A 50,754-nucleotide genomic window follows, 5' to 3' on the forward strand; every position below is an offset into this window, starting at 1 on the left:
TGTTGCGTGACATCACGTCAGAAACGGGGTGTACCGCGTCTCTATCTTCCAATACATACAGATTCCAGACAATTTCATTAGGCCCATCTTCAGGTACATGCCAATCACTTCCTCTGTATTGGTGTTTATGGATGTTCGATTCTTTTGAAATCTGTACTCATTTGTGCGTCCCTGAACAACACTGTCTGGCTAGCCAATTACAGTATGCTCAGTACTTATCATATTAAAGGAATACATGCATCTCTCCAGAGCAATTTCAGCCCCACATTCAAGAACATTTTCACCTGTACCTGAACAATGCCACAACCATCCCATAAAACAGGGTCAGTTAAAAGTATATTTTTTAACCGATAAGATACAGATAACAGTTTCAAATACTGCTACAGAAAGAGTTTCAAATATGGCAACCACAAATGATTTTCTCAATTCTGGTCTAAGCTTAAAACTGTAAAACAGAAAACACATGTAGAACTTATAGTGAATCATCCTCGACATTATACTTCTATTAGTATTTTTTCCCTATGTGAACATGTGAGAAGTGCAATGCCCCCATTTAATGTGTAAGGTGGACTTGCTATTTTGACTAACACCCAGAAATTTAGAATTGCAACACAGGCACAACAAGCTCAAAATCTAATTTGATTAATGTATTCCACAGTAACTAAATATCTACATGTTCTAGACTTTGTAATAATCACAAAAAATATTTAAGGCATTTTACTTACTTGATTCTTGAGATATCCAGTCCAACAAAACAAAGAAACGAGCTTTGAGGAAAGCTTGCAGTTTGTGTGAGTTCATGGCCAGATGGCCAGACCTACAGCCAGGTGACAAATTACAGGTAAAAATCTGGCTTGAGGCTTACTAACGCACTTCATGTGGGGTTTTACTTTCATTTCATTAACCATGTCAGTACATTATTTGCATCTTTAGAGGGCTCTAGAACCTTACTCAGGAGGTTTTCAGGATCGTGTAGGATGTTTTAGGATGTTTTAGGGGTCAATTTCAGAGGTCCTTTAGGTCATTCTAGAGGTTGCTTAGAAGGTTTAAGTGGTAATTGAAGAGGTTCTAAAGAGGTTTTAGTAGTCATCAGGAAAGTTCTAGTCCTTCTAGTCCTTTGGGAGGTTATGGAAATCCTTTAAGAGGTTTTAGTGGTCAGTAAGGAGGTTCTAGAGGTCCTGTAGGAGTTTCTAGAGGTCTTTTGGAGGTTCTAATGGTCATTGAGAAGGTTCTACATGTAGTTTTGAACGTTTTAGAGGTCAGTGAGAAGGTTGTAGAAGTCCTTTAGAAGGTTCAAGGAGTCTTGGAGGTTTCCATGGTTCTTTAAGAGGTACCAAAAGTTCTTCAGAAGGTTTCTCGTGGGCCGTTATGAGGTTCTGGTGGACATTAAGGAGGATATAGGTGTCCTTTGTAGGTTGTAGTGGTCCTTTTGTAATAGTAATAGTAATCCTTTCGGGGGGTTATAGTGGGCCTTTAGGGGATTTTAGGGTCCTCTAGGTGGTTAAACACCTCCACAACATGGGAGATTTTGCAGTGATCTGTTACACAGTGCTCTTCATCACCATCAATGAAACACCAAATGAGAGAATGTCCTTTGGAAGAATGGTATGCATCCCTCCAGTAAAGTTCCAGAGACTGGTAGAATCAGTGCCAAGGCACACTGAAGCTGTTCTGAACATCACATTACTAACACACTTGCTTTCTTTTCCTTTAAATTGTCCCCCATCTGTATATACACATTAACTATTCAATGGCATTGCAAAGTCTAAACAATACGACCCACTGACTATGTAAATGTGGGCTTAAAAAAAACATCTACATTGGTATTTTAAAAGATAGACCATAGATAGACAATGTTCTCGTAATACTCTGCACTCTCTACAGGGCGAACGTGGATTCATAAATTTGAAGTTGCTTTTGAACTGTGTTTGTTTCACTGCACGGTCCACATGAGGGCTCTGTTGTGCCACTCATTGGTACGTTGAACATCTTTGACCCAGTCATGACTTACATGCAGGTCATGCCTTTCTTTCGCCAGCGGGTGGCACCAAAAGCTCGTGTAACGTCTCTCTTACTGTTGCCAGTTGTCTCTCCCTCTCTCTCTCTTTCTTTCTTTCTCTCTCTCTCTCTCTTTCTTTCTCTCTCTCTCTCTCTCCACGCTTAGACAGTAACTGGCAGGTTGATGTCTGAGGGAGAGAGAGCAGCGTGGACAGATTGGCAGTCAGACAATCAACACAACTATGTAAATGAACCGTACAATTAAACCATACAATGATTGTATTTTACTTCACTTTTATTCATGTATTTATTTATTTATTGGGAAATGCTGTTACTACCTCTCTTTCTTTCTCTCTCCCTCTTTCTCACCCTCCCTCCCTTTCTGGCTGTCAGGTTGTCTCTTTTGCATAATGCCTGGACAAACAATCTTTTCGTCTACTTTCACATTTTTTTGCTCCACAAAGAAACCCCAGTATTCGAAATGCATTATTGTAAACTATTGTTAAACTTGTGAATTTATATGATGCAATATATTAGGAAACGGGGTCAGTGACACTAAGAATAATGAGTGGTATCAATCTATTTTTTCATTTTCATCGCTTTTAATGGGATTTTCATCGACTGAGTTATCAGTTTGACGCTATTGTTCTATTGCGTAATTGTGCCCCCGTGAATACTGAGCGATTGCACAAAGATAAACCAATGGCACTTTAGTGATATGGTGATGGGACAAAGAAAGTTGATTTCTCCAAGAACCTATATGGAAATGTAGGAAAAAATGTAAATAAAAGTTCTGTTTCTGACGTTGTGATGCCACAATGACCCCACACTGAGAAACACCCCCATTGGCTCTTTGATCACAGTTATTGTTGAGAGTGATTGATGCCTCCCACCGTTGCGCGCTGAGGAGAGATGATCATTGAATCCTAGCGCCATAATAATGACATCGCTGACAGGGAGTCTCACTCCCTCACGGTCGTCCCAGACTATCACCTGAACTGCACCTGTGGGCTTCATCTTCCCTTGTCATTTACACACGCAACACAAGCTCCAGACACGCGGGTGCGCGCATCACGTGCACTCTCCATCGACCAGGGATTGCATTGTGCTGAGTTGACCGGATAGCTGCTTGTTCATATAGGTTCAGCGCCTTCAGTGGGAGCACCACACACATTTGGACGACTTGCACCCTCTATTCACTAACTTTGATGGGGACTTCGACATTAAGCAGGGAAAATGCCTGTGATGAAGGGATTATTAGCGCCGCAGAACACGTTTCTGGACACTATAGCCACACGGTTTGATGGAACTCGTAAGTTTGCTTTTAATTAATTTAAAAAAAAAAAGTCGAATCTTTGTGGCAGCTATTATAGTTTTGTAAATTTTCAGGTGGTTTGTGTCCTATTTTGTAACTACATTAACCATGCAGTCTGCAGCCGATTTCCTGGAGATCCTTGAGTAGATTAACAGCCTGACACCTGAAAAAAAAAATCAAAGAATTAAGGGTTGTCAGTGCCTTTCGTGCGTTTTAGGTTCGTTGTCCTTGATGCGAGTGGCCTTTCGGTTACAGGTGACAGCAGGTATCTCAGACGAGTCTGTTTTTGCGGAGATAGACTTTAACTTCAAGGCAACTCGGAATTGTTTCGTGTCTCGGGGTGCTGTGGAAAGCCGGAGCGCTCCCACAGCAATTAGTGTGCTGATGCTGTCGCTGTCCACGGTGCTGAAACCTGCCGAAAGCTCAGCACCACAGACAGCGACAAATGGGTCAAGTGGGCGCTCACACGGGCTCCCAGCTCCACACATCTGGGCAACTTGTGCCCAGGTTGCAGCCTGTGTCATGTATTTGATGGGCTATTTGTTAACACACCTGGCAAAAATCCAAGGTTTCTGAGTTGTCCACGCGTATTTTTTTTTTCCTGTGAAGATCAGATTTATTATCAATGCTCTTTGGCCGACAAGTCCTGTGGCTGGTGCGTTCTCGGTCTGAAACTAGCAGTCGCATTTATCAAAATTAATTGGTTGCATTGCAGCACACACAGGCATTTCTAAGAGACAACTTTTGTCTGAACTCTCGCTCCTTATCTTAGTGGTCTTCTTTTTTAATAATGAACATGTTCTACGTCTCTTTGAAGATAGTTGGAAATCAGTAATGCTTTACAGCTGACGTTTGCTCCATACTTAATCCATGTGATCTGCCCTAGTCTCATTTTCTATCCCCCTTCTCTGCTTAGTTTCAGTACATCTTTAGGCTTTTAAGAGTTTCTTGTTTGTTTAATTGTGCATGCAATTGGAGAGACACTAATAACCACAGACTTCCATCCTTATTTCAGTCCCCATAACTACAGGTTGAGCACCACTGTATGAGTAAGAGCAGGCTCTATGTTGAGTAGCAACAAACATTCAGCTGCCTGGGCATGATCTCTGTTCTAACACAAGGGGACTGCACTGGTACTGTACCAAGAACAAGTGGTTTTTTCAAGCCCCAGAGAATGAACTGCTGTCCTTGAGCTGGCATAGAGGAAATTAATGTTGGATTAGGACTGCAAGATGGGGCAGACTGGAGGCAGTGGAGCTTGACCGGACAAATTGGGTCTGATGGCCTGGCCAAGAGCAAATATAAGGGAAGTGCCAGGTTCACTGCTATGTGATCCCCTTTGACGTCATCCAAGGCCCGGGCAGGCAGGTCAGACCTCGAAACAGTATATGATAAATGGACGAAAGCAAAAGTAGGCAAGTACTTAACTTGATCTGATTTCTACTCAGAGAAAAGGTCTTGTACATTTACTGGTGGCCTTTTAAAGGGATTACACTTTTTCAGTGTTCACAAAGAGAGATATTCTTCCATGTTGAGATCCAGGCTTATTTAAACACACTAAGGTGTTCAAGCCATAACTTAGTGGTTACAGAGGCAGTTAATAACTGGAAATCTTCAGTAACAATTCCATTAATAGCTGGGACAAGACATTGAAAGTTTGCTTGCTCATCTAAGTAGTTCAGATGAAGGCAAATGTAAAATGTTTGAGCCCTTTAAATCATTTTTCCATGTTTTGAGGAACTAGCAGCTTTTCAATTACTGACAATTTCTTGGAGGAGGAGGGAGAAAATATACATAAATATTACCACAGCATCCCACACAGCTGACTTGGGTCAAGTTGCTGTTCATTTTGAACAAAGTCATTTCTCAGCTCAGTTCAAGTCAGTTTTCAGCTCAGCCGTTTCAAAAGACCAACAGTGTTTGGGCGTTTCACTGTGTGCTTTGTCGACATACTGGTTGACAGACACAAACGCCTCTGATCACTGCGTTGGGTTTGATGTGCCCCTATTTGCCCATACTATAACTAACATAACAGAATTTGTCTGTACCTCTGCAGTGTGATGACTGTGTTAACGTGCTGCGTGACCTCGTACCAACTTTACAATAGTGCGCAATCCAGGTGAGCAGTCTCAAAACCTGTCCGTCACTGGCAGCTGTATTTAGTTGTGTGCTGGTCATTTGAATCACACATCGTCACTTGACTTACATCATACTATAGCAGAGGTTCCCAATCTTGAGGTTGGGACCGCCCATCAGGGTGATCACAAGATGACAAGGGGATGTGAGAGAAAAATAAATATTTTTTTACACAAAATCATGTTTTTGTTTTTTTTTTAAATTCTTTCTCTCACTCTCCTCTGGTTACTTTTACTTCTTCTGCCCACTAAAAATACTAAAGACAATCCCAGTGTTTGGTTGAACTGCTAATAAATCATGTCCACAATAAGGCCATAGCCTGTCACTGGGGGTTCACAAGTAGATATTGCCTCATTTTAAGCAGTCACAAGCCAAAAAGGTTGAGAACCACTGTACTATAGTATATTAATTTGAAGAGTATGTACATTTTTTGAGAAAATACACCAGAAATCAATCATTAAATTTTCATTCAGAAAAGGTTTGTTCTCATTTTCTATGTATGTAAATCTAAATTTAGAATTCAGTTCCTTGATAATTGGCACCTACAGTGTAGTACATAGATGGTCATGTCACTAAAATCCAGCTAAAATATATCCATATGTTTCTCTGTTTGGAAAACTGCCACTTAATACCTCTGAAATGAAGTCATTACTGGAGTCTCGTCACACTAACAGAGTACTTGCTGACTTGACTGTCTGTCAGCCAATGAGGGCCTTCATTGGGAGACGGAGACTGTAATGGACTTTCCTTCTGTCAAATTAAGCAGGAGACGATTTGGTGGAACAGTTGTAGCAGAGGGCTGTGTTAAGTCTCCCAGTGTGTGCCGCGTGGTCCCCATCCTGCACCATCGTTTAAGATTTGCTATTTTCTAGCTCTTGGCACACACTAGTTCCACTTCCAGTAGGCAGGTAATTACTGTCACAATCACTGACACAAAGACTTAGAACAGCTGTGTGTTGAGTCAGTACAGGGCGGCGGTGGTAATGTTTAAGCGTGTATGAAAGAGAGAGTAAGAGAGAGAGAGAGGGAGAAAGAGAGAGAGTCCTTATGTGTGTAAAGAGAGATGAAGACAGAGGAGGAAGAGGGCAAGAATAAAAAAGAAAGTGTGAGGCAATTTCTGCACTTTGCTGGTTTGTGTCACAGAACCTTATGTGTGTATGTGTGTGTAAGTATGTATTTCTGTGTGAGTGCTCAGCTGTCTCTGTCTTTGAACATAAGGGTAGTAAAGAAGAAGTTTCCTTTCCACTGATTAACTTTCTTTAACTGCAGAACATCCACTTAAACTGTTAAAAAAGTGGCTGTGGGATCCCACGTTGTTGTTAGCACTTACTGCCATGTGAATATTTAAGAACTCATCACAGTATCATGCACAGTAGAAGAAGCTGTCTCTATTAGATCCTGCTGACTCAGAGAAGACAGAGGATAACCTTATGACCTGCAGTAAGATCCGGGGAGCTAATTACTAATTTTGAAGGACCACAGACATGCTGACAGTACGCAGTGGTTAGTACCAACCAAAAGTAATCCAAGGAAGGGGAACCGGTGAACTGGCAACAGGGTCATTGGCGCCCAAGGCTCCAATGATAGAAAGCTTTCAGAAAACACAGTGTATTGCAGTTTGCTGCGTATGGGGCTGTGTAGCAGCAGACTCGTCAGAGTGCCCATGCTGACCCCTGTCCACTGCTATCCACCTAAACATTGTTGCAGACCATGTACACCCCTTCACGGCAACAGTATTCCCTGATGGCAGTGGCCTCTTTCGGCAGGATAATGCACCCTGCCACACTGCAAAAATTGTTCAGTTCAGTAATCCGATCACGCATCTGCAGGATGTGCTGGAAAAACAAGTCCAATCCATGGAGGCCCCACCTTGAGATTTACAGGACTCAAGGAATCTGATGCTAAAGTCTTGGTGCCAGATACCATAAGACACATTCAGAGTTCTCGTGGAGTCCATGACTCGACAGGTCAGAGCTGTTTTGGTGGCACATGGAGTACCAACACAATATTAGGCAGGTTGTTTTAATGTTGTGGCTGATCGTTGTATGTTTTAACAAGGTTCATTAAAGTGGAGATAACCTGGATTATTTGTTGGGAAGACATCGGCAACTGTTTAATTTCCCTAATAGCACTTAGTACAATGTTATCTTACAATACGATTATGGTAACTTGTGAAGAGGCAGGTCTGATGTTGTTCTCAGAGAGAGAATGAGTGTGAAAGAAGTAATGAGTGCAGTTATGAGACTGTGAGGGAGTAATCAATCATCATTGACTGTAGTGCTGCAGGGTGCAGAGGGGCTCTCACTTACTGGCAGTGGATTGGCACTGCTGTTCCCATTTTCTCCAAAGCCCACTTAATATCAAGACTGTTTTATTCTAGGGTAAAATAAACAGAAAATATGGTGTTGTGCTGTATCATGGTGAACATTGTAGAATATAGAGGACCTTTTTTCATGAAATCATATTGAGGTACTGCCATAGTGCCCACTAAAACCAAAAAGTAGCACAATGATAATCATTCGTGTATCCTTGAAGGAATGAATTAATGAAGTAGGTGGTGCTAAAGGTTTGATCATATAACGACTACTTGCAGGACTATGTAAGATATGGCTGGTAAGCTAATCAGTAACATGTCGAGTATAGAAGGATGCATAATCAAGTTAACTGGCTTGCTGCCATCTAGCTACCAGTTGATAAGCGAGCTGGCTTGCTCATTACCCACACAAAAAGTTAATACAATTTATTTGTTACATCATCTGTTCTATTAATTCTAACTGTTCTATTGTTCTATTATTCAAATCTGTATGAAGTGATATGCCACCTGGTGTTAGTGCAGTAAGTTGTTAAAGTGAAATGTTAGCAAACAGTTGCCTATTTACACATCATGGAGACACGAGCAACATTAGCATCCATTTGAAGCATGTGGCGCTCTAGCTAAATTCTTCAATAAGTAGTCGCTAACTTTGTCTGTCTGCCATTAGCCTCTGGGCAAGTAGAAGACAGGGGTTTTTTTTTTGCTGAAAATAGGTGCTTGCTGCTTTGCTGCATACACTGTAAGAACAATTATGTGCCTGAAGACAGCGTGTTTTAACTTGTATTAATCAGGCATAGGCTGTTTCCTACAAAATCATCAATTGCATTTCCTGTTAAAAGTAAAAAGATCCTCAGCATCTACCTAACTCACTCATTGTAAATCATTATAGCTAAAGGCATCAGTTGTACATGTGGAAAATGTTACATTAGTGTTTTTAATTAATAGCAACCCAGAAGTATCCACTGGCTTTAACAAGGGTTTGACAAAGTATATAGTTAAGAGGACACAGCCACCATCATCAGTACAGACTCAGCAGGCAAACTCTGTCCTCACAGTAAGGTCACTAGACATTTACTGTGTATTCGAAGGGGGCAAACACCACATCTGTTCCACCAAACTTCTGGGACGTCTGCACGAGAGCGTTCCTCGTCACCGCAGACGTTATGCCTTGTTAACCCACCTAATAAGCGAGATTCCTCTCCTAATCACCATCTAAAGGACTGTCCAAAACAATCGAAAACCCGGGTTTCACCAATGGAAGTCTGGGCCAGGTCGGCCATTTTTAGACTCAATTAATTTTTCATTTGAGAGGATTGGCTTTTGTGAGAAAGAGACAGAAGCTATGGAAGAAATTTTTAGGAAGCAGAGAGGGAGGCAGACAATTGAATACGAAAGAGATATTGACCATGAGAGATAGAGAAAGAAAAGCAGGGTGGCGGGTTGGGAAATTGCAGGAATGTAATGACTGGTGTAATGTTTCAGTTGTTGAGAGCCTGGGGGACTGTATAATAAAGAGCCACAGAAGTGATTAAGGCTGTGGATTTGTCTAATGATTTTCTGTCTTCAGTTATACGGTTTGAGAGGATTACCACTGTTGGCATAGCTGTGTGAGTGTGTGCATGTATATACTGTATGTATGTGCATGTTTATTGATGATTGTATGGTCTGACTACATCATATACACACAATTGATACAGCACCTGCAATTTGTACATGAATTTACATTGCATAAATCTCATAATCCCATGTGTTGACTAGAACCCGTATCTATTACTAAGACAAACTGTGCAGTTGTAATTTTGGTTGCCATGGTGTGTGTCAGTGGTAACTATGGGAACGCTACAGTGACTTTATTCTGGTTATGTGACTGCTCTGTAGCAGTTTCTTACATCATGAGTTTTGGCAAAAAAAAAAAGGGTGAGAAGGTCTTTCCATTCATCTCTCCACTTCTCCACCGATTTTTACCACATTCCGTCTCATCTTTCATCATTCCACCTCTCACAGCTCCATCTCACTTACTTTCAACTTTTCACATCACCTTCTCTCCCTCTATCCCTTTCTCACCATCATATGTCTGCCTTGGTGTATTTCTCAGCCTCCCTTTCTCTTCCCCTTACCTGTCCACATCCACCTCATCTTTCACTTTCACACCTGCCTCATCATCCATCTTCCTCTCTGCCTGCTGTGTCTCTCTGTTGGTTTCTGTTTCTCTCTCTCTCTCATTCTCTTTCTACATCTCCATTACTTGCTCACCCATCATAAGAGTTGCATCTGAAATAGCTCTGGGGTTGCTCTGAGTAGTGGCACAGGGCTGTTGAGGAGCTGGTGAATGCACATACGGAGCACTTGGGAATCTCTTTAAAACCACAAATCTGGGACAAAGCAGTGTGTAGGTAAGATACCTCTTCCATGAACACGCACAGTCCTCCTCCCCACTATGACCATTTGTTTAGGGGATTGCACTGAAGGAATTCACCTGATGGTGCAGTTTACACTGCTTTAGATTTTCCTCTGACCCACCTAGTTATTGCAGTACTGACCTGTTGAGAAAGTAGATACCTACAAGTCCTTGTCATTGCATTCCACAACAACCAATATGAGAGTTTTCTATTCCTTTTGTAAGGACACAATGCGTCAGAGCCCTCCACACCAGATGTCCGCTGGAAAAATTATGTTGCTTTTTCGAATCTGCCATCCCTATGGTTAAAATTTGCTGATGTTTAGGTAAAAAAAAAGTACTTGATTAAGGTCAGGAAAAGGTATGGGTTGAAAAAAGACCAATAGTCTGCAGTTATGTTAGCAGCTCTTTGAGACTGTCTTCAGTGGTGCTATGAGCTAAATGCTAACATTAGCATGCTAACGTGCTCTTGATGACAATGAAAAATGCTGATGTTTTGCACGTATGTGTACCATCTTACTTTAGAGTGTTAGCCTGCTAACATTTGCTAATTAGCCCTAAGTATTGTATAAGACAAATTGAAATTTTGATCCGATGATGGCAGGGGAACCTAAGGAAAGACCAAAGTTATTACGATTCAACCAAATTTAAGGGTAATCCATCCAATTGTTATAAAAATATTTCACTGCCAGAGGAAAAGTTTAGCATCACCAAAGCCAGTAGGATTCATTCTCTTGGGACCTTGAATGTCTGTACCTAAATTACATGGCAACCCATCCAGTAGTTGCTGAGATATTTCAGTCTGAAACAAAGGTTAAGGTTAAGAGAACACTGTCGTCACAAAAGAAACAGTGTTTCCTGTTTGTAGAAGGTCGCATGCCAGCTGTCATGCTATAAAACCTTTGTGTTGCCAACTATGCCATTTTCACTTTTGCTTCTCACAGAAAACATAATTTGTATGATCACAAGAGGTAATTCGCCACAAGAGGAGAGGAAATAGCTGTCTTACACTGACTCACAAGTATCTTTTATTAATAGCTCACACGTGCTTTACAAATCATTCATTCACCAACAATTACAAGGCACTTCAGTTGACTTTTATTGCATAAGAAAACTCTGTAACCATCTCTCTCTTCTTCCTTCTTACTATCTTGCTTCTCTCCCTGCCCTCTTTCCTGTTTTGCCCTCCCCCTCTCTTTCTTTGTCTCTGTCTTTTCCCCTCTCTCTCTTCTCTGTGTCCCTGTGGGGTTTCTCCAGCAGCTGTCATGCAGTAGTACGAGCATGAGGGGAGATGATCTATGGGCTTCTACACCGGTGCAATTAGCCAAAAGAAATTCAGACTGGAAAGAGGTTGAGACAGAGAAGAGAAGATCCAGAGTAAAGGAAAAACGAACAAAAGAAAGAGACAAAGGGGAGGTAGCTAGGAGGGAAAACAGTGAGATGAAATCTAAAAAGGACTCAGAGATGAGGAGATGATTCAGAATTTTCCCTTAGCAGAGGTTCAGGGTGCAGAGGAAAGATAGCAATAGCAGACAGATGATGTTCTGATAGAGGTGGAGGGGAAGAAGGTGAATGTGTGCAAAGAATGAAGGACATAAATGGATTGGGGAAAAGAGGGTTAGTCTGTTGGAATTCCAAGGACAGAGAGGAGATGAAGAGTAATTAGGCCGAGATATCCAAAACGGTAGGAGGGACATAGAGAACAACGAGGAGGGAATGAAGGAGGGAGCAAAGGTTGATAGTGGAGGCAGAGAAGGGAAAGAGGGATACAGCAAAGGGCACTGGAAGTGATTGAGATAAAAGTGAGATCTAAAAAAGAGAAGGAAGAAAGGGAACAAAGGTGGGAAAATTAGAGGATGGAGGGAGGCGGGAACAGGGGCATGATGCTGGCAGATTAGCAAATGAGGAATGGAGGGAGCCAGGGAAAGTAGGACAGTAGGAGGGAGGTATAGACTGAAAGGTAGAGAAGAGGAATATTGAGGGAATTTGGTTGAAAGGACAAAGTAAAAAATACAGGATAATGGTTAAGAAAATGGTAATTGTGCTCTGTGTCAGCCTAAAACAAGTGAAGACCAATGACAGTAGAGGTGGCCAAGATTGCACATAAAAATGAATACATATACAAAAAAGAATGAACATAGGGTGGCCTTTTTTGCTGAGATGATCAAAAAATGAATAAGACAACAACAATTACATTTTTCTATAAAATTAAATATTTATGAATAAATAAACACCAAAGCAAGAGTTATTGTTATTTTAAGATTTTATACTCAAAAATGCAGCTCATCTTTTTCATAAGGATTTGTGGATTGACAGTGGTGTGTCAACATAAGTAACCTCTAAGATGTCATTACATTTTGATCTAAATGTTGCTAAATCCTGATTGGTGAATGGAAGTACCTGACGTCACTTTTTTCCAACCAAGCCCCATCCACTTCAAACTGTTGAGAAAAGCATACAAAAATACACGTGCTGAAATCTTTCATCTGAAATAACCAAAATTGCTCCAACTTTGGCATAAAATACTGTGTTCATATAGGGCCCCTATAGGGCTCATGGTAAGAAGCTGACTGACAATATAGTGGTGTGTCAAAAAATGTCACTGGTATTAAGAGCAGTGTATGTAAAAGCTTTCATGAACTAGGTATAGGCTCAATCACTATTACACAATAATCTGCAACATGGAAACGTATTCATACCGTACGTCACTCTGGTGCTTACTTTGTTCCAGTGTCTTATTATAAAGCAACAAGCTTTCAGATGAGGACAGTGTCTTTTGCTTGAGTGTCCATTTGTGCAGTCTGTGTGCATTTGATAAGTCGTACAATCTGCATCACAAAACAAGATAAATAACATTACCTTGCCTCCACTCCATTCCAGCCACACTTACTATACATGCAAACAATGCACAGAATATCTTTCAATTCGGTTAACTGAACCAAAGTAATCCATTGTCCAACACAGTATAGAGTGTATTTCTCTGTAAACATTAGTTTTCTGTCAGCACCATCTTTTCATGCTCTGGGAGCTGCCACCAGACAAGCTGCAGGCCTTTGCCTCGGGTCCCTGAGAGGGCAGCAGTCCTGTCGGTCTCTCTCTTGCTTACCCCCGAGCCTGAGGGGCCTCACATCTGACAGCCGGTCCCAGCGCTGAGACCCACTCTGACCATCTGCCTGGGCCATGCAGTCAGAGTATTACTGCTGACAAGAGATGTTCTCTGGGTGTTTTTCTCCTTCATGAGTGGATAACACTGTCACTGCATTTTATTTATTTATGTTGACGATGAGCTCATGTCTTGTCCATCATGCATATTGATAATAGTAAGACTGCGCTAACCAGGTTAATTACTTAGACATGGGAACCCAGTGACATCACTAAAAAGATGTCTGATGAGATATGAAACCATGAGTGGATCAGACAGGTTTTAAACCCCCCCCCAGTAAGACAAACTTATTTAGAAGATTAAGATTCATTTCAGGTGTGTTCACTTTGGAGTTTATCTCCAAATAAAGAGGTCAATAATCTGTCTAAACTATTTACAAGGCTTGTTTACAACCTGGCTGATTGTCAGAACACTTGTGTGTTTTCCCCTGGTCTGACCTCTATTTAGGAATGTCACAGTGTTCATAGAGCTCTTTTACTTTGCTAATTACAGCACGTCTTAACCTATAGAATTAATTGCCAAAAAGTCAAAAATAGGATGTTGTAATAAACTGGAATTATCCTTGAAAGGATAAAGTCTGGTGATGTTCTATATTCTTCTGTTCCCACATCTCAGAAAATACTTTGCTTAGTATAAGCAATAGAAAAGGATGAAAATAATACCCAAGCTTTAATAAACCAGAATTATTCTTTATTCACTATTACATAATCCTAGGGTACTTTCTTTTCTGTTCAAAGTTAGACATTCTTGAAAGTGACAAGAATCACAATTTTAGCGAGTGCCAGCAAATGTTGATAGCTGAAGCAATTGTTGATAGCTGAATGGGATTATAAAAAGGAACATGTTGTTCAATCCTCTTGAGGGACGCATACAAGGGTTTTGTTCCCCGCCATTGTATTCCCAGTTCAAATCTGAGGTGGTTTCCCTCAACAAAGCCTGACATACAACATAAAACAATTAAACATCTCGGTTGCTGGAAAAAGGAATTATTGATGCAGAAAATTGATTTTTATAATGAAATGTAATTAAAACAAGTTGCTTTGCAGGATGTCTCCAACAATTATATTATAAACAAGCTCACATTGTTCTTTGTATTTGTGTATGAGCATGTGTCTTAATGTGTGTGAGTTATTTCCTGTGATTGTAATAATGGGGGTATGATTATTGGGTGTGATTTGCTAATGTATCGTGTACCTTTAAATATGTGTGTGCGCGGTTTGAGACTTGCTAGTTTGAACAGGTTTGACTGCTTATCGAATAAACAGCAGTGCACACACAAATACACACACCTACATCCGCACACGCATATATTATTGAATCTGACAAACCACAGTAGTCCACTGTTTTGTGTAATGGGCATTGCACTGTAAACATTGGCTGTCTATCAGCACAGCTCAGCATCATCCTGCACTACACTGACACTGTGGGCGTTTGTTTGTGTGGATGGGTGTGTGTGCTTGTGTATCATAATAAATGGATTTAGGTATAAACAGCTGGTCCACTTCAAATGGGTATTTAGAGGTACACACAAATAGGCTAATTAATTGTGATAGACTTCAGCACTAATGCAATTCTGTTTTCACTGTCATCACTCGAGCAAAATCCCCACTGATCATCCACTCTTGCTTTTCTCTCTCACTCTTTTCTTTACTAGAATGTCTCCTTAACACATAACCTCTCTTTACTGCAACTCTCACTGAAAGTATTATGAATTCAGGGTCAGTTTCTTGACACCAGGGAATGAGTTTCAAGAGTATGATTCCACTGCTCTTCAGTGTGCCGATGAATCAGTCATTTATTGAGGTAAATGACCTTCATGTTGTAGCCCACACAGGCCTTCATCTACCCGAGCTGAGGATCCCATCAGCCTTTGTATCTGTGTGTTAGAAGTCACATTTTAGCCTTGGTGGCTAGCGCGAACAACAACCAGAGAGGCACTCCTTGACCAGTTGAATTTGTTTCCATTTTTATTATCTGAAGTTTCAAAAGTGGGCGACGGGAGCTGAGAGGTTAAAGCCGTGGTCTCACAAACAGAGTGTTGGCGGTACAACATCCTAGATGAGCTGGTTAAATTTAATTTGGGCACTGAATTAATAATGTCTATGTCCGCGTTGCTTTAAAAAAATCATTAAAGCTGCTCTTAACAATATTGACAATACAAAATTTATCTGAATATGTGTAATTTGAAAGGTGTCTCTAATACTGACCAACCCACAGAAAATTATCACCTTTTTCTGCTCTTCCCCTCAGTCTCGTCTTTCACCTCACTGTTTTTGGTTTTGCAAATTTACGGTTCGGTTTGCTCTCACCTCTCTCATTATTTTTAGCCATAGCAGACAGATGGTTTCATCAAAAAGATCTGATAAAACCAATGTATGTTACCTGCTCAGCAGTAACAAACACAGGAGAAATTTAGCGACTGGCTAGTGAGCATAGTGGAGCATTGAGCAGTGAAAGAGCCAGATATTTCTTTCAGAGCTTGGAAGAGATGAAAAACAAAGCAAAGACCAGAAACAAGACCAAATAAGTGTAATTGTTGCTCCATGTCTGCTGGATGTGAAAATGTCAACTGTTAGCTATCAACTAAGGTGGTATATACAGTATGTCAGTGCAGTTTACAGCTTGTTGCACTGCTTCCAAGTGGCCGAAACAAAGTTATCAATTAAAGCAGGTTTCATTCTTAGTCAATTGAAGTTTAATGTTGGTTACGTTAATTTATATTACCAGTGCTAATCCATGATATTTATACTTTGCAGTGCTACCGATGTGTGGCTGTTAAGGGATTGGTTTTGGGACCTCCGGGGATTCTTGAAGGAGCAAAATGATGAATAGTTTAAAACTATAGTTTGGTCTGTGGGGAGCTTTACTGTTTTTCCTTTTAGCCTAGAGTCAGAAAAATCATACTGGATGTTATTTTTTATGTTACTGCATTCAATAAGGATATGTGAAACAGCCTATGGGGATGCTGACAGTTAACAGCGTATGTCCTTTCTTGTGAGAGGAGCTGGAGATTGAGCTAAGATAGACTAAACTCGCTGCTCCTTATTTCTTTAGCTTATAGAGAAATATAGAGAAATATCAAAAAGACATCCATTAGTTTGTCTAAGTCTGGGTAAGCAGGAAAAGTAGTACAATCCTACCACAACGCCAACGCCCTCACAACCTCAAGAATAATGTCATCACTTTAGCTCCATGTCCTTCTGCTCACCTTGCCTCTTCCTCCTCTCTCTCCTGCAGACAGCAACTTCATCCTGGCCAATGCTCAGGTGTCGAAAGGCTTCCCCATCGTCTACTGCTCTGATGGCTTCTGTGAGCTCACAGGATTTTCCCGGGCAGAGGTCATGCAGAAGAGCTGTGCCTGCAAATTCCTTTATGGGCCTGAGACCAGCGAAAGCATCATCCTCAGCATCGACGACGCCTTGGAGGAGCGCAAGGAGTTTAAGGACGAGATCATGTTCTACAAAAAGACAGGTGACACTTGGAAAGTTGGTGGGACAGACAGAAATGTGTTTTGTTGTTTGTTCAGTAGTTGTCATCTTTGTTGCCTTTGTTTATCATTCAATTTTGCGGCTCTTTTGTGCTCATGCCCAGTCATGTTACCATAAGACAAGGACTCTTTGCCTTCCTCTACATTTGCCAATTAAGTGTTGGAGCCAAGGCAAGTAGACAAGCACAGAAAGCCATTAGGGAGTGCACAGACAGAGCGATTACCATGTCAGACTTTTCCTGTATACTTCCGTAAATGGATGGCAATTTTCAGTAGCTATTTCAGAAGAGGCTTCATTTAAGTAGGCATAGATGGAACCATGGATAGATGAAAGGATGATTGGAGGAATGGATGGATAACTTTTTTTATTGGTCCATTCTCATTAAAAGGTGATTAAACAAAGCAATCAGTCACAAAAGTTCCCCAGTTATTATTTAATGCTGATACACATTAAACTTTCATAGCTGTAAGCTGGTGACTCCTTAACCCTGATTCCTTCAACTACACTGAGCCCAGTAGCTAGCTTTGTGTTTTGGTGTGTGCCTCGCTGATTATCCAGCTGGTCAGTGAAGAAAATTGAGACGAAAATAATGAGCACATCTAGGCATCTGTGGAAACATGCTTGCTGTGATGTGGGATGGTGTCATGTGCCCTCGCATGTTTTCTTACTTTCATGTTTCTTGTTTTTCTTGTGTCTTGCAGCAGATTCAGTTGTGTGAATCTACAAAAAATCTATAAAAAAGGAGACAAACTTATTTTAAATAAGTCTGGCAACATTTGTGTTTGGTGTGAATTTCTCTGCAGCTGCCCCATCATAAAACAGGAGAAGAAATGAGTTACTTGTTACATCAGTTCTGCATACTGTCGTAATTGTGCAGACTACCCAGGTGTAAAGGGTTAGATTAAACGTTCATTCTTGAGCTTGGAGACATGTTGATAAAACACTCTCACTGCAAGGTCCATTTAGTTGCTGTTCTGGAGCTTTTGATTTTATTACATAATCTTCCTCAGCAGATGGAGTTTTCCTAGTTGTCATGGAGATAGAAATATTAAAATTTCCATTTTTCTGAGCATTTTAAAGAATTCTCATCCAATGCCAGCTAAGAAACTGAGAGTTATGTTGATACCTGATCTTGGAAAGGGGGTTATTTTGTTTTGTTTTTCCCTAATCAGTTGTTGGTGATTGATGTACCTGACATCATTTTCATCTGTCAATTTAAGAGTTGTTTTTGCACAGTTTTACATCCGTGTCTGTAACATTCGCCCTTGTTGCCATTTTGCTCAATGCTCTTCTAAAATGATGAATACAGGTATGATGGTATGTGCATGTGTGAGGTGTTGTACCACATTCCTACACTTTTTCTTTGATTGATTTATAAAGCAGATTTAGCAGGATTCTCAGTGCAGTTTGCATAGACACAGCTTGTCTAATACCATCACAGATGTGACTGTTTATGCCACTCTGTCTCTCGCTTTGTCATTTTCTCTGTCACACTCCCCCTTCTCCTTTTCCCTTCTGTTCTCTATCACTTTCCTTTTGTTACCTCTCATTTCCCTCTGTCTCTCTCGTGGCAATACCATTATCTTTTCTCCCACCTCTTTTACCATTTCAACAAAGTGCTGTTTGTGCCAACAAACACAATTGTCTGTCCCTCATGCTTATCCTTCTCCTGCTTTCCCTGCCTCAGCCTTTTTACGTTGTCTCATTCCTCTCTTTCTGTCTGTCGCAGCAGAGTCCTGAAAGTAAACATAGCTGATTGGTTTGGTTCGTCCTCCGCCTGTATGCCTGAGAATAGAGAAAGCTGCGTGTTCACAATCAGGGTCGCGCTTTCTGAGTGGGAGTGATGGGAGGGAACTCCATGGGAAATCCCTCTCAATCAGCAATTCATTTTTGCTGACTGAATAGACAAGAATGATAGGTAGAGCATAACCTCTGCTGTGAAGACGTTCATCTCAAATAAATTTATGTACTACAAAACAAGTAACTTCAAATGGAAAATATGTCATTTTGAAGTTCACCGATGCACAGAATGATATAATTGATATCCGGGAAATTTCTAAGCCAGCAAAGAACCAGTGTCCCCTTTTTGATCATCCAAATCTGAACATAAGCACACTATTGCTGGTGCAGAAACACACAGGCTCACAGATGTTGACCTGCAGTTCCTCTGAAAAGCAATCTATGTAGCAGGAGATGGGACTTCAGAGATGGGTTCATTCCTTGTTGTGCTCAGGGAACAGGGACTTGGTCCATTTAAAGGCTCTGCTTCTCCTGAGGGACTTCTAGCTGTAGATAGGCTCACTAATAAGTCTGGGAATCTGTCTTTCTGTTGCTCCATGCACACTAATACATGCTGGTATAAATGCACACATTATGAATCCATTCTGAGTATAATCAAATAATGTTTTTCCCTTTCAGCTGTGCTGTTCTGGTGCCTGCTGGACATTGTGCCAATTAAGAACGAGAAGGGAGACGTGGTGCTCTTTCTGGCTTCATTTAAGGACATCACCGACACCAAAGCTAAAGCCATCCAAGAGGACAAGAAGGAAGGTCAGTATGTGTATGTGAGGGTGTTGGGGATGCCACTAAAATTCCTCGATTCTTTGGACCAAATTCGATACCACAGCGCATCTCCAGTATCATTATATCTCCAGTACCTACAAAATCTGCGGTACCCTCAGTATCTATGGTATTGTAGAAAAAGAAGGTTTCAGAATTTTGGCATCAACTTGGTAACTAAGTATCGGACATCCTTAGTAGGTGTGTTGTTAATGTTTACTATTCACTTATCATGTGAATTTTGGTAACCTTAAGGGTGCGGCTAATTGGACAGAACAGAAAGCATTTGTCATTTATCCATCACACCAAATTGTTAATAACATGATACTTGCTTTTGTGGGCAAAACAAATCCTCAACTTACATTATAAGACAAAATCGGTATGATTGTGTTGAAGGTGAATGTAAGTTTGTTTTCTCCAACAAAAGGGTGGTGAGATCACTATACCATCACTTCATTCTTCCTTTAACTTATATTGACACCTTAGTTCAGTAGGAAGCCAATATCTGGGCTCAGTATCATAGGTTTGTAGTTCTTTTAAAGCCAATCCTTTTAAGAAAAACATCATTTCTGCCTGGGATATGTTCAGGGCCAACCTTTTTTCCAGGAGAGGAAGTGCTACGTTTTTATATCACACACACATCGCAGGTAGGTGGTCGGGGTTGATGGTGGACTGCAAAGTACAGAACATGTAGACCGGGAGTTAGGTTTATACAACAAAAACACTTTGATGACTCCAGTGCAACAATGATCTCAATAGTTTTGGCAGAATTTCACCTGCCCTTCCAGTATTTTAATGATATTCATGATTGTAAATACAATTAATAACTAAAGGAAACGACGTTGCAAGTATGTTCTTGGAATCAATTTCCTCAAAGGATAACCTTAAGGGCAACATCTAAGCTAAAGCCATAAGCAACCTACAAAGCAGGAGAGAAGGTCACTGTGTGTGTCTGTGAAGTCAGCAAACTGACTTTTCTAATCTCAGGCCTGCCTTCTCCTGATTTGCCTAATTACTCTCATTACTGTACGTAAGGGAGAACTGGAAGCAGAAAGCAAAGTTATTTTTGCCCATATGATGAAATGCTTTTCATAGAAAAAGAAAGAGGCTGATGCAGCATGCCGTTAGACAGAGACAAACGGCTCACTTTAAGGGCTCTGGGGAAGACAAACTTTTTTAAACAAGAATATGCCTGGTTAGTCTCCCAGAACATTTGCATTTTTGGTGCTGTTCTCGCTGCATGATATAGAAGGGGTGTGCTTGTTTTTGCGTGTTTAAAACCAGTACAGAATAGTTAGCAAGTGCATAAGTAAACTTTGTTTGTTTAACACCAAAGTTACAAAGTGAATATAAAAGAATTTTAACAATGATCAGTGGCAAAAATAAAACCCATAAAAGTGTTTAAAAAGAGAAATATTAACCAGGAGATACACAGACACTGACATCAGGGGGGTATTTCCATCCCTGCTGAGGAAGCCTTTCAAGGACAGACAGACACTTGGGATGTGATCCAGTTAGCTCTCTCACCTACACACTGATTGGACAATGTGTGCAAAAGAGGGAAACCCAGTCTCTGGCGTCAACAGTCTCTTCTCTCCACCCCCTGTCTCCTCTCCTCACACTCTCTATTTTTTCTTCTTCGGTCATGAATTTTCGCCCATGGCGTAATCTCACTTGTTTCTAGCTTTCTTGTATCCTTTCCTCCGTTCTCTCTCCACATTACCTCTATTTCTCGTCTATTCCAACTACTTTTACAGTAGTCGCATATCTGCCCTACATGCACTCACCCTCCGTACTTATACATGACCCACACCCCCTCCCACCTTTACTCCCCCTCTACCCTCACATGAATGGCTATAAAAGCAGAGGGAAATTCATTAGATCTAAAAATAAGCATGTCTCTGTCTCAGTGCTCTTGCCATGTCGGGTCCCCCAAGGCTGCACTGTGTTATGGATGGGCCCTGTCTGTCTGCCTCTTCTGGGGTCCGTACACACACTCACAACACACACCACAGAATGCACACACTTTCCAAAGGACGCCCAGAATCAGTTATCACTTTTATTCTCCAGCTTTGTTACTGCTGACATCTACCCATGAGCCAATGTGGCCTTAGTCCCTTTCTGTGGGTTCACAACAATGGGAATGGGGCTCAGAACTCAGGAGCAATAAGGTGCCCTCTCCCATTATCCAACTCCTCGGTCTGAACACATCTCTCCTGCACTACACATCTACGTCATCTACTATTACAATACACTTGGAAGAAGCACACACATAAACATGCCTGCAAACAAACCCACTCCAGTGACAATCCACCATAACAAATCTACCGTACTATACTTAACTGCCTCTCTGCCCCACTACTGACTTATCAAAGCTGAAATTTGCAGTGCTTTTTGGAGATAGTGTGTACACAATAAGACATCGGCAATCCATGTTTATGGATGAATAACGGGAATCAACACAGGTAACAAATTTTTGACATTTACAAAAGCAAAATGACTTTTTTTTTTATTTTTTAATTTTACTTAGAAATGATGTAATTTACTCAGAAATGACACTTTCTTCCTGTTGCATATTCTGTCCTGAATAGGGATCAGGACAGATTATTATGTATTTCATCAAGCATAATGACTGATTTAGTCATCAGGTGTTAACCTTGGGGGGTAAAGAATTATGGGGGATGTGTACTAACTATTGTGTGTGTGTATTTGTGGCAATGTTTACAGAGCGACGGCGCGGCAGGGTGAAAACAGGCTCTCCATTCAGCTCAGCTCGTTTGCGGAGCAGTACAGTGCTCTACCACATCTCTGGTCACCTCCACAGCAGAGAGAAGGGCAAGATTAAACTCAACAAGGTATCATCGGTCACTTCAAACAACAGTGCAGGATGTAACATGATGTACGGGCTTTCAAAACATGTAAAACATGGGAAGTGAGACTATAACTCCTCTTATTAAAGCCCAGAAGTCAAAATCAAAGGACAAGGAGCTGAAGAGAAATATTGTCTCTAGGTGGAGAGGGGCTTTGCAATAAACAAAACTCTCCAGTAAACACTTTGTTGCTATAGCTGATGCTCTGTATCACAGATTACTGTGAACAAGAGCATCAGTTATTTATAGCATCAATTTGGCCCTTGTTGATTTACTCAGGAGCAGTCTACTTTGTCAAAGATCTTTGCTACTGTAAGAAAAACAGAGATTACATTTGGCTACAGAACAAATGTAAAAAAATTTCATGTTTTAAAGACATACTGGGTCCAGTTAGTGAGCTAGTGTTACTGTGATGTTCCTGGCTCTCACTAACCTTAAGTACTAAGTTTTAAGACAAGCAAAAGCTTAAACCTGCATTAACTGATTAGCAAGAGGCTCTAAACACAACATAGGCACATTATCACCTATTTAGTTCACATAGCAGCAAGTTGTCTATTTACACATCCAAAAGACACAAAGCAACATAAACATTAATTTAGAGTTTCATTTTTGTCCAGTTGATAAATGTAATAAGTCCTATAATCACTCTTAAAAAACCGCTGCAATTAAAATCAAGGTTTTAACCTTGTTAACATGTCATCTGTTTATTATATGATACAAGACATATCATGAGTGAAATAAGCAGTCAGCGCCATGGCTGAGTATATCCACTTTGTACAAATGAGTCTCAAAAACAAAAAAAAAACGGATTCAGACAGCCTGGGTTTTGTCACATACCTAAGGAACCAATCCCGTCCACTTGCGGCGTGAGGCCAAGCAAAGCAATGAAACGTGGGTCATCGGAGGTGAGTGGCTGGGGGTTGAGTGTAGATAGAGACCAGGCCAATTTGCATATTCATAGATCTGCCACTACTAAATAAGACAATAGTTTAAAGTTACATCCAAGCCTTTTTAAGGCCATGGCGGGAGTTGTGGTCAGCAAGTGACGTTAACAATTGATTAGTACATTTTCTGTGATTGAACAGCATTATTTACCTTTTTTTCCTTTTTTTATTTACAGCCCTAATGTAGAACTGAATATTAGAACTGGACAGTTATGGTCCAGTTCTCTGTTAAATTGCTAAATTGTTAAACATAATTTTGCTACCTGTCTTATAACCCCAATTGAACACAACTCAACTACAAGTTTAAGCAACCAAGTCATCACAGAAAATGTTCAGCGATTGTTAAGCTATCACTTTGAAAGTTACAGAGCAGTTTTTCCTGGATGATAACAGTGTATTACCTGGGATTTTATCTGACATTGGACCAGGATTGCCTTATATAAAGAAACTTTCATGTACTGGCCTCATCTTGGTTTAGCCTTGGGTGCATCAATGTAGAATTTCTTCACTGCGCATACAGCATGGGTGATTGGACTGTCAAAACAAAGTAGGCCTAAGTGGATGTAACAGGTTTTTGCTACTCTTATCACATCTGTTCTCTTATCCTGTCTTGTCCAGAATGTGTTTGGGGATCCACCGGCTCTACCAGAGTACAAGGTAGCAGATGCCAAGAAGTCCAAATTCATCTTACTGCACTACAGCACATTCAAGGCCGGTTGGGATTGGTTGATTCTGCTTGCCACATTCTACGTTGCTGTGACGGTGCCCTACAACGTTTGTTTCATCGGTGATGATGATGACCTGACCCGCAGCACGACTGTCAGTGACATCGCAGTGGAGATACTCTTCATCATAGGTTTGTTGTATAGTAGGTGGAAGCGGATGCAATTAGGATTTCTGTGACACTGATCAATAGCAAAGAAAATATAAAAGTGAAACTAAATCTCTACTAATTGATCTAAATTAAGTCAAATTTTATGTACATGTAAAGTGAATTCTTGAGACATAAAACCAGCATGTGGAACGACCAAACTTCCAACTCTGTTTTTGTTTGTCTTTCTATTTTCCTGTCAGATATTGTTTTCAATTTTCGCACCACTTATGTCAGCAAGTCGGGCCAAGTGATCTTTGATGCTCGACAGATCTGCATCCACTACCTGACCACATGGTTTATCATCGACCTGGTGGCTGCATTGCCCTTTGATCTGCTCTATGCCTTCAAAGTCAGCGTGGTGAGTAGCCATTGGCTTGTTTCTTAACTTGTCCCCCGAGGTTTAATATAGAACATGATCAATGATCTACTGTACATTCACATTGTAAATTGTTGGTTGGGGGGGGGGGTTTGTCACTCATGCTATTGACTGCCAAGAAATCTTTAATATAGAATGTAACTTTTAATGATCAAATAGAAATGTTAGGTCCAAACAAAAATTTTTTTTAAATCTAATACTAAAATATGATAATTATGAGAAAAGTTTAAAAAAAAAAAACAGAAAATGAAGATGAAGAAAATAAAAAGAGACATGGAAGGAAGAAAAAAAGAATTAAAAAAAAAGAAACTATAGGTACAAACTAATAGAACATGACTTTGAATACTATTGTATACTATTGATTATCCAGTAGCGGAAGCCCAGTGTGTAATCCTGTCACCACAGTGGTGCATTGTGAAAGTGCAGCACCTCCAGCACATTTGACTTTTCATAAGAATAGATCCCACGGATTGTTTCCAGCGATGCTCCAGTGCCTCTTTGATTCTGTGTATTGATTCTACATACTGTACAAGTGCTGAGAAAACAATCAAACCTGTATCATTAAACCTTTTTTCTGTTCTGCTTGAGTCAAATACATTGCCCCCTTAAGAATAGTTGAGTGGAGGAGGAAAAAGAGATCTGGAGCAATTAGGTAGACCGTCCTGTCTTGTCTCTGTCTGAATGATATCACCCACTGGAAGCACTACACTATAGGGGGGTTTTGATATGGTTGCATATGGAAGTTTTTGCTTTCTGGCTTCTAATTTAGGGAACAAGATGCTTTGACTGTTCTTTATGCTGCACTCAGCCACTTTTATTTGAATCAAAAGCACAGTTTACAGTATGGGATGGATGCATAGTTGGGCCCATTTTAAGAGGACTGCGAAAGAAAAATGAAGGGTAAACAAAGAAGGGATGCAGGTAAAGTGTTATAATAATAATTAAAAAAGCAAAATTAAAAGGAGGAGCTTTTGTAAAGAAAGCTGTGTGAGCACAAAAGGTGGTGTTTTATACTGTGAAGGGGAGGGGTGGCAGAGGGATGGGTGCAGCAGCAGGCAGCTCCAGGCGAAGTCTGTTTGGTTCCAGACTCTATTAATGGAAATACCACACGCTATTAGTAGGTCGGGATTTGGGTGTAGGGCTACTGGGCCACAAGTTCCCCTGCTGCCAACAGGGAGAGCAGGAATGGCCGGTAATTGCTGAGCATTCTGTGTGATGTCCCCTCTAAGGATGGAGCATTCAGACTGATGTCTCCTTTGAGGACTTTTAACAAAATGAGCCACAGGGCCTCAGCAGTGCCCCTCCCTGGTGTTCTCCTTTCTTTGCTTTTGTCGTATGTCTCTGTTGTTTCGGCTTTTTTGGCTTGTTTGATAGTCTGTCAAGTGTCTATATTTGAACTTGACTCTTCTTTTCTTTTCAATTTTTCTTGTTACTGTTGTACTTTATTCCTTTTCTTTTATAGTTCGTGCAATACTTTTATGTGCTTTATTTCCTTTATATTTTCCTATTTCTCACGATCATCCCCTCTATACTTGACTATCACCTGTTTTCAGGTTTATTCCTCCTTTTATGAACTGCTGTACATTTAGAAAAGTCCCGCAAAAATGGGTGAAAGGATCATCTCAACAAAAATTTAACTTTAACACTTTACATTAATTGTGTTTTGTTTATGGTGCTTAAGTAGTTTTTCAGGGACAATTCCACTGAAAAACAAAAAAAGGGTGCTGAAAAACTACTGACATTGTCACTGTGTATCACTGCACCTCTTGTTTGCTAATAAAATGTGAAATGTGCTAAACTGAACTGACTGACCATCCATCATTCATATTTTGAAAAAGTTAATATCAAAAGTTATCTTTCTCATTAGTAAGATGATGACACGAACACAAGTCACTGTTGGTGATAGCATCTTTACACCAGAGCTAATGACAGCAAATTGTTATTAATACTTTGCTGCTACAGTTATTATTAAAACTCCTGGGCTACTATGTTTCTCGGGCCTTGAGGCCTAGAGAATATTGGAGAACAGCGTTATTCCTGGTTGTTGGCCCAATACTGCTGCATCAATAAAATAAATAAAAATGAATGGGGCCAGTCAGCCTGTTTTGATTGGCTTGTAGGGCTAAAGGCGTGGCCACAGGGGGAGAACTAATGAACACTTCTGTAAAGTTATAGTCTCATGTGCACAAATACTGCCTTTAAAAGCAGAAGGAAAGTAAGCATTCAGGCTAATGAATGTAAATTTCACACCTGATGAGCAGAGGCAATGAAAATGCAAATGGCAGGGATGAGATGGAAGTGGAAGAGGGAAAAGTTAAAGGAGAAAGTGGCAGGAGACGTGTATGCATTATTGAGTATATTATATTGCTTACTGCTCATGCTGCTGGAGGAGAATGGGATGTGCTGCAGCCTGCTCTCTCCATAGGTGGGATGTGGGGTGGTGATAGATGATGGAGTGGAGATAGAGCTTTTCCCCAGGGCTCGGTAGGAGGCTTCATTACCCCTTGTGCTACACCGGTTCTCTATTTCTCACAGCAAGAGTGTGGAAAAACTACGATAAAACATACTGGAAGCACATGCAGGAGCAGCTCTGATAAGGACTGTCCACACATCTCCTGTTCTTACTGTAACTTGGAATAACACCCTGATCTTGAAATTGTTTTTCTCTTACATACACACACACACACACACACACACACACACACACACACACACACACACACACACACACACACACACACACACACACACACACACACACACACTTTCACATTTTCTCTCTCCTCTTTTATCATCTTTCCTTTGCTGCTTATGTCCCACATCCTCCATCTCTCTCCTTCTACTTATTTGGTATTACAATATATATAACATTTCTATGGAATTTCTGTCCCACTTTGTCAGCCCCCCCCCCACACACACACACACACACACACACACACACACACATACACACACAATACACAAATGCACAGAACAACATACATCCAAAAAGAAAGGTTACAAATATCCTCCTTGTCCTACATCTTTCTAAATGGTATATGGTAGTGTGCGTGTGTATATATCTCCAGTGGGGATACATGGCAAGTCCCAAATAATAGACTGTTGCTGGAGATTGCCTGAGGAACAGGAGCACAATGGATGACATTCACATCACAGCTACAGCACATGAGTGTGTGAACGGTGTGAAAGGAGCCTCACACTGTGCGCGTAAGTCAGAAGAGGGAGGCAGAAGCCTTGTTGCAAAAGTAGTTTAATTTGGGAAGGACTGATGGAGTGAAAGAGCAAAGAGTGAGAAAAGACAGAAAATAAAGAAAGCTGGAGAAGATTGCTGATTGCTCTGATTAGTAGTTTTATATTCATGGATCTTTCATCAGGAAATATTCATATATATAATTTTGTTGATGTGTTTACAAGCATTTGTCACGTTCTAATAATAGAATATGAGAGCATTTGCGAAGCCTCTAATGTAAGAGAAGCATGGTTAAGAGCTTTTTGTCACTTCAAGCAGTGCTGTGCATTAGAATGTGTGTGGTTATTAAGTTGGTTTATTAAAGGGAGACGATTGCATTCTGCTCTTCAGTTTCATGGTTGCTGTATCACTCTGTGTCTGTCCGTCTGACTCTGCCCCCATCAGAACACAAAAAAAACACAAGAAATGAAAAGGGGGTTATGAAGTTGTGGTACCTGATCACCGCTTAGAAAAGGGATGAAGCACGTGTTGCCTTCAGGAGCTGTATCTGTGGAGAGAGGTGATGATGGTGTGGTGCTGATATATAGTGATGACAAGGGTGTGTGTGTTTCTGTAGTACATGGAGACAATTCCCATGTAGGTTTATCACATGGTAACCGTGTTTAGGAAATGCCCTTTATAACAAAAATGTCTGCATCTGCATCATGAAAAATAAACTCACCTTGGGGCCTTGCCCTTTATCCCCAGGTGTCTGTGGTCCACCTGTTAAAAACGGTACGTCTGCTCCGTTTGCTGCGGCTGCTCCAGAAGATGGACCGCTACTCGCAGCACAGCACGGTGGTCCTCACCCTGCTGATGTCTATGTTCGCCCTGCTGGCCCACTGGATGGCCTGCATCTGGTATGTCATCGGCAAGATGGAGATGGAGTCCAACACCTACAACTGGGAGATCGGTGAGCACTGGGGAAATGGTGCCAAGTAGTGCCCTTAAATCCAAAAAGACCTCCCAACTCCCTTTCTGTTGTTGCTTTAAAACTAAGTGGAGGTAGTGAGTTCCATATCATTACTTTCAGCTCACTGGGTGGGCTACTGGGCACTGTACCAAATTCAGGAGGTCTTCAGGCGCTGTTGCAGCTGGGATTAGTGTTACTGGGGAATGTAATATGATATGATAAGTGTATGTGCGTATTTTCACACCCCTTTAGTATTCTTGTGGCATTATGTGATTTCCCTAACTTTACTGCTTATTGCTTTGATATAGAATATGATATTATGTCTTTGTGTACATTACAGGTAATAACACTGTGGCGATTCCGATATAGTAAATAAAACTCTTTGATATTATCATTTTACCTCTGAGTGTCCCAAAAGAAACTTGAATTTATTATCCTGCCAAATTTTGACAATTAATGCAACTACAAGGCCTACCTCTGTAAAATTAACCAAGTTTGAACAGGGATTTAGTTGGTGGGATAAAAAATGAGAAGGAAAATCAGTGACGAGTTCTCTTCATAGTAAAATGAATAAGAAAAATCAAACCTTAAAAGTGACTGTTACAACAGCCATACACGCTGTGTTCTATGAGGGAGTGGGACATTAAAACGTTAGTCCTGAAGGAAATACAACAAAAGCGTGAAAGTAAATAACTACCACGTGACTACTAGCTGCTGCTCCCTGCTGCTGTGGTGACGGTTGAGTAGCGTGTGAAATGGGCCTGTAGTGGGTCATTGTCCACTTTGTTACAAGATGCTAATAGAACGTGAGAAATTGTATCATTACACACTGGGTGGGGACGGGAGGTACTGAAAACCAATCACAGATTGGGCTTTTAAATTATTAAGAATATGAGAATGCTTTGGTAGGACAGTGGATGTTTGGGGGAGACTAGGTGGGGTACACAAGTGAGGCCATTTGAGAATATACAATATGTACAGACAGTTGGGCTGTTGATGCTAATGTAATCGTTTGTGTGTTTTGTTTTTTTATGAGTTGAGCAGTGAGGCCAGATGAAGTGTTTTCATTTTATCTACATCATTCATTTTATCTTATCTACATCTATCTATCTATCTACAAATCCCACATGTATTTTATGTAGGAGACTCATCTTCCTTTTCTTTTGACTGCTCTTAGCTTTTTGTGTCCACATTTCATTTCTGACTTATGTCAACTATTACATTACGTGTGGAGCTTGGTAAACGTGTCAATACTCTGGTGCACTGCAGTTTCGTTGCTCTTTATTTCCAATTCAACAGTGGTTCTGAAACACTTGATGCATGAAAGCTGCAGTTTTTTTCAACAAGTAGGATTTGCTATTCACTTGTGTTTTTTCATGGTCCTCCTACATACAACTAGGATCAAATTCATCTAGCATAATGAAGCACTTTACACAACTATCGATGCATTGTTTGGTGCTAAAGCACTGCACTAATATGACAGTTCTCATAGATCAGTTGAGAAGACAGCACATGCAGGTTGGTTTGAAGGACGTAATATTGAATTGAGAGCTCTTTCCCAATAACTATGTTATGGACTCATAATGCTGTCATATTACGTGGGTGTTTGCAGGCCATAGACACTGCTGCATATTTTTCTGGGTCTCTTAATGTTTTGGTAAAGAATGTATTTTGGCAGCTAAATTGAGTTTATCAGTTGTGTGCGTGTGTGTGCATGCGGGTGCTTGTGTGTGTTGTAAAACTGACTGAGCGAATGGCATGATTCTTCTCATAATTAAGGATGGAGCCCCCAGGCTTCCCCCTCAGCCTCCAGGTCCCTCATATAATGAGCCCCCCTGGGCTGATTTCTGGTCAGTATTGATGAGCAGCAGTGCTTGTAGTTACCTTGCCCTGGTGTCTTCATAACTGGTTCTAGGTCAGCATTGACTGGGTCATGAGAACGATGCAGATTTCTCTTCACCAATTACCGCATTTCAGTGTCATAAAATAACAGGTCAGTACATGAGGCAGGATTAATGTGTTGTATACCAATTATGTGTTTCTGATGCTGAACCGAGTGTTGAAGTCAGGCAGCTATGAGAGGCTTCCATCCAATTACCATTCATCAGTGTCTGCAGGAGACTCTCCTGGGATCAGCTGCGTGATCCGTTCTGGTTCCCAAGCATCTGATCTGTTTCTACAGTTAAATCCATTGTTCTGGCTATAGCATTGAGGGGACTGCTGCTTACCACAGTTTCCAGGGCCTACTGCTGTCGGTTTTGTCTGCGTCAACATGCTTCACTGCACAGAGTTTTAATTAACCATTGCAGCTCTTTATATTTAAATAATAATTCTGTGCAATCACACAGTGCATTTATGGTGATAACATCTAGTTCCCTCAGAATATGAGAAGAAAAGTGTAAATATTCTAAATTTTGTAAAAGACTTCATTCTTTTACCCGAGATGCTGCTGAGGACAGGGTTTCTTGAACATTGTTTTCAAAAATTTGCCTCTTAATGACCATGTTGTAGTGAAATATAGAGTTAGTGTTACTATTTTGGAAAACACAATGAAAGTGCATTTTTTACTAGCCCTAACCATCCATTTGTCCTTTCATCCTTTCATCATCAATATCCCCACCCTCACCATTTAAATCCAGGGTGGCTCCATGAGCTGGGGAAGCGCCTGGAGTCGCCGTACTATACCATAGGAGGTGTTAATGGGACCGGCAGTGGTCCATCCATCCGGAGCGTCTACATCGCTTCACTCTACTTCACCCTCAGCAGTCTGACCAGCGTGGGCTTTGGCAACGTGTCGGCCAACACTGATGCCGAAAAGATCTTCTCTATTTGTGTGATGCTTATAGGAGGTACACAGAACACAAACATCAATGATCACCTGTATGTAAAATATTCTAAAAAACTGATTTTTTTGGACCACATGCTTTGCAGTGACCCATGATATGTGTTTTCGCCTGCACTCCCTCTTCTTCTGAAAATATTAATTTTCTGCCATGGCTGGTCACTTGTTGTACATAAAGGACAAGTGTAACTGTGGCTAAAGAAAGCATGCACATATTAATATGCACTCAGTTTCATTATAATGCATCGGCAAGTACAATGTACATTAAAGAGTCCTTTGCAGGATGGTCTGATCCAGTTGAAACTGGATTGTTACACTAGGTTTGTGTTTTGGGGATGAAGAGAGGTCACCGTGGCAGGGTTTTCCCTGTGGACAGTCCTCACTGTGGTTCGGCTAAATGTCCCTGACTGCCTGGGGGCAGTAGCAGGCACAGACACACGGCACACATACGCATGCTTGCACACTTACACGCATCCACACTGTCCCTTGTGTGTTAACGCAAAATGAAAACTAAGACAAAGCACCTGTTCATATTTATGGCAGACCATAGGATAAATGCGTCACAGTTTGAGTTTGTGGAAGAAATGGGATCATGGCCTTATTAGAATGAATTATAGCAAACCCCCTTTATCCTGCTATACAGAATGGTAAATGGACTGTACATATATAGTGGTTTTGTAGTGTTATTGAACACTCAAAGCGCTTTACACTTCATGCCACATTCACCCATTCACACACACATTCATACAGCACTTTTCTATACATACACACACACACTCACACACACTGATGATACATCGGAGGCAATATTGGGGCTCAGTAGCTTGCCCAAGGACACTTCGACCCGGAGGAGCCAGGGATCGTTAGTGGACGACCTGCTCCACCTGCTGAGCCACAGCTGCCGCAGAGTATAAAGAAGAAAAATTTGATCTAGATAAACTTTTTAAAACAGTTTTCAATGCTGTCTTCAGTCTCTCAATGCCTTTTTTCATCAATGGCACATGTCAGAAACAGTAGTCAGTGCCACAACAGTCACACTAGACATGTAGTCTGTGTGCGGTGCTTTCACGTCCCGAGGTGCGTGACACACCTCCGGCACAGCTGAAAACTGAATGAGATTAGGAGAATACATGATGTGTGGACATATAAAGGGCAGGTATCTTCATTCCAATTAAATCAGCCCCTCTTAGTTCTGACACTAGAGATCCTTTCTGGGAGGTGCAGAGTTGCAGGACACTAATGTAAATATAATATTTGCTGGTTGACGGGATTTTCTGGGTCACATAAATTGACAGCGTGCGTTAAGATTCATGCTTCATCATATTTATGCACAGAACAGAAATATTTAATATGATTATGATTATTATTTGTTGCCACCGCGGAGATTTTTATCATTCTTGTAGGGATTTAATCAATCTAAAGGTGGGACCATCATACAGCCTACAAGCAGTTGTAAAAATCAGCGTTAAATGAGCACAAACTTGGCTTATTCCTGTTAAAATTGTGTTTTTGTTTAAATCTATCTCCCGGCAATGTGGCTACATGCATAATACAGTATACGGCCAGATTATGTGTGATTTAGGAGAGGTCTATTTGGTTGTGACGACATGAAAAGACAGAGAATGCAAATCCCAGTCATCCCATTAATGTTGAACTGCTCTCCACTGTTAATGAAACAACCCTGGCTGTGTCGCTTTACGTTTACAATGAGATACACAAAAATATTACTCTGCTGGCGCCAAGCCTCTGCCGTTGTAATAGCATCCAAAAGGCTTTTTTTGTTTCGGTTACTTGTCTTGACAAATCATTGTTAGTCTGATATATTTCATTCTATTAATTCAATCTTATGCTCCATTATCTCTTTTTTCCCTAACTGTCCTTCGTCCCTTCCTCTCCTCCTCTTCCTCCTCTTCCATGCAGCACTGATGCATGCCTTGGTCTTTGGTAATGTGACAGCCATTATCCAGAGGATGTACTCACGCTGGTCCCAGTATCACACCAGAACCAAAGACCTCAAGGACTTCATACGCGTCCATCATCTGCCACAGAGCCTCAAGCAGCGAATGTTGGAGTATTTTCAGACAACCTGGTCAGTCAACAACGGCATCGACTGTAATGAGGTACAAAATGAGGGCAATCTGATTCAGTTTGAAGTGTTTTTGGGACTTATATTATGACATCCAAAAGCACAGCATATAGGGATCAACTCTTCATTTGAAAGATCACATAATATATTTCTTGCTCCTCACATATCGACCACATTTAAATTCATCATAACAATGGTAATACGATGGATACTACATAATCCCCCACATCGTCAGAAGATTTTGTTTTCCTCAGCACTGACTAACAAGGAGAGGACAGGGGGCAAGAACAAAAAATTAAGAAGTGACAGAGAAAGACATGACTTTTCTGTTTTACATGGTCATTTGTGGATGAGAAGATATTTTGCAACATTGAGATTCAGGGGTGTAAATCGTTGCAGACCCTTTTCTAGGCTGCTTGTAGTTTATGTCAAACTCATGTAACTTGCGAAGTTCAAGGAATGTAGAAATTTGAGATGTGGAGAATCTAGGCGACATGATTGCATGTCCATGTCAACACACATAGACTGGGGTATATTCACTCAAGCATTGTACTTAAGGACATTTTTTGATTTACTTGTGCCTTACTTGACTGTTTGTTTCAACTTTATGTTATTGCATTCTTCTATTTTGCTACTTTTTAAAGGGAAATATTGGACTTTTTGCGCCACTACATTGATTTGAGAGCTTTAGTTAACAGTTTCAAAAACTTGGTGTATAATATATATTTAATGCAGGACTCTGAATTGTAATTATTATTGTATTATTACACTGTTACTATTTTTACCTAAAGGACATAAATAATCTGAGTACTTCTTATACTGTTGTTCTAAGGAGACATTAGATATTAGTGGAGTATGTAATGTTGATGATCTTGGAATTTAAGTTTATGTTATGGTGACACCTATTGCAGGTTGTGCCAGACAGAAAAGTCAGCTAAATGCCAGAAATCAAAAACTGGAGACAGGTGGAGACAGAGCTGAGTTTGCCAATGTGGCATAAGGACAGCTTAGAGAAAACACAAACAGAAAAGGTTGGTGAACAGCACCTTTTCTTGACAAGCCCAGGGAAACAGAGACAACCAGTCAGTAGTCTAATAGCAGCTCATCCCCCCAGGCTGTCAATGCCTGCAAGACAGCTGTCAGAGCCCATACCAGCGCTTAGATGGAATGATGATGATGAATCCCAGACAGATGAATTATAGATGGGCCTGTTGATTAAACTCAGCCTGGCTCTGATGACTCATTGATTGACTCTGTGTGATGGTCAGCTCCAGATCTTTGTCCTGACAAGGAGACAGGCAAATAAATTACATGCAGTTTTTTGATATTTTCAAACAGCGTCAGGGATATTCCCGATTGTATTTGTGTGTTTATGTTGCGCGCAGCAATTGTGTATATTGTGTTGATTTATACAGTAGTCTATAGGTAATATTAGTTATTCATTATGTATTTTATCACATTAGGCAGATGTTTCTTCTGAGGGTCCATCAATAAGTTGATATCAGTGTTGTAGACTAGTTCTTAGATGTATTATATTCACCATCACACAGAAAACTAAACACACTATTTTTGTTTATTGACTGACTGGTAATTAAGTGTTACATATATAATAATTCTCTGAATATTTTTGGAGTTGGTTCTCCATCTGTTCTACAAATTTTAAAACCCTCTGAGGCAAACTATTGATTTTGGGCTATGCAAATAAACTTCACTTGACTTGACATTAATGTTTCCTGTAGTACAATAGCTTAAGAATCAAATCAAAGGAAACCAAGGCTAGGAATTTGATGAGATATTTAAGTTTAATGAGATATTTTCGCAGCTGACATGCTCTCTCTCACTCTTGCCTGCCTCCTCCTCTCTCTCTCTCTCTCTCTCTCTCTCTCTCTCTCTCACGCTCGCTGTCTCATTCTCCGATTTACTCCCCCGCATCATCTCCACAGCTGCTGAAGGACTTCCCGGACGAGCTGCGATCTGACATCACCATGCACCTTAACAAGGAGATCCTGGAGCTGTCGTTGTTTGCCTCTGCCAGTCGTGGCTGCCTGCGCTCCCTGTCTCTGCACATCAAGACCTCCTTCTGCGCTCCGGGGGAGTATCTCCTCCGACAGGGTGACGCACTCCAGGCCATCTTCTTTGTCTGCTCGGGGTCCATGGAGGTTCTGAAAGATGGCATGGTGCTAGCCATCCTGGGTACGATAATGGGATGAGTAAAGGGGTTGGTCGTGAGAAGACAGAACCAAAAATCCCTTTGTGCCATTTTTGTAGTTTTACAAAGAAACTCCCCGCAGCAAGCTTCATAATAAAGCTCTGTGCAGTTCATTGTGATAAAGCTGGGTCCTGTAAATAAGCTTATTGTTTAGAAATGGTAATATTACAGTTTCCTTAAGGCTACAGCTCATTCTCGTTAAAAAAAAAAATCAACTCTCGTTAGAGGCCTTTTTTTAAACAATATGTTCTAGCAGTCAGAACCAAAGAATGACTTGGCTATAGCTGGGGATATAGAATGGGGGAGCTGGATTCTTAATTTTCAAAGCTTTGCTTGATGTTGGTGACATAACAGTTGTAATAAATTTTGGCTGGTCCAGTGAATTTGAGCAGAGCTGATAGGCAGATGTTGAAGCAGACACTTACATTCGGCCACTGCTAACTGTATTGAATTAGTAACCAGTTATCCATTCAGGGCAATCCATGATTGTGCGATTCCATTAGGTTAAACTACCGCAGTCCAGTGATGTCCAGCTTAGTACGGTCAAGTCTATTCTATAGCATTGTAATTCAGTCCTGTCTATGTTAATCTGTGCTGTCCAGTTCAGCCCAGCTCATTTCATCAGTCCAATTCACTAGGGTCAGGTTATTTCAGTTCCATCTAGTCTAGGGCAGTTAAGCACTGTCCAGCCCTGTCCCTTGTAAGTATTTTAAATCAGTCTGTATATGGCACCCAGGCCAAATTTGTATGTTTTTTTATTTGCAGTTATAAATTAATGTTTGATTTGCTGAGGTAGCAATTAATTACAACATCAGCTGCCAGCATTGCTCCCTGTACATTCTACATCAGAAACAGAATGATTAAAAAGTGGAGGGGGGGGGCCTGAAAACAGCAATTCCACAAAACTAACATGTAGTGATGCTAAAAAAGAAATTGGCTACTCATTAATAAAGGAGGAAGATTCCAAAAAATTTGCTAAATCTTCAATACAGCTCAAACAAAGAAAAGATATTTGGTGGGTTTTTTTATAAATTATAATAATTATTATTATTTTTATAGACACTGTTGTGCTACTAATGCAGTTCTAATTAAAGGTAAAATTGATTAACTTATATAAGAGGACTTATATAACTTATATAAAGAAAATTCTGCTTGTTGTAAAAAAAAAAAAACAGCCATCACAACCAGTGACAGACCACCTCTGGAGAGCAAACTGACCCAGAAGTGGTCCAGAAGATTTGTAGTCCACAGCAGGTCGAAAGTGTAGATGGTATTTGTTTGACTGTTGTCTTCGACATTCAACAATGAAATGTATATAGACACACTTATTTTTCTGGTATCTTTTTGTAAAAAAGTCACTTGCTGAAATGGTTTTGGAACTAATTCAGTGGAGCTCAGATGGACAGATGGTTATTTTCTTTCGTCACCATCACATTTCTTTCAATAGATCTGCACAAATTTGCACCTGCTTGTGAGTGCTGGAGAATTTCCTAAGCAAAATGCTGGGAAATGCTCACAAACTGTGTGAACTGTGTGTAAGTTTGGATCTATGGTGAAAATCACTATCGATATCATTCACGTCTCAGTGTGTAGAATAAATCTGAAAGAAGATAGAAACAGAGCTCAGTCTATCTGTATTCCCAATCACGCACATCTGCCGTGTAACACAACCTCTTGTCCTGAGTGACCTTAATGACTTTTTCTTTCTGACCTTCATGACACAGAGTTATGTGTATGTGCCAGGAAAATGTGTGTGAGTGAGTCAGTAAGAGAAGCGAGTTAAAGATCTGAATCTAAAACTTCATCCATCACTTTGGCGCGGTACTTAAAATTTCTGTGATTTTTGTGTTTATGTGTGTGTGAGTGTGTGTGTGTGTGTGTGTGTGTGTGTGTGTGTGTGTGTGTGTGTGTGTGTGTGTGTGTGTGTGTGTGTGTGTGTGTGTGTGTCTACCTGTTGTTTGTCTCAGAACCTGCATGCAAACAGTCCTCCTGAGGAAAGTTTGTGTGTGCTTGGGCATGTGTGTACTGAGTAGGTGGAATTGTTTACTGAGGCACAGAAAGGCATGTGTGTGCGCGCGTGGGTGGGTGGGTGCATATGCGTGTGTAGGCTTGACAGGCGGAGAGCATTGGTTCTCTGCTTGCCTGCTGACTGTGCAGAAGGTCAGGCTGACATTGAGTGTCTGACTGAAGGAGAAAAAAGCTCCCCTCGCTCTATTTCTCTTTCTACGTGTGTCTCTCTCCATCCCCTTCTTCCTTGTCACAGCACAAGTCTGCAGCAACAGCTCCGTACCACGTAATAGAAAATGGGAGATTGTGAGAGACCATGGTGAGAGGAAGAGAGCATGAGGAGAAAGTGAGGTTGATGGACAGAAGAAAGAAAGAGAATGTGTTTGGTTGAAGATCTGAAACAACAGCTGAGCAGGGGGGAATAAAGGACAGAAGAAAATAAAATGGAGATATGGAGAAATGGAAAGATGAAAAGATGGAATGAAAACAGGGAAAAAAGGCAAAAACGCCGATAGGAAGAAGGAAAAAAGGGATGAGAGGAAAAGAAGGGAACAAGTTGTAAGAAGGAAGGAAGGAAACAGGGAAAAAGGAAGAAATTAAGAAATATTGATAGGAAGGGAAAAGTGGTGGAGGGGGGCACCAAAAACAGAAGGGAGGAAGAAAAGACGGAAAGAAAACAGGTTAAAAATAAAGAAGGAGTAAAGGAATACAGGAATGGAGGTAGAAAAAAATATGGAAGAAGAAAAAAGAAGGAAGGGAGCAGGGAAGATGGAAAATAGGAATCAAATAAGGAAGGAGGAAAGTAATGAAAACAGAGATGAGGAACATAAGAGAGGACAGAAAACACAAAGAAGGAAATGTAGGAAAGTTGACGAGGATGAAAAAAGGAAGGAAAACAGAAGAAAACAGGAATAATGGGAAAAGAGAAGGAAAGAAACTGAACAGAGAGGGGAAGAGAAAGAAAAGAGGCAGCAAGAAGAAACTGAAAGACAACAGAGAGGACAGAGAGGAGAAATACAGACAGGGTGGCAGATAATAGGAAGGAGAAGACAATGACGAAGGGTTTTTATATAGCAGGAATGAGAAATCTAGGAACAGAAAGAGTGAAAGAGAGAGGGAGGGAGAGAAGTAATGGCTGAAATAATGAGGCGAAGGAGTGGACTGAGAAAGAGTCAGAGAGGAGGAGAGTAAGAACAGTCACGACTGCTGCTCCATCAGCTGCGGCTCAGTCGCACAGCGTTCACAGTTCACAATGACCATAATGAATATTTTATCACTGCTTAAGGGATATTAACACTAACGGGGTACTTAGCTTTGTCCTGTATGTATCAAATGAACAGGAAACAGCTGTCAGAGCCGCTTCACTCAAATCCTAAAGTTTAATAAAGGCGGTGAGAATGATTATGTTTCATAAATAATAACCACAGACTATAAACTGTGCTGCTCTGTTTATTCGCTGTCTCTTTAAACTTGTTGCTGTTTGGCATTACTGAGTCGTTAGTGATTAGCTTTCAAACTATCTCAAGCTTCATCTCCTCTGTTTAATAAAGTTCTCACTTTGTGGTCTAAAAAGTCAATGCATTCACAGATGACCGGTTGTGCTCTTAACTTTTTAATTCTAACATCCCCTGACAAGTAAGTGGCAGCATTTAATTAGCAAGAGATGTTGTCTTGCTGGCCTTTGGTTTGAGGTCTGGTGAGAGGAGCTGCAAGAGGTAGATGAAGCAGAGTTGCCAACAGCCACAGTTGGCAAAAGCCTAAATTACAGTGATGTTAAAAGAAGGTGAAATGACAGTTTTGATGCCAGTTTAACTCCCTCGTGTTGGCCTCAGTTGTGGCTCCCCGGACCTGGTTAAAAGACACAGATTCAAACCACACTTTCAATCATAGTGGTCAGAGGATAACTAAATTAGTAATGGTAGCTTTTGCTGTTAGCTGTCTTGATAGAAAGTGACAGATCTTTGACCTTCTTTAGTCACAACTTATGACTTACAATTTCTGTTTTTTGCTTTGTGACTCCAGAGTGAGATCAGAGTGCAGAGTCAAATGCAGAACAGCACCTCTGGAGATGGTAGGAACTAGCTTACAGACTCATTAGCAGCACAGATGCTTGCTGACATGAGGGCTTGAAAATACACAGGTGGTCTTCCTAATGCCTCGGCATCACACTCCCTCCTCTTCAATCAATGGAAGATCTGATGTTGCAGCGTTTGAATTAGAGACTCTACAGTCAGCATCTTCGAGCCCTTTTACCAGCGTGTAAACATTATGCTGTGACCCTGTTTCTCACCCCCTGCATCCATATCTCTCTGTGAGCAGGTAAAGGTGACCTGATTGGGGCGAACCTGTCCTTAGACGACCGGGTGATAAAAACCAATGCGGACGTGAAAGCCCTGACCTATTGTGACCTGCAGTGTATCAACCTGAGGGGGCTGTATGAGGTGTTGGACCTTTACCCTGAATACTCCTACAACTTCGTCCAGGACATCCAACAGGACCTCACGTACAACCTGAGGGAGGGACATGAGACACACGTGAGTCCATCCAAATTTGTTTTGAAGTCCCCCCGCAGGAAAATGTGGGTTTTTTTATGGTAGTTTTGGATGTTTCAATTTCATTGTGCAGACTGATATACAGTATGTGCAGAATTTGACATGAGAAGGCTGTTTTCACATTCATCTGCCGAAGGAGGAAAGTTTCTCTTTGCTCGCCTTAAATCTGAGTTTCACACTTGTGCATGTTATGATTTTGTGACATCAAAACTACTTTGTAAGCCAATTATGGTGCAATATAGCACTAACATATTTGTGATATGGAAACTTCCAGTGCAGCAGTAGACGTGCTTATAAGAATTTTCAACCAGACAATTTAACTTTTTTGTGGGAAACCATATCAGACACAAATCATCATTCAAAGCAATATATTTCTATATGTCTTACAACAGGAGGGGAGGGGATTTTTAAGAAATTTTCTCAGATCCTGATTTCATTTCAAATTTTTAGTAGCAGTTTTAAACCGACTTTCAACCCAATTCAAAGATCCCATGCACTCAAATGATAATGTTTCCTGCTCTTGTGATCAATGTTTCCATTAATGAAGTCTTCTCGTGATGTTGACAATTCACAGTAAGCTTCCAGTAATAGAAGGTGGAGAGCCAAATGGGAAGGAAGTGCAAATGATTGCACATCTATGTGTCTCAAAGGGACTAAAATAAGAACAATAAATGGTTGTACTCATGAGTGTTTGTACTTGAAATTGTACTTCTAAAATCATATTTTGCACTCAAATTTTTATATTGTTTTTTTTTCTGATTTTCCCTTTTGTTTCAATAGTGTAAATAAACCCATAAAACTTTCTGTATTTTTTTTTTTGTTTGTATTAAAAAAAATTTGAAATTTACTCGCCCTGAGTATAACTCACAGCAGTGCAGTGCAAGACAAGCACTTTATCCAGACTTGCCAGTTTCTCTTTATGATATATTAAGGTAATGTAATAATGTGTGAGAATGACTCATAGGTTGAGTGAGAGGAAAGAGGAAGCAAGAGGCGCTGGAGTTTGGAGGGACAGAATTGGACTTTGAGAACAGCTGGAAAAAGCAGGAGGGGAAAAGCTTTGAAATCAGAAATGTGTATGTGTGTTAGTGTGAGTTAGTGTGTGTGAGAGAGAGAAAGTGGGCAAAAATAGGCCTGGTACTTGGAGGAGCTCTGCTGCTGTAATTACAGTCAGGTGTTTCTGCCTCCCCTGCCCAAACACCATTGGCCCACTTCACACACACACACACACACACACACACACACACACACACACACACACACACACACACACACACACACACACACACACATATGCACATACTCACACTACCTGTGGCAGGGCTTTTAGGTGAAGCTAATGTGCGGAGTGCCAGCCCAAACCACAGAGGGAAGGAGGCAGGAGGTGTGTGGAAGGGTGTGTTTGTGGCTGAGATGTTGAGATTGCTGTTTGGACATTACTGTACTGTATATGAGCACATCATATTGTGTATCAGTGTATTAAGATGATTAATTTACCATCATTGCATCACCGCAAGCCATACGGTCATGTGTTATTTTCTTGCACTCACTTTAGAAAATAATTCACTGCTGAGCCTTTTGAAATAGCTTCTCTGGAAATTAAAGCTGAGAAAAGAAAAGCCACATCTTGATTGCTCTTCCCTGCAGTTCATTTACTGTGTATTTCTTCTCTGGCTCTCTTCCAGGTTAAGGCCAGACTGTCCACAACAGCTCTGGATACTCAGGTACCACAAGCACTGACACACACACAAACACCGAGTGAAAGGCAACATGCCCCACTTTGAGACAGGTACCATTAACTCAAAAGACTTGTCTGATGATACTCGTCCGCAATCAGTTTCAATCAGCCCACAACAGAAAACGATGATACAAAAATCAACGCATTCAACTGCAGATCAGTTTTTCTGGTCTATGAAAAGTCTGCAGGGTGAGACCAAGCAGTAGACCTCCATCTCTGATAATGGAGTCACTCACTCTTTTAGACTTAATGATTCTGATGAAGAATTTTTTTTTCCTTCGGTAGGGAGGTTGAGGGAGGGGAAAGATCAATTCTGCACAGAATGTGTTAGCAGTCATTAATTCTCCGCTAACCCAGAGTAGAGGGCAATTATATGCTCTACATGCTGTCAAGCTGCTCTTTCACTGTTGAGAATCTGCACAAATAACACAAATTTAATAATCTGTAGTCAAATATTTTTACAGCAAAATCCATTGGGCCGCGGGAGCCATTAACCTCACGCTGGTGTTGTTCTCCTCTGAGATAGTTGGGTCAGAGGCCGCTGATCAATAGGTTACTGTGGACCTTAATTCTGGTGTTACCTCACTGTATTCTCATTTTACAGTTGATCAGCGTCATAACATATTTCCCACAACTGCAGACCTTTGACAAAAGAGGACACAGGTTATTAAATAGATTTCAGAGTTCACTAATGTGAACAGAAAACTGTTGATCTGGCTTTTTGGTCAACGCTATCACTCTTAAATCCAGCTGACTCTTGTGGTCTTTGCATTTAAAATTCATTAGTACACATATACTTTATGTATTAATGACCCCTGTGTGTATTTCAGGGTCATGGTATTAACTGTAAAAATACAGGTTCAGCATCTTTAGAGGAGGCAGGAAAAAGAGGGGATGGCAGCATCTGCTGTGACACAGAATACACAGAATTGCTGGTTGTTAAATGGTTGGTTATGGTTATTAAATTTGTCATCACCAAGGCTGACGCTTCAGATTACATCAGCTCTCTGCTTTTTTCATAGTTACGTTATCTATAAAAGTTCTGTTAGTATCCACACTCCGAGACCATATTTGAAAATTTTCCCGAATTCACAGGTGAATATTGTTTTGTTGCTGCTTTCAACAATTCCTTTCATATTCCCAGTCAGGGGTGAGAAAGAACGGGCGAGTGGTTCAGGGTTATCCACCCATCATTGAGGATCAGGAAGAACGTGAAGTCAATGAGGATGAGGAGGAGGACGAGGCCACGTCTGTGTCTTTGTCATCGGAGCGCAACCGAGCAGTGAGCCTCGGGGATGCCGATGGGAAGTCTCTACTGAGCCAACCCAGCCAGAAGACCACGGGGCAGAGCTCCAAGAGGTCTCGGAGGAAGATCCAGGAAATTACTCTCACCACTTTAGACCCTTGCAACCTCAGCCCCAGGTGAGTTTGATCACCATTGATCTGTGTGTCTGCCTCAGTAGGCCTGCATCTCTGTGACTCTGTGTGTTATGTCTATTATTGTCATTCTTTAGCGCAGTGCATGTGGTACGAACTAGGGCTGAGTTAAAAGTGAGAAACAATATTTGTATGACCTTCCATTGTTTACTTTACTAAACGTAGTTGCAGTGAAACAGGACTTACAGCTTCTTTATCCTCCGTGATGCGACCTAAATCAGATCGCTCAAAGGTAGACTGCTGGCAACCACCCACATATCCCTTGCCCACGTTGTCTGATCAGGAGAGGGAGGACGACGGAGAAATGGATAAACTGGACCATGGTCTTTTAAAAATGTAAAGGTTTTGCCAATATCCAAATACTTACCTCTAGCACTCCACTATTCACCCCAGTTTGGATATTTTTAGGATTTGTGTGAATATGGATCAATTCATGCCCTTGAATCCAAGATCACTACTGGAATATTATAATGTTTTACAGGAGGCGAGAAGAGAGGGATTTGGATATAAAAATACTCACAAATATTTTTTGACATCTATTTGGCAAATAATGACATAACTGAACAACTGACACGTGGACACAGCACTACAACTTGAATGTAACTTTAAATCAGCAGTATACAACTAGAAGACGGTTATCTTAGCTTAGCAAAAAAAACTAGAAAACAGGCTAACAGCTAAACTAGCTAGTGTACAGTAAAAGTGTAAAAATAACAGGATGTAGTAAGAGTAAAAATTTTTGTTTTAACACTTTGGTTTTTATACAGATTAAACAACTGAGATTTAATGTGCTAATTCCAGTCTTTATTCTAAAATATACTAAATTAGCTGTCTGCAAGCTTCAGCTTCATAGTCAGCATGCAGATGTGAGTGGTACCATTTCCCCAAACTGTCAAACTATTCCTTTAAGACCATGAAACCACATTGTTTAAGGAATATCATAATATTACAATAATCAATATCTAAGATGAGATATAGTGTCAAACAGGATATTATTATTATTAATCTTAATTAGTAATTTTTTTTTTATTTGATATTAATTATGTTGTTAAATCTCCAACAATGACCACATAATCTTTTCTCCCCCTGCAGGATCGTGGACGGTACTGAAGACAGTGAGAGGACAGAGAGTTCCATGGCCTTCTCCTTCCCCGCCACCCGGGGTTGTCCCATCAGTGAACCAACCAGTGCCTCAGCATCTGCCACAGGTCCTCCCATCCTACAGCTTACACACCAGCTTACCTCTCAAATGCGACCTCATTCCATTTACAATCCCTCCAACTTCCCAAATCCTGGCTAGTGAGAAAGGTTCACATCCAAAGCTCTGAGGAACTGTTGTATAATGAGGATGATTAATGTGAATTTGCACTCTTTGTCAATTCCTAGAGTATTTATCAGCTGCCTTGATGCAGTAACTGCTGGGGGCACATTTGTGCCTCTTGTTTGGCGCTTGAAGTGATTTGTAACTTGTTCATTGGTGTCACAGATATGCTGCAGATAAGCACGGCAGAATTAGCAGCAAAAGCAGAAGAGACCAGGGAACAACTGCGACATCTTGACCAGCAGGTAGGAATATTTGTGTATACGGATATGTTTTTGTGTGGTGAGAGAGGGGAGAGAGATAAAGAGAGAGAGAGGGAGACAGGTGGGCTCAGGTAAGCACAAGCCATATGGCTATGTCAGCATGTCAGGCAGGAAACAGGTGATAGGATTGAGAGACATAATGAACCAAGAAAAAAGAAAAAAAGAAAAAATATATATATATATTAAAAAAAGGCTTAGGAAATCCTGATCTACAGTGTTTCTTTTGTCTTTTTTTACACCAAGACTTAATAGATCCGCTGTGCCTTATCAGTGGCATTCCCAAGTATCATACTGTATTTGGATGTTTTATAGACCTTAGGGGTCCATTACCCAGTTTGGAATAATCTGTTCATACAGGTACATACACACAAGGTCTCTCGTGCTGTATCCTATGGTTTTGATTGGCGGGTGGCTAAATTGACATTAGACTTTTGGCAGGTGAGGAGGAGTGTTTGCCTCCTCCTGCTGGGCTTCAGTCTGTAGGATGAGCAGAAAAAGAAACATGAAATAAGAGGAAAATACAGAGTGGAAGGAGAAAAAGCAAAGGCCAAAAAAGGCAAAAAAGGAAGAGACAAAAGAGAGGAGTGTGAAGGACTGTGGCACAGCACCTTCACAGTCATACACACTGGCTCTGATGTCCTTTCCCTGTCTCTGTGGGTTACCAGTGTTTGACAGGAAGTCTCTCAGCATGGTCTTGCGGGTTGTTAATCCTCTCTTGCAATCATCCACAACAAATCAACATAGGAGCTGTAAAGGGGGAAATGTTTAAACCGGATCTGCTCTACACAATCACATATACAAATACAAACGACAAATGGGGGCATTGTATGTTATGTGGCACATGCAGGGTGGTACCAAAATGTGTTTATTTGCAGAAAAGGATCTATTGTTAAAGAAAACTGAAATTTATTTTAATTCGCACTGGCATTTGCTAAGTTTCCAGTCTGTAACATACAGACCATCGGTCAGACTTCCCCAGTACTTTATACTGGTCAATTTCATATGTTGTGCAATGTAGAACAAGCCAGTGATCCACTGCTGTTTCACATTTTTGCTGTTGCACCTAGATTGAAGGTAATCTCTTTTTTCAATCCAATAATTAACAACTGTAGCACCAATTTTGTAATCAAAATCAAAGAGCAAGGGCCTCTGAGACCTAGCATTTTGCACAGTTTACCAAGGTAAACCAGGGGGTGCAGTTTTCACTTTTTGTCTGTCTAAGCTCATGAGCAACAGCACCTCTGAATAGCGAAACATGAATTTCAATTTTAAACATGAGATATGGCCATCTGAAAAACTGACAAGGTTCATGTCTGTGTTGCTTCTGCGGCGAAACAAACAGAAGTGGCAACATTTTAACAAATTACAAATTGTGTGAATGCAGCAATGGACCAGCTCTGCCTTGATCCATGAACTCTCACCTTTGCCCTGTGACTTTAAGCTTTGTCTATGCATCTTAAGGGTTTATTCTAGCTGGAGATAATATAACACATCACATAACACATCGATAGGATTAAAGAGAGGCCTAACACAGCAACCTTTGCACTATGTCATGGAAATCATAATGTACAGCTATCCAGGAGAGCTTGAACATTGAGAGCATTGCCTTAAAACTCTGAGTAATCACACTAAGTATGAGAAGAGGCTAGAAACACGCTACAACATGATACACACATACACCACGCACAGGCTTGAGAATGAAACATGCATACACACATTAAAGTATAGCAGGGGTGACCTACTTTAGTAAATGAACAATGAGCAAAAAAGTTGAGTAAAAAGTATTTAATAACTGTACAAAAACTTTGAAGAAGCAATAACAATTTTTTGGGGGGTTTTTTTGGCCACTTTGGGCAGTGGAACAATCTGTTAACACAACACTGACACATTGTCGTGTTAAAAAGTTCTTGTGGCAAATTTGTTAGCAAACAGATACAGAGTAATAGTAGTTTACATTTGGAGTCATGTTTCTGGCCACTATTCTTTTAGCTCTGTTTAGGGCTCCACCAATTCCTGAGTGAAATATGTGACTGTTTAGTAGCTAAATGCTCCACTATGTTCAGAAGCTAGTTGCTAACTTAGTCGGTCTGCTGTTTGGTGCTGGTCAGTTATTGAACAGTAGATTTATCCGAGCTTTTTTGCCAGGAACAGCCTGACGATTTTTTTGGAAAAGAGGTTGATGAGAGTGTTGAGACTGAAACAAAACATTAAAGTTGCAGGCCTTAAAACCAAAACAATGAGCTGAAAGACACTGAAACGTTCTGCCGAGCTGAGGGCAACCACAGAGTCAGGTGACAATTATCTGTAGGTTGGTCATTATGAATGACCCCTTTCACATTAAATATGGTCATTTAAGCCATTGTTAAAATAAAAATATGTATAAGTGCAACTTTAAGGCAAAGAAAATAATACTTGATGGAATAAAAAAATGGAGCTCAACTTTGCTAAAGTATTTATATAAACCACAAATTTAAATAACTAAGTGTAAACAATCCAAAACTGAAGTGAATAGGTATGCAACATGTATATGTGGTGCAGCAAACCAAACAGTGAGTATAGTGCATTTATTTATTGCATGATCAACCAAGCAGTTTAATGGACAATTGGGATTTTAGTGATCAGGTGGCATCTCATATAGCAAAGTATTTACTCATTAAATCAGTTTGAATGACTATTTATGTACTTTAATATAGTCCTGAAAGAGTTACTCAGACTAAGAAGATTTGTATAACTACTATAATCTTGGTCAAGTTAACATAAGAATAAGCATAACCTAATTCACTGTGGTTATTAGCGACATTTGTAGTTTAACATGTACCTGTAGCTGCAGTGGGTCCTGGTCAGCCGTTGCTGCTGCTTCGTCTGATGGTCGTCTTTGAGGTGAGAGTACTGGAATCATGTTGACAGCGTGTCAGATTGGACTGTCCTGTCGCTCTCAGCTTTTCTATTTTTATCAGAGCCAGAGTTTAGAGCCAGGCTTTTGTCAGCCACTCCAGAGATGGGAGAGATGGGAGAATTGTGAAAGAGGCGACATAACATTTTGTTCTCCTAAAGCTATGGTCAGGGATTCAGTATGGGAGATCAAAGTTACAAAAAATACAATTAAATGTGCATTTGTACTATTAACTGAGGTCTGGGTAATACAATTAATATTTGTACATATTGAGGATAAAAAAATCCATATACACATGTACTTTATGTAAAGTATGTATGCTGTACAATGTGTATCCATGTAACTGAGAGCGAGCTCCCAGGTTGACTTGGTCTGTCATGATCACAATATATTGATGCGCACAGCCTGATTACCTCTTGACGTAATCACACAGCGACTAGAGCAGTGCCCACCTGGAGCTGTGTGCCCTGCTGAGGGCTGATGTGCATCCAGTAGCAGTGATGTGTGTGATGAATGGTCATGAGAGCTTTGACTGGCAGAAGCAGATGGCACGTTGGCAGAGCTGCACGGCCGTGCCCTCTGTAGACACAACATGTGCAGAGAGCTAATCACCCCCCCCCCATGTTACATGCAAAACAGCAAGCAGGGGACAGAAATAATCTGACCCAAAATGACTAACCTGATAATACCAAATGATGTACCGTATATCCTGAGGCTTTTTGTTCCCGGTAATTAGTAAGTGTTTCCTAGAAAGCTTGCCTTTATTACATAAGCAGAAAAGTCAACTACATGTCAGTGACTCCACTTTGAGAATTGTAGGCCAAGAGGCCATATTTGTGATGCAAAAGGTGGTAACAGACTGAAACGCCTCAAGCAACAAGAGGCATACTGGATGGCCTAAATGAGGAACTTAACTTCTTCCCTTTCTTATAGCAGATAATAGGTGGAAAGTGTGGATCATCAATTACTGTTAGAAGGAGCATATTGTGAACTGCTTTATAAAAATTAGTTATTTTTATGTAATTATCTTACTGCCTTTTTTCTGTTTGCAGTTTCCTTTAAGGATAGGTTCACAGTCTTTGTCTTAAAACATAGGTACCCACATGTACAATGAAACAGTTTTTGCTTGCTGTTATAATTCCTCCTGTTCATACTGACCATTAAGATAGTACCCCCCAACCCAATTTAGCATTGCTAATTCTAAAATTGTCAGAACTCAAGGAGGAAAGGGTTTTTTTTGTTTGATGGTTTTTTTGTTTGTTTCTCTTAAATATCAAAATGTGCGCAGCAGACCCAAAGACATTGTCTTTCTTATTCCACACATTGTTCTTTCTTTGTTAAAACCTGGTGCCCACATTACCCACATTGCAACTACGGTGCCAACAGGTTGGTCGAATATCTGGGTGTGTTATACTAGTAGTCGCTAATGTATAATCAAGAAAAAGATGAGGAGCGGGCCACAGAGATCTGGTAAGCTCACTTCTTTCTAACAGCACAAACCGCATACTTTTTTCATTTGCATACTCGTAGTCTTCAAAACCCCACCGACTCATCAGACTTGACGCTGCTCAATCTGGAATCATAAAAGGGTTTATGCAACGTTTTTTCACATATGCAGTAGTGCTCCCTAAGACCTCTAAAAACACTTTTATGTTTAAAATCCGTGGAGTTCCCCTTTAAGAGATCCCGACCTAAAATGCTTCCGTTGTAAGTGATCGGGGACAAAATCCACAGTCCTTGTTTCATGCAAAAAATACATTCCATTTATCTATTAGATAACACAGCCTGCTGAATCGGTGACTGCTGACGCCTCATATTAACTTGAGATAAACTTTGGAGCATATTTTTGTACAGAAAGAGAACTGTGGCCTTTGCCCTCCATCTCTTCCAGTGGATGCATGTTAGGAAGGGATCTTTTAATGTCCACTATGAGCAGGAGGAATAATTGCAGCAAGCAAAAACCAATTTTAATGTTCACATGGGCAAGTATCAATTTTAAGACATGAACGTATTCTTTCATGTTTAGACACATTTTTATGTCTGCAGGTGAGCACCCTGGGCAGGGAAGTGGCTGACCTTGGACGAGTCATGAAGAGAATGGCTCAACTCATGGAGAACCTCATGTCATCGGTGCCACCACCTTCAGTTGACTGCCCAGCGCATTACTCGCTGGCACACAACACATACCTGCTCCATCCCAACCCTCCTCAGTCTTACCCTTCACCATCACAGACTCCCTCCATCTGGACAGACACATCTTTGTCATTGCCCTCCTCTCCCCTCACAATCCCCCAGCAACATGGTGCAACACGCCACATGGACTCCCTCACACATAGACCCCAGCATCTCCAGCTGGGGTACCCAGCTATCCCCAGCTCAACTCCACCTGCAACCCCCAACTCATCAGCCCTTCAATTACAGCCTCACATGCCTTCCTCACCCCTCAGCTCACCGGAGATTTCCCACTATAAAGACGAGGCCTGTAGCTCCATCAGGTCAAGGGTACATAGTCCACCTCCGCAGGACGGGGGAGATGAGGGCCCTCGTCAGAGCTCTGGGTGTTCTCCACAAGCTGGACTAGGGGTGGGTTACCACAAGCCAACTAAGGGTTTGTAGCAGCCCTCCATCTGAACTCTGTAGGACTGGTCCAGGACATTTTTTTGGGATATGTTCCTGAATGGTCAACTGGGGTCCCCCCATATCACTGCAGGACTTTTGCAGGAACACAATTCAGATTCCTTTTGTTATAAAGGCACGTGTTTAAAAATCCAGTTGCATGAAAACAAGTACAGAAGGTTTAGGTGTGTTAGCTTTACCTAATAGAAACGT

General features: G+C 40.8%; 1 protein-coding gene across 1 annotated transcript; it reads left to right on the forward strand.

Moving 5' to 3' along the window:
- Positions 1-3,234: 3,234 nt before the first annotated feature.
- Positions 3,235-50,541, forward strand: kcnh8 (potassium voltage-gated channel, subfamily H (eag-related), member 8). Its single transcript, XM_040121853.1, has 16 exons — positions 3,235-3,310; positions 16,562-16,795; positions 19,231-19,362; positions 22,099-22,226; positions 23,804-24,041; positions 24,260-24,417; positions 28,373-28,577; positions 31,217-31,426; positions 33,340-33,539; positions 35,449-35,698; positions 40,041-40,255; positions 41,959-41,997; positions 43,156-43,433; positions 44,541-44,656; positions 44,935-45,014; positions 49,972-50,541. Exons 1-16 carry the CDS (start codon positions 3,235-3,237, stop codon positions 50,539-50,541), a joined length of 3,129 nt encoding a protein of 1,042 aa, XP_039977787.1.
- The last annotated feature ends 213 nt before the right edge of the window (positions 50,542-50,754 follow it).

This window comes from Xiphias gladius, chromosome 24, assembly GCF_016859285.1.
Source record: "Xiphias gladius isolate SHS-SW01 ecotype Sanya breed wild chromosome 24, ASM1685928v1, whole genome shotgun sequence".
Lineage (NCBI taxonomy): Eukaryota > Metazoa > Chordata > Actinopteri > Istiophoriformes > Xiphiidae > Xiphias > Xiphias gladius.

Coding starts and splice junctions, on each gene's coding strand:
- kcnh8 (XM_040121853.1), top strand. CDS start 3,235: ATGCCTGTGATGAAGGGATTATTAGCGCCGCAGAACACGTTTCTGGAC. Junction 16,796..19,230: donor CATGTTCTACAAAAAGACAG/GTGACACTTGGA, acceptor TTTCCCTTTCAG/CTGTGCTGTTCTGGTGCCTG. Junction 44,657..44,934: donor TGCCTCAGCATCTGCCACAG/GTCCTCCCATCC, acceptor TTGGTGTCACAG/ATATGCTGCAGATAAGCACG.